Source organism: Pituophis catenifer, unplaced genomic scaffold (assembly GCF_029215685.1).
Source record: "Pituophis catenifer annectens isolate HBS135680 unplaced genomic scaffold, rPitCat1.0.hap2 SCAF_1, whole genome shotgun sequence".
Taxonomy (NCBI): domain Eukaryota; kingdom Metazoa; phylum Chordata; class Lepidosauria; order Squamata; family Colubridae; genus Pituophis; species Pituophis catenifer.
In genome coordinates this window covers 50,495,803-50,567,891 of record NW_027256881.1, presented here as the reverse complement: position 1 = coordinate 50,567,891, position 72,089 = coordinate 50,495,803, and the positions used below count along the sequence as shown (strand labels likewise).

Genomic DNA, 72,089 nt, shown 5'->3' with positions numbered 1-72,089 from the left:
CACTTTTATTAAGCATTGCTTACCATTTTGCTCTGATGGAGAAGGCAGTATCAAAGGGTATGAATCTGATCCACCTAGGCACAAACAGGCAAAACCAGGTGCTCCTACATGGTTCTGGATATTATGACATTAATAAAACATGATCACAAGGCCCAGATTAGCCTTTCATCCCAAGGCCTGCTCCTTCTCAAGTTTCTGTTCTGTTACTCATGCACATGGTTGTATTCAAGTTGGAAGCTTTCAGAATTCAGAAATTTTCTCATTTCTTCTACACTCCAATGGTGGAGGAAACCTCTGAAATGTGACTATAAAGAGAAGGTGGAAAAATCTTGGATTCTCCGTATCTCAATGCTCTAAAATTAATTCATACACCACCATTAATTGGGGCAAGGGTATATATGTTACAGTGTTCTATCAGCATTGTAATGCAAGAGCTTAGTTTTAGCCTGCAACTTCCTAATGGCCATGCAGAAACTTAACTGCCCTGGTCAGTGTTTCATGCCAAAAAGATGGAAAAGATTAACTGAGTGTTATCCTTCTATCCTTGCTTTTTAAACAGAAATGAATTGCTAGAGAAACCTAGTGACAACTGGTTTGCTCTAGTCATTCCACCTCTCTCTTGTCCTATTTTTCACAAAGAGGATTATGTCCTCAGGTTTGTCCCCTGGCTCCATCTGAAGTGAGGTCAATCTCAAATGGGCCACAAGGGTTTTCTGTTTTCTTTTATGAAAGAAAGAGCAGCAGCAGATCAACAGAAGCCAGGATGTTAAAGCGGCAGCTGGAGAATGTCAAACATGACTACTCTACATTTGACTGAGTCATTCTTTAGAGTGAGCAGTAGGATGGGGATTACTTATTTACTCTGGGGAGTAGTGCTTTAGTCATGTTGTCTGAAAAAGGCACTGGGTGACTTGTGACAATATGGTATCTTCTAGATTTCCATATTTTAGTGTTCCTCAGCTTTAGCAACTTTAAGACATGTGAACATCAACTCCCAGAATGCTCCAGTCAGCATGCTTTACAGGAGAGGGTGGGAGGGACTCTGTATATGAGTTTCATCCAATTAGGGCACTATCAGGAAGTTTGAGCATCACATGTTTAAAGATTGCTTAGCTATGATGATGTGTATCTTCTGCTACTAGTTAAACTGGATGTTTAAGCATTGTAAACCTTACACATCTGGAAGGAACCAGGTTGGAGAAGTCGTCTGTGTACGATGATCTAAGAATGAACCCCTTGAACTTAGTGGGAATTGCTGATGAACAGGATTCAGCTAGAAACGTGACTGGATATATTTTTTCAAAACTGAGTTCAATCTGACTCAGTCCCAAGGAAGTGCGTATCCTAAGGAAGTAGAAATCTGTAAAATCTGATCAATATCAATGTACCACTAGTGATAAAAATATGAAAGCATTATTCTATCTATAAATGTACTGAAGAGATTACAAAACAACATAGATAAGAAATTTCAAATAAGGATTACTAATGAACTGTCCCATGCACACAAATTATTTTATAGGCAGCAAGGCAATAATCAAAATATAAACAGTATGAATTAATAAACAATAGAAGATATACGTATCTCTCTTTTGTAGCTCAATATGGCATATACACCCACACCCCCACACCATGTTTCCCCGAAATCTGAAATAAGTGCTTGGCCTTATTTTCGAGGAGGTCTTATTATTTTGGGGCGCATGGAGCAAGACGGGGCTCCTCTTGCCATCTTACCTGATTTCCAACTCTGTCTCCCTAACCCTAACCAAAGGAAATGGTGGGGACCGGCTGCACATCCAGTTAAATATTTTTGGGGAGGGCTTATTTCCAGGGGAGGGCTTATTTTTTGGGGAGGGCTTATTATCCGGGGGAAGGACTTATTATCTGGGGGAGGGCTTATTTTCAGGGAAAAAAGGTGTGTGTGTATCTATCTATCCATCCGTCCATCCATCCATCCATCCATCCATCCATCCATCCATCCATCTATTTATCTATCTATCTATCTATCTATCTATCTATCTATCTATCTATCTATCTATCATCTATCTATCTATCATCTCCTACCTGCTTGTTACCATCTGGATTTTTGTATCTTAGGTATGATAGTCCTAGGTTTATATCAGACAAGGATTTTATGTTAAGGCCATAATGTGAAGTTCTTTGTTTAACAAAGCATAATGCAGAACGTATTGCAATATTTTCAAGCAGTACAAGCAATTCATCTTAATACAGCAGTACATAATTTCAAGGATTCTATTTAAACAGAAAATTGGAGGGAGTGAAATAAGCAGCCAAAAGTTTTATTCTAGCATTATTGAATGGTTAATATCCCATTAAATTTTATGACTTTGATCTAGAGATCCCAGAAGTGGAAGCTCCTCTTTTTAAAAAAAAAGTTACTATCACCATAGAGCCCTCTACAATCTACCCCAGAGGGTAGGTTAGACCCTCTTCTCAAGTAGTAGCTTTCCCTATAAATATGGAACAAAAGGAAACTGCAAAAATCTTATTCCATTATTTGTCAGGAGATGGTGTTTTTGCTATATTGTCTAGCCTTTCTCTAAAGGTAATACTATTTTCATATAATAAAATAGGAAATTTCTTTTAAGAAATCAATAGTGTTCCAAGTGCTACAATTCATAGAAGATTGTCTCATTTCAGAATAAGCACCAATAGGATTTAACTGCAAACAAATAGCAGTGGTCAGATTGCAGTCGTGTAATTATGTCTCAGAGAGGAGAGATCCATCTTAAAGTTTATGTACTGTATATCTAAGTGTCTAGCAGGAAGTCATCAGATCAGGGTACTGCCACATGGGGTCCTCGCTTCACTCAAGTAGCAGTTACACTTGTGTGATCTCAGACTGTCCATGGTTGTTGAGCTGACTTGATTCTGACTCAGCTACAGTACATTGAAGACATCGCTGATCTTTTGGGAGTGCTATTTTTGTTTGTTTGAAATGCTGTGACTTTATAGAGTTTAAAGGGTGCTCTGATTCTTCATTTGGAAAACTGTTGTTTCCCTCTATGTCTTGGCTCTTATATTTTATCTAGGCTTCTGTGAACTTAGCAGGTCTTTCAAAGAAAGAGGTGGCTTAACTGGTTTATAGCTCTCATCATAGCTACAGCACACATTTTATTCTTTAATGCATTTAATCAGACAAATGCATAGAATCCAAAGTAAGAAACTGAATATAGAAATAGAGTAGCTGCAAGCAATTTATTACATTTGGAGTTGGACTCAGAGGGTTTCTGACAGTTTGGGCAAGGACAGTGAATCAATGATGTCCCCCGTCTCCCCCCCAGCATTCTCACATTAGTAGCATGTGGATCATGTTATTTTTTTTCCTACATAGAACATATTACAAGGAAAACTTCCAGGTCTCTATGATTTTGTAAACAAGATACTTACACTAAGCCAGAGGTCAGCAACCTGGAGTCAGCAATCTGGAGCTGCATGTGGCTCTTTCATCTCTCTGCTGTGGCTCCATCGCTCAAAATATGTGTCACAACTGCCAATGTGTGACACCCACCGACCCGCAATTTATTGAGCTTTTCGACCACTGGTAGGCCAACCATGGATAAATCCAAGAAAAGAAAAGTTTCAGAAGAAAACAGAACGTTTAACTCAACTACATATGCTAGTTTTGTGGCCGCTCAGGAAATAGTCAGGCATGGGAAGAATTTTGTGGCTCCTGATGTTTTCTTTTCTGTGGAAAACGTGTCCAAATGGCTCTTTGAGTATTTAAGATTGAGTGTTTAAGATTAAGATCTAAGCCCACAATGTAAAGAAGATGACTGTGTAGCACCTCATATTTAAAGCAAAAAGTTCCTTCTGCCAATGGAGCATCTGTCTGAAACCTTAAAGCAGCCACCACTCTTCCCACAACTGTGCAGATGTCTGATGCTGGGAAAAGAATGGTTTGGTTGGTGTAATCACAGCCAGATGCCATCCTAGCAGCTCTGAAGCACTGCAGAGCCTTAATGGAAGTATAGAGGGTTGTCCAGATCAACATGGTAGTTGCAAGTACACAATGAAACCCGTGTTCCCTGTTATTGCACTGTAATATGGCATGCATGTGAAAAAAGAGCAGGGCTTTGGCCACATGGCCATGGCTACCATCTTGATTTTTTTTTTGATCCCCAGTGGACAGAGTTGTAAAGATGCCATCTCGTTTGAATGATCTAACCTTGCCTATGTATGATCTTCATAAAAGCAAATCCATATTTTTTAAAAATCAACTTTTCCAGTGGATCCATTTCTAGGAATTGTTTTTTGGAATTGCTTATACAAAAGAATATTTACCCTTTTAGGTAAATGAACTGATTGTGCTAACCAAAGGTCGCTTGAATTAATCATTTAAGCATCTGGCAGCTTTGCTTAGTAAAATAATCTTTGGGCTAAGGCTTAAGTACTCTCCTAATCTATCTTCTGACTCTGAATTTCTAACCCTTCTCACATATTTCCCTTTGCTTCCATTTCCCCACTGCCTCCTATATGTTTACTAAAGGAATTCCTTGCTAAATCTGCAAGGATTAGATAATTACTGTGGATTAGAAACATGAGCTTTGGCAAGCAAAATCACGTGCAAATTTAATCCTCGGTAGATCAAAAAATAATTTAAAGAAGAAATGAAAGAACGAATTTTGTCATGTCAGGAAAGAAGTCAAAATAACAGTCTTAGAATAAACCTTTCTGATGAGTCTCATAAACAGTTTCCATTTAATTTCATCTTCCATTACTTTCTTCTTTTTGCATGTATGAATCACAGTAGTGTACATATTCAGTTTTAAGAAGGGAGATGGCCAAAGAGGAAGTTGTGTTAGGAATACTGACATTCCTTTTTCTAAGTAAAACAGACTATCTTGAAATGGAACTGCTGTTATTAACAGCAAACTGATGCAACCTGATTTGGAGTGGGGTGGGGAGAGTGGGGATGGAAAAAAACTTGTTAAGTCTTTGTTGCTTTATGTCAGGGTGGCAATTAATCCCATTCTGCTTTTGGGTAATTGCACCTTGATTAGAGAATGGATCGTGACCATTTCCTTGAAGTATACTTTAAGAAAATAAACCCGAAAATATATTTTCTAAGAAAAACTCATTTATTTGTTAAAGAAAATAAAACATCTTATTAGCTAATTAATTACATCTTGGCAAAGCTTTCCCGGCCACCTCTTGGCCGGAGAACAAAGAAAGGTTAGAAGAAAGTAAAGGAATGTGGATATGCGCAGTTAGTTTAGAGATAAGAACTTGGTAAGCTACGGTAAGTCTGAAAGTTCAAAAATAAGAGCTCATCTGGTAAATACAAAAACACAGTGACACTTTATGTGACATGAATGACTGATGTGGTGAACATCCAGACAATTTTGGGCAATCTTTATGGTTTATACAATTCATAGCAGATGGCTTTGCCTAACTTCCCTGTGGGGACAATCTTAGCAGATACCGGTATTTAAGTCTGCAGCGGTATTTTAAGGCCAAGTTTCTAGTGAAAAACAGTTATTAATGTCTAGTCATACCATTATCATGATTAGTATCAGAAGGTATATGCTAAGAGAAGATAAACAGCAAAACATGCTTGCACTTTGTGAAGCTGTGTAAGATTGTAAGCTTTTGGGGAAACAGACTAGTTACCTGGAAATAGAAACAATTTTTAAATCTCCTTATGGCCACATTAAAGAAGAGAAAGGGCACATACAAGTCAAAGTCTTAAGCCAGTGTTTCTCAACCTTGATAGCTTGAAGATGGGTGGACTTCAACTCCGAGAATCCCCCAGCCAGCAGTGCTGGCTGGGGGATTCTGGGAGTTGAAGTCCACCCATCTTCAAGCTTCCAAGGTTGAGAAACACTGGCTTAAGCTTATAACGCAAAATCAGAATTTGGTGTTGTGATTGAGCCAGGCCAATGTGTAAACAAGGCTACTTTGTACTGGAAATATTTATCCCTTGGTTGCCCAGTACTGTAACACGGTAATCTCCATATAAAACATTTCGGTTGTTTCACATCAACTTGCTTATAGTTGATATAAGTTAACTAAACTGATTTTGAACAACACACTGAAGTTAAAGGGTAAGTAAGCACAGCACAGCAGAATAAAATGGGTTTAGCTAGTTCAGGGTCCGGTACAATCACAACTCTTGAGTTCTGGATGTTTAACTTGCAACCACTGGAGACAGAAATACAATATGCCACTTGGCCCTCTTTTCCTAAAATTAACTCTTCCAGATGCTATTGGACTTCCCATTACTTAGGGTGAAAACTTAGGGTGAAAATGAAGTGGAAGGATAGACAATCTGGTGCCCTTCATATGTTTAGATTATAGTTCCCATATGTTCCAGCTAGCATGTCAAAGGACACCAAGTTGCCAAGTTCAGATGTCTGTCTGTCTGTCTGTCTGTCTGTCTGTCTGTCTGTCTGTCTGTCTGTCTGTCTGACTAAGAAATCCTATACAGACTTCTCTAGAGTGCAGTGATCACACAGTAGTAAAGGCAATAAAACTCATCCTGGAACTGCAATGATTGACTGCTTTTATCCGCCTTCTACATATATTGCAGTCCCTAAAGAAATCTCCAGTGGAATTAGAAACAATCCATTTATATGAACTTGGTCTTAGATTCAAATTCCAGATCCACAAAATACTAGTTGGTTGAATGAGATGTAGTCATTGTCACTTTCTTGCAGCATACTTTTTTTTTTAAAAAAAGCATTAAAATAAAAATGATTGTTCCATCCTTTCTTTTCATTCCTCTATCATTATTTAGGCTAACTGAGAGTGAGATAAGGTTGTAACTACTTCTTCCACATAGTGCGGTTTAAAAAAGTAGCAGCAAAATGATTATGGAAAGAAATGTCCCATCCCATTCTCTGTTTCTTCCATTACTATTTTAGCTAATATTTACTTAAATTTATTACAGCCACCCACTCCCATAAACTGTGTTCATGATCCCCCTATCCCAACAATCCTTTGCCATAGAAATACTGACAATATTTTAACTAATAAAGATACTGGTACATTTATATGACAGGAAGAAAGAGAATTGAACAGGGTGGATTAGTTCTGAAAACTAAGGCTGATGCTATGAAATTTATAAAGAGAAATCTATGCAGAACACACATTTGTTAGCATTTTCACTTAAGATAATTGAATATAATTTTTGCCAGGCTTTTCAGTCATGGTTTCCTGAAATACATGCAAGTCCAAAATATCATGCACATACACAAACATCTTCTTTTCCCCTGGTTTTTGGTGCCAATTTTGAATTGCTCTCCAAATCTCCCAGCTTTCTCAGAAGGTTTTTTTTTTTTGTAAGTTTTGTGTTATATTTGTTCTTTATAAACTGACTTGAAATGTTGAGCTGTACAACACTTGTTTATTTAAAATGACTAAGCATGTAAACTATTTATATTCTTCTCTCTGCAAGGGAATCCTCAACACTATAGCGAAGTCCTACACCTGTTTTCTTCTGGGGTTTTTTCCTTGCAAATATAAAACATGGGCTCCTCCTTCTATTCAGTTATTAGGGGCCTGTTTTATTAGAATTAATGTTTGTATATCAACATTGTAGGGTCCAGTCTAAGGGTTTGCTATTGGATTAGCTGAAGACAAAATTTTGGCTCTATCTATTCTACTAATATGTGTGCCCAGCTACAGTTGGAGAAACGTATGTTTCTGGGCATCTGTGAGCTGATGGTTTCTCTTGTACTCAGACAATTATTTGATCAACCTCTCCCCTTCCTGGCAGTAACCAATCACACAACTGGATGCCTGTGTGACTGAATCCAGCATGGGGAGTTCTTTACTTTTTGTCATTATCTCTTTGTTGTCAGTCTCAGAATGCCCAATAAGAATCTGCTGCATGATTCATGGTGAGCACCACTCGTGGACAATATGGATTTCAGACTGAACTTCAGATTAAGTCTGGAAGAGATGTTTTGAAAGGCTTGAGATCTTAAATGCATCATCTTGTGTGTGACTCATTAAAGCAGCCCCCTGTGTTTCCAAGGTCTGATGGATTCAACATAAGCCTCTCTGCAGCAGCCACACAATTTTAGAAAATGATGAGATTGTTTTAATGAGTCTAACGGATGCTCTGTTCCCAATCCCATGTTTTCTGTCCTAGCATGATTAGGAAAGCTGCCTTTGAGCTTGAGGAGCAACGAGAGATATGTCACTGGGAATATGCTATAGAAAGAATGAACTATTTATCCTATCAAGTTCTACCTGTCTGTTGTAAGCATTCATTCTTTCCTGTATCAAATATCTTCTTTCCAAGTATTAATTTATTTGTAAAATTTATGTTTTCATCATTTTGCTGGAACTATTCATGAAATGTGCTAGGCAGGATTGTTATTGAGTGCTCCTCAGCATCATCAAGAAAAATGACAGATTGGTGCATGGCATGAGGAATGTATTGCATGAATCAGACTGTCAGGACATATTAGGATGTTCTTCTGCCTCTAGCAGGGACTCATGGGTCTTGTTCCTGCCTATAATTGGCTGAAGTAAATCCATGGCTGTCCTCTTACAATGTCTACAATGAGAGACACCAGGTTCATCTGGAAACAGTAGAAAACCATAAAACCTACCAAGGAACTGACACTGTTAAAAATAGCCATCATTTTCATGGCTCTGAAATGAAGAAAACAGAGTCAGTTTGTTCTGGTGATTAAATCACTAGGCTAAAAACTTGAAGAGTATGAATTTTAGCCTTGCCTTATGCAGAAAGCTGTCTGGAAGACCTTGGGCAAGTCTCTCTTTCAGCTGTACTCATCTCACAGGGTTGTTGTTGTGGGGAGAATGAGAGGAGGAAGGAATATTGGGCATGTTCGCCACTTTGAGTAATTTATAAAAAAATAATAAAAGCAGGATAAAAGCAGCCTGATATAATTCCTAAAGGATTGAAGGTGAAGAACCCTCTGGAAGGTACATCTCTGTCTTTTCTTTTTTTTCCTCTTCACGTTGCACCATTTTGCAGTTCATCATTTCACATGCTGAATTATTGCAATCAAATAGTCAGAGACTCATCAAAGCATATTTGCTGCAAAGAAAGGCTAATGCGCTGAGGAATTTTTGATTAGGAAAAAAATAAAGACAGTTAAAGACAGAAAGCATAGAGATTTATAAAAGGATTCATGCTGTAGAGAAAATAGACTGGTGATAAAAATGTCTTCTTTCATTGTACTTGAGTTCAGGGTCATCCAATTAAATTGGGAGAAGATTAAAGATCAACTAAAGAAAAGATTCCTCTGAACAGCACAGAATTAATTCATGGTTGGCAGACATCAATTATGGTCATAGCTTAAAGACTGCATTTAAAAGGGAAATCAGGCAAATAAGTGGAATAAAATTGTCAGTGATTTTCTCCAAGGTCAGTATCACAAGCATCAACCTCACTTTAACTCCTGAAAATCTTAGCTATGGAGTAGAGACTTATAAAACTGGCCACCAAATTCTAAGATAAAATGAATATGGAGAGAAAAAATATTATTGAAGTAGAACATGAGGATATTAACTATTTATTATAAAGTAATCTGTATTAAACGTCAATGTAATGAAGTCAAAGTTAGTTTTTGCCTATTGGGCTCCACCTATTTCTTGCTCTTTCTCAATTGTATTATTTGAAATATAGTTCCTGTGTATATTCATCTGTAGTCCTCAGCCTAAAAAAGTTATTCATCCCTGACCTATATGCAAATATCAGGTTAAACACTTTGGGTAAATGATTAAAGGAAGAAGCAATAGGCCAGAGTATTGTATCAAGATCTCCTTTTGGACTTTTTACAAACACATAAGCGGTCAGAATAGGAATAATGATGCTCAAGGAGTCTTGAATCACAACAGTTCATTTAGTGACCCTTCAAAGTTACAACAGCATTGAAAAAAGTGACTTAAGACCGTTTTTCACCCTTATAATCGTTGCCCCATAGTCAAATTTGGACACTTAGCAACTGACTCATACTTATGACAGTTGCAGTGTCTTGGGTTCATGTGATACCTTTTTGTGACTTTCTGACAAGCAAAGTCAATGGGGAAGCCAGATTCTCTTAACAACTATGTTATTCACTTAACAACTGCAGTGATTTATTTAACCATGGTTGCAAGAAAGGTCGTAAAATGGGGCAAAAATTCACTTAACAAATGTTTTACTTAGAAACAGAAATTTTGGGCTCAGATGTGGTCATAAGTCAAGGACTACTTGTAATCATAAAATTAATTTGGAAAATGTGAATACTTGAATATAAAACCTATAAATGTGTCATCCTCCAGTTATTGTCAATTTAAAATTCCATCCTGACTCTTTGCCCTATTAAAAAGGGAAGATGGACATTACAGTACATAACAATTGGAAGGTTGTAGGTCCCCCATTTGTATTATAACATTTGTTTCTAAATCATATTATTTGGGAGAAATAATCTCAGATAGTTAAAATAGAATTATTTTTTCCCTCATAATTGTTTGGCAAATGCATGTAGCTCTTTTTGGAAGCAATATAAATCCAGCCTCTTCCAAAAATTATTTTTATTTTTGGTTGTATAGAGATGAATCAAAGCAACTGAGGAAGAAATTAATATAATTCTTCCTAAGGATATTAAAAAATACAGACATAATTACAACATGAAAAAAAGAAAAAGGTTCCTGGACTGGATAGTTATTCCACAGAGTATTAAAAGATATGTATTATGTCTTTTCCTCAGTGTTATTGGAGGTCCTTTTTGTATAAAATTTCCTATCTTCCATCAATGAAGCTTATATAATGGTGATTGCCAGTAAAGATAAAGATCCTACAACTGCTGACCAATATGTTTGTAAAGTATTGATACAAAAATATTGACAGTAATTCTGGAACATAGATTACATATAATATTTAATTATTCATCCTACACAATCTGGTTCTGGAAAAGGTAATCAAATGGCTGACTTTTTTAAAAAAATGTACCTTTTTGAGCATAGCATACAAAATGAGAACTCCATTGAAAAATTTAAATCCTAACAGATCCAATTTTATATCATGCAGAATAATAGTCTGATTCTTTTAGTGGTTATTTGAAATTCCACATTACTGTTTTTAAATTATTGGGGTATTTTAATTTGTCTGGGCCAAAAAGTTTAATTTGATTTTATCGGGTTTTTAAATTTTGTGTATTTATGTATTTTATTGTCGGCTGTTCACCGCCCTGAGTCCAGAGAAGGTGGACCTTCTCTGCTGTGGCACTCTCCTTACGGAACATTCGCTTCCTCAAAGTGAGGTTGTCTCCATTCCTATTTATTTTTCAGAAGTCCCTCAAGACCTGGTTATGTCACCTAGCGAGGGAGGGGTAGCTTAGAGGAATGGTGAAATCTTAAAGTAGCTCCCTTGCTGATCTAATCTCTTGTGTGTTTTGTGATTTTTAAAGTTTTTAAATTTGTCTGTTTTTGACATGTTTATTATTTTTATATTTTTTACTATATGACATTTAGGGTCACTTCTTCTGAGATGGGAGATCATAAATTTGACAGATAGACAGATAAGAAAAATATATTACCAGATTTGAAATATAACCTTCCAAGATGGGGTGCAAATATAGTTGGGGTGCTATATCTGACTTGATCCATTATCCTGAATTAATGTTTCATAATGATTAGTATTCCTCAGATACCTGATCTGATAGTCTGGGGACCATGCTTTTGGGGAATATCACTAGTTGTCCCAACACAGTTGGAAGAAGTGAGGCTAGGCATGGCTGCCTTATACTTTTTATATGACATTCACAAGGTGATCATCTACAGGGGGCTAACTTTGAATGGTTCCCCAGTTCAGGGCTAGTTAATAGAGCCCAAATATGATGGGAGTATTGAAATCTACCAGCCTCATTTCTTTGCTGTTAAATAAATCATAGCCATAAAGAGCACCAGTTTAATTCCAGTAGTCATCATAGGCCTGGTGAAATCTGAGAACAGGAAGCATTATTTGCCCATTTCTCAAAACTGCAAGGTGCATTGTTATTTTCAGTTCTTTATTTAGATCTTATGAACTATGGTGTAGTTGTTTGTTCTTTGACTGGCTCCTTTTCTTCTGTTGCACTGCCTTAAACCTCACTGCATGCTCTTCTGTGGTGATCACTAAGCATAATTAAAAGACTCAAAGGGGACCCTGGTCTTCCTCTTGCTTCTTGTCCTTCAAGCAGCCGTAGATACAAATAAAAGCTGGACAAAATGATTGTTGTTTCTGCAGGGCTGTTCCAAATGAAAAGCTAATAGTCATTCAGCGAGGGGCTCCGGTGTGGTTACGCCCGTGTTGGATAAGAAGAATTGAGTGGTTGAGAGATTCATTCACGGATTCATTCATTCACTGAAAGAGTGGGAGGGAGGTAGATCTTAAAGGGAGAGTAGTGGACGCGAGAAAGTAGCGGTGAACCTCCTGTAAGTGTAAAAGAACCGTAAAAGAAAAGGAGGAGGGGGGAGAATCAGCCAGCCAAGCCACTTTAAGGAAAAGTAGTTTAAAGGGCGCGATTGACAATTCTGCGCAGGAAAGGGTTAACCACATCCTCCTGGTAAAGTTTACATGTAAATAGGGAGCAGCTGCTACTGCTCCTCTCCGGCTGAGGCTGGCCCACTAGAGCTTTTGATTGGCCTTCAATGACATCACTCGCTCCGCAGGTTATAACACAGAAAGCCCGAAGCGACTGCGACCAAACCATCCCTTAAGAGATGAGAGGGCAGTCACCGGCTCCGCCCACTTACTCATTCGCTCCCAATCATTGGCATCCCCGCTAGAGGCGGAAAACAAGCCTCCAGGAGAGAACGCCTATTGGCTGAAGGCCCCGTCTATCTCTTCTACCGCCTCGGCCCCTTTTCGAACCTTACATTTACTGGGTAGCAAAAGAGAAAGTAAGTATGTTGCAGCTGGAGATCAATGAAGCTAAGTGAATGGGGGCTTGATGTATATAAATCGATCACCACAGCCGCGCGCCAGGTGCTGGAGAATAGCCGTTCATTTATGAAGTAAGTAGATGACTTTCTTTCCTAGGGGAGAGGAGAGGAGCCGTGCCTGCGTATTTATGTAGACAACTGAGAAGCTTCGAAAAGAGTTTTTTTCCCCCCCCCTTTAAAGAGAAAGAGAGTTTGGGTCGATAAAAATGAGAGCGCTGCCTCTCGTCCTAACCCCCGCCTATCTCCTGTCGTCGTTTGTGCGTTTCTCTCTTTCTAGCGGATGTCCACCGAACGAGTCGGATGAAAGCGAGCTGTTCTCGTTTGGGATTGCTGCAGTATCGGGGGGGGGGGAATCGGGGTGCATAAGAGGCATCCAGCTTCACAGCATCCCTGGTCTATATCCCCGGAGGGCACGTCTTCTCTTTCCTGGGACCTATGGAACTATAGATGAGCCCGAGGAGTTGTTGTTGTTGTTGTTGTTGTTGTTGTTGTTGTTGTTGTTGTTGTTGTTGGCTGCGATTTTCTTCAATCGCAACATTGACTTCGTGGTTTGGCTGGAACTACAAACTGCCTCTGCTGCAGAGAACGCAGATCTTCCCGAATAGCTTTGCATCGGGAGAAAGGATTATCTTTGGCCTCCCGATATGTTCTTCAGACGTTTTAAAAACCCTCCCACATTCCACACCTGACTCGGTTATAAAAGTCACAGCATGCTCCTGGGGTGGTTTTTTTTTTTTTTTTTTTTTTTAACAAAGTACTGTTTGTCTTTTTGTTTGTCTCTCTCGCCCCCCCCCCCGCGCCTTTGCTGCCTTCTTATTTCTTGAAGTGCCTGAGGTGCACATTTGCGCGCACCGAGATTGTGCTTCAACAAAGGAGGGGAGGCGGAAAAGAGGGGTTAAAAAGCTGTTTCTGTATATTTCAGATTTCTTGCCTCTGCGTAGCGTTCTTGGGCTGCTTCTTTCCGCCCAGATGACAGATTATTTTGTCCCTTTTTTGCGGCAGCGATTTAAATTCATCCTGCAAATACTCCCTCCCCTCTGTAGAGAGAAGAACATTACTTATCCTGACTGTTGGTTTAGGATGAGGGCCGTACTAACGGAAGGACAGCCGTGCTTGCTGGTGAAAAGGATGCTATGATTTTAGAAGACGAATACGGAAGAATTATTTTTTCCTTTAAAAAAAAAACATGCCTCCTTAAATAAGGTTAAAAATGATTTTTGAGGTACAGTCCTTTGGAGGAGATGAGGACAATTGCCCTTTTTGTTTGATCCTGGCCAAGCTTACTCTGCACTCCAATTGTTATGATTTAAATGGGAATTGGTTACCCATAAGTATGATTAAGTTTTCAAGTTTCAGAGACTCTGAAGGTCATGCGGTAACCTTTAAAAAAATAATAATAATTGGTGGCATTTTTGACCCCTTTCAATTAGACTGAGCCAGGTGCCAATGTAATTGGTCACTCAGCAGTGCTCTAGAGCTAATATAAAATATGAACTTTCAAGGTAATAGGAAGATTTAGGTTTTTTTGCTATTAAGAGAAATATTTTCAAACTATGTAATCATGTGTTCAGCAGTAACCAGAAGAGTTTGGGTACCTTGAGGCTTGGATGTTCCAGAGCTGTCATTAAATGATTGCATTAGTATCTGACTAAAGAACAGTTCCAAAATAGCAGTTCCACTCATAAGAGATACATGACACCTTCCCATTTATTTATTTAAAAATCCTCTTTCATTTCAACGATTGTTTTCATTGCTAGACAATGGATCGATGCATCCTCTGTTCTTCCTTGGCAATTTTGAAAATGTCTTAAAGAAAAGTTGCAACATGTTCTTCCTTGCTCAGATTTATTTTTTTCCTGCTTTCTTGAGATGTGATCTTCATGTTAATAGCTTTTGACTCTTTCATTTATGGATTATGTAGAAGAAAGTCTGGGATCTTTTGTATAACCTTTCTTTCCTTTTAGAGCAGGGATAGCAATGCTTCCATATAGGAGTTGTCTGCTACCTGCTCCACAGATACTGTGGTAGGTTGTCTACTAAAGTAAGATGTGTCAGGTTAATTTATTTGCCAAACCTCTTATTTTTTGCTTTTTAACATGGTTGTGTAGATTATCCAGTTAAAATATGATAAATTCGAAACAAAAAAGTTTGATTTTTCAATTTTTTCTAATGAAAGAGAGAGCAAGAAGCTATCATGGCTGGGTTCTTTTCAAGCAAAAAATGTATTTAGTAACTCCATTGGTGTCTGGTATTTACTATTTACTCTTGGACATATGCATTCATATTACCCTTAAGGTTTAACTGTGAGATAAAGGGGATATTCTGTAGCAAATGCCACCCTTGTGCCTACATGAACATAATATAAAGTCCTAATTTGCAAGGAATTACACTCTGTCACTTCTGCAGTTCCATAGAGGTTGGGCTGAAGGATTTTCTGATTCATTTACACTGTTGCTTCTAAATTAGCTAAACGGAAATGCATCTTTAGTTTTCTAATCTTTCTTTGCTAATTGATTGCAACTGCTAATGGTTGTTGTTGTTTTTGCTTTTACCAATTCCAAACAGCTTTTGGAATGATCAGTGTTAAGGTAGACTCCCACACAAGTCTAAAAATGAAAGCTTGTCCATCACAAATAACTCACCTTTTCTCCTTTTCTTTTGTTTTTAACAGAGAGAGCTTGAGTTCCTTTGACTTCCCATTCTCAGCCTCCTCATGCCTCCTTCTCCACTAGACGACAGGGTTGTAGTGGCACTCTCCAGGCCTGTAAGACCTCAGGATCTCAATCTTTGCTTAGATTCCAGCTACATTGAATCTGCTTCCTCTGCCAGTGAAAACCCTGTGAGTCTCCTAAGCACGGCTGTTGTGTCCATCAAGGCTGCTAATCTGACGTATATGCCCTCATCCAACGGCTCTGCCCGCTCCTTGAGTTGTGGATGCAGCAGTGCCAGTTGTTGCACTGTGGCAACATACGACAAGGACAATCAGGCCCAAACCCAAGCCAGCACCAGCAGCATCTCTGCCAGCATAGGAACCTTGACGACTTGCTCAGCAAACCAAATGGTCAACAACAATGAGAACTCTAGCCCTTTGAGTCCAACTGGTGGTGTGGGGAGTCCAGTCTCAGGTCCAACAAAGCAACTGGCAAGCATCAAAATCATCCATCCCAATGACTTGGCAAAAAAGATGACCAAATGCAACAAAAGCCACCAAGGCCCAGTCATCATTGATTGCCGGCCTTTCATGGAGTACAACAAAAGCCACATCCAAGGGGCTGTTCACATCAATTGCTCTGATAAGATTAGTAGGAGAAGGCTTCAGCAGGGCAAGATCACTGTCTTGGACTTGATCTCTTGCAGAGAAGGCAAAGACTCCTTTAAAAGAATCTTTTCCAAAGAAATAGTTGTTTATGATGAAAATACTAATGAGCCAAGCAGAGTAATGCCTTCGCAGCCATTGCACATAGTGCTGGAGTCTCTCAAGAGGGAAGGCAAGGAACCACTGGTTCTCAAAGGTATGTATAACTGCTAATCTGCTTTTTTTCTCCTCTCGATTCAATTCAAGATCTGAGCCAAGTTAAATATGACTGGGTTACCCATTCCTACACCCATGTACTGTTCCTTACTTTCTTTTAAATAAGAGTGATGTTTAAAAGAGATCACACCAATCCAGAAATCTTCTAGAGTTTCTGTGTTTCATGGGAGGGGAAAATACAAACCATACAAAACTATTATTTAATAATAGTTTTCTGTGGTAGTGTTAATAGAAAGGACCCTGAGCAGGATTCCATCTAAAGATCTCAAAGTACAACTGTTTCATCATTTCTGGAGCTCCCTGTTGCTGGGAAGAGGAACTGATGCACATGGCAGGGACAAAGGAGGAAGTTCAGACCACTCATACTTCCTTTTGGGGTAATTTTTCCTCCTGGCTTCTGAAGGACTCATAGCATGGTTGGTGGTCTAAAACAGATTATTTTTTAACACTCTAACGTACTTTATTAAACTGGGGGTTTAATGGCCTGGCATTCAAAATAGATATAAAGAAATATACTATAAGCTCCCTTACAGTTTAGTGATGTATACATGCCTCAAAATGATTTGAAATAAATATTTCAGATCAGTGGTGGGTTGCTGCCGATTCGCCCCGAATCAGGCGAACTGGTAGAGGCGGGAGGTTCTGCCCACCTGGCTGGATGCTTCTGCGCATGCGCACCCACGAGCGAACTGGTAGCGACAGGTTTTGAAACCTGCCCCTGCTTCAGACCTGAAATAACTGCAGTTCATCTCTGCTATTCATTAAAGTAGCTCAACTTTTTTCAGACTTCTGTGAAACCTGAAAAACAACAAAAATACTGCTACTTTAAGAGTTGCATTAATCAACTGGTTTTTTAAAATACTAGCACTTTTTTCTCAGATTTGGGCAGAAGCCTGAAAAAAGAGCTATTTTAATAAATAGAGAAATGTTGCACTTATTTGAGTCTGTGTGCAGTGTACACTATGTGTGTGTTTGTACACATACATATACATACATATTCAGGCTTGTTATTGACTCAGTTACGTAATAGAAAATATCTGCTGATTAGTTACTTCCATGCTTATTAACTAAAAGCATAATTAAAAAATATTTGTTCTATTGCTTGTTTTAATAACATATCTTATAGTAGCATAATACAAATGCGAAGACCTCCAATGTAAAATATTGGAGTATTGTACTTTATCATCATTATGTCCTTTTTGTCATAAGCAATCAGAGTAGTTGCTAGACAAAAATAAAACTACAAAATATAAATCACGGGTGGAATTCTACTGATTCAGACTGGTTTGGGCGAATTGGTAGCTCTGACAATCAGCTGGGAGCGAACTGGTTGGTCCCAACGATCAGCTGGGCCCACCCGCCCACCACTTTCCTACCTTTATCTTCTCAGCTGATTCACGCGGCACAGCAGATTGGCACGTCTCAATTGTGTTTCTCCTGTGAAGAAACACGGAAGTGAAGATTTCTTCAAACTGCGCATGATCACCAACCGGTTATTAAACTGGGAGGATCCCACCACTGATATAAATCCATCCCAAACAGTATTATTAAAATTGTGTGGTATTGTATCTGATTGCTTCAGTAATTTATTCACAATATTTATAACTCGCAACATGATAGATGAGAAGTGTTCTTAAGAAAATCTTTGCAAAATGTGCACATCATTCATATTTTTAAATCTGATTTGAAGAAGCTGGACTTAGGAGTAATAAGGATTTCAAAAGTCTGCCGCTTGGGCTTCCATTCCATTATATGGGCAGGGGTGCACATAGAACCGTGATGGCATGTGTGCCGGAAGTGCCCATTGCTCTTCCGGGTTCTGGTGCACCGGCCAGCTGGTCTTCATGTGCGTGGGAGCACCGGCAACTGGAAGAGCAGCTGCCCGGTGCACATGCGCATGCTGGGAAGATGATCTTCCAGTTTCCGGTGCGTGCATGTACACTGGCCAGCTGGTCTTCGCACGTGTGTGCACGCCAGAAACCGCAAGACCAGGTGGCCAGTGCGCATGCATGCACCAGAAACAGGAAGAGCAGCCGCCCGGTGTGCACATATGCACTGGACAGCTGCTCTTCTGGTTTCTGTCATGCGTATGCGCACTCCCGTTTCAGCACTCGGTGCTGAAAAGGTTCGCCAACACTGAAGTAGAATCTTCAAAGCACATAGAAAACAATGGTAGGAAATGGTGAATTACCCCTTATAGGCTGATTTGGATTAGATAAGTCTAAGGCAGCTGTGCAACTTTGAAATCAAACTGTTGTTTATTAGAATATTGTCATGATTTATTTTAAATGTATTCACTTGAAAAAATAGAATTTTAATGAGGCAAGTTCTTTCACAGGTTGCCTTCAGACTTCATCAGTTATAGTGAAGTCACTCTAAAATTAATGGGATTTACAATCTCCAAACAAATGACTATCAGAATTGTAAAATTCAGCATATTTAATGAAATGAATAGCAGTAAACTTTCAAATAAATTAAGCAGCTTTGAAGCAGGAGATTAAAGTAGAAGTTGCTTTTTGCAGTATGATGCATCTTCCAAAGGCCAAAAGAAAGAAAGAGAACAAACTATGTTGTTTGTTAATGTAAAAAAGAGAAGTAATTGTTAACTAAAGTTTCATAATTCACTAATGAGGAATGGCATGCTCTAAGTACACAAGGTTTTTAGTCAAAAGTTCTACTCATTTTAGAATATTTTCAAGAGAACAAAACAAGAAACTCAAAAAAGAGGAGAAAAAGCTGGCTGGCTAAAAACAATGTTTAGATGTGCAGTTGTGAGAACTTTGCAATTAAACTTCATAGTAAACTGTCTTTTTGACTGAAAGACAAGATATATATTTTTTAAATCAGAAAGAGTGTTTTTAATATGTGTGTCATAACACCGGGGAATTGAAATTGCAAATTCTATGGGAATTTTATTTCCTTGAGAATCTGTGTTGATAGGGGGTAATTTGATTTATCCTCCTGGAAAGTTAGAGAAAGATTTGATGGCGATGAATTATCTTTTTCAGAATTTGAGTAAACTAGACTTCTTCAGTTGCAGTTGCATATCTCACCTACTAATAAGTCCCACTGAATGGATGGAAAATGATTTATAAATAGATGTTTTGGGTTATACTGTTATTTTGTTTTCTAATGATAGCAACTGAACCTACCATAACTAGGTTCAGTTTCTCTGCCTCTGACCTCAAGATTTTCAGTGCTGTTTGCCAGGGTTCTGATAAGGCAGACATCTTCTAAGAAATATTGTTTTGGGGATCTTATTTACCAAAACAGTTGTATTCCAATGGGAGACAACTTTTTTAGTTACCACAAATAAAATCCAATTCTGCTAATAGATCTTGCGGATTTCTCATGAGTTTACTACCGGTGTATGGAAAACTACACAGCAGCATAATTCATGCAGGAATATTTATTCTTTCACCATTTTTAATTGTGTGACTCTACCAATAAGGGCAGCATATTGGTCATATGCATTTCATTCTTCTATTTCTAAGGAAGTGAATAGTTTTCCTTTCATTTTTTGCTCCTTCAGAACTGGTTCCATGAGGATGCCTTTAGGAAAACACCTTGTTGACTAAGCCCTTTGCACCTTGGCCAGTAGAAGATTATGCTTGTGCCTTTGTAAATAGAGCATCCCTTTATAAAAATTCATACAGTTCCAGGCATTGACCACTCTGTTGCTTAAGTCATATTTTCTGCAATCAAGTTTGGAGCAGTTTACTTTGAGTTTATATCTATTGTTTGCCCGTGTATTATTGCAGTTGAAGCTGAAGTAGTCATTGATAGGTAGGACGTTGTAGCAGACAATTTTGTGTACTATTACAAACAATTGCATTCTAAGATTTCCACTGGTGTCAATGAACATCATTTTGTAGATGAAATGGAAATAAAATACCTAAATATACTATGTTTTGTATGTGTTTTGATGCCAAAGATTACTCTATTTCTAAGTGTGCTTAGGACCTTTACAATAATATCTGTGCCTAGGATTTTTTTCCCCCAGTTTAGGAAGTGAGCCCAAATTATTTTTTAGGCAAAAAACTAAACAACAACAACAACCCCCAAATCATTCCTGCTAAGCTTCAGAAATTTTTAATGAGGAAAATTGATGTTAGTAAACATCAAATTCAATTTTCTGTTATAAACCTGCAGAGATCTAAAAGTAGATCTCTCTCTGTTTTCTGCTCTTCCTTGTGTACAGGAATTATATGCTAGCCTGATTTATGAAATGGGGAGTATTCACTAATTATAAAAGGCTTTGTGGAAAATACAATTTTAAAAATGGCTTTTACTGTGACTTGTATATTCAAACTGGGATGGACTCCCTTGTCTCCCTTGGAAGGAAGCTAGCAAGTCTTTGACATGTCTTCAAACATTAATTCATCTTAAAATGGCTACGGCAAGGATTGTATATTCTCTTAAATTGGTAATTTTTAATACAAGCTTTAGAGCATTGATTGGGAAAAGGTTATGGGGTGTTGCAGAATAGTCAAGATGGTCACAACCACTATATGGTAGCTATCTCTGTATGAGCAAAGGACTTCAAAGTCCTTCTACTACCTGAGGAAACTGGTAGCATTGCGGTGAGACTGGCTGGAAAATAGTGGGCTCTGATGAGCTTTGCGAAAATCCAGCCAGACAAACTGCTGTCGAGGGGTCTTCAGACCGGAACCGTCCTATAGGGACGGTGAAGAAGGAGAGATGCCTCAGATGACCAAGAGGAACAGGCAAGTTTTTTGAAAGGTTGGAGGCAGCTCTTCGATCCGGCGGTGGGGGCGGCGGCCATTAAAAATGCCTACTTTGAAGCTGGGGCAACCGGAATAAGACTTTGTGCAGGAATGGTGTTTGAACGGAGTATTGGCACTGGGTGAGTGATTGGCCAACTCACAGGTAAAAAAGGATTAAAAAAAAAACTTTAAAGTGTCCTGGCGAGGAAAGGCTAATTGGCACTTGGGAATTTTAATGGAGGGAGAAGAACAAAGAGGAAGTGAAAGTACTAAAGCCCAGAAAAGAAAACCTTATAGTTGGATTTAAAATTGGATTTGGAGAAATTAAAACTAATACAAGAAAAAGAAACATGAGGGAAAGTAGTTTTTAAAGAGGATTTGAAATAATTTTGACAGTTTGGAAATTTGAAGGAAGAACAAAGAGAAGGTTAAAATATTAAAGCCCAGGAAAGGAAATTTTATAACTGGATTTAAAACTGAATTTGGAGAAATTAAAAACAATAAAAAGAAAAGAAATTTGAGAGAAAGTATTTTCTATGTGGATTTAAAATACTTTTGCAAGTTGGATACTTTGTTGTCCTGAGAATTGTGGATTGGAGAGAGACATCTGCTGGTGGAAAAAAAACACTACAATGACTGACTTGGGAAATAACATCAGTGACCTTGATCACTACGAGAGTTGTGAGAAATTTTAAGGAGTATTTGTTTCTACTTAAACTGCTTGGTCTTGACTTCTAAAGGAGGTGGAAAACAATAAAGCTTTACATTGGAGTGGATTGGACAAACATTTGTATTGGATATCATCTGGAAATTTTTTAAAAAGGCAATATGGATTTAAATCTTAATTAAACAAGTTAAAATATCAATAATTTTTAAATTTAAGCATTAATTGAGATGCTTAAAAACGTGTGAATCAATAAAGGGCAATAAAAATTTAGAAACTGTCAGAATACACTAAACAGGAAAAAGAGAATATAAATGAGAAGCAAGAAAATAATATTGAAGGTAAAGAAATTGAAGGTAAAAAGTTAGATGATTACACTGGGATTTACAGTGGTAAAAAAAGAATGGATAGGGGGAATATTTTCCAAAAAAAGAATCAGTCAAAGGGAAGAGAAGGAAATGGGAAAAGATTAAGTAAAAGCTTGGGGCAAATTATGTGAGTAATAGACTCAAAAGTTAGAGAAACTATGTATAGTTTCATAAAATATGTATGTAAAAGAAAAATTTAATAAAACTTGTTTAAAAAAAAAGTCCTTCTACTACATCTAGGTGCTCCTGGAATGGTGAGAAAGGGAAAAGACTAATACTTTGATGCTGTGTATCTGAGGGCATCATGTCCACAGTCACTTCCCCTCAACCTGATGCCTTCCAGACATCCTATAGTTCTCAAACATACTCACTAAGGATTTTGGAGACTGGAATCAAAAGCAGTCAGAAAACATTAAGATGGGGAAGCCTAATCTGTAGAGAGAGATTGTAATCAAGAGAAAGTCACTTGGTCTTATTCAAGAGTTAATTTGGGGGATCTGCTTAAGAGACCAAAGATTAAGGAATGTTAACATTGGTTCTTGCATTTACATACTTTTTAAATCATTTCCACTTAGAAAAAAAGGAATGTAGAAAACAGAATATGGAAATGGAATATAGAAAAAAAGGAACATGAAAAACAGTAATTACTCCCTAATCAGCAAATGGAGCATAGGGATTCATAATTGTGAGTCATAATTATTAAAAACCTCATTAAATATAGTAAACTTTAAATTATTTTTATATGGAGCATAAAAACCTTACTGCTGATCTGCTATTTTAATTGAAAAATAATTATGACAGTCCCAGTTTTGGTAATTTGTAAAAACCTATGATTCAGGCTCAACTCTTGGTGCTTTCATGGATCTGTATTTACAATTTTATTGGCAATAGTAAACAAATGATTTATTGTTGCCTTCTGGGAAGTTATTCAACTTTTCAGTCGATCCCACAGTTCTAGTATTTCCTGGTGGTGTCCTATCTAGGTTACAATCCCAATCTTTCTTAGCTTCTGGTTATTCCATTTCAGGGCATGGTTTCTTATTCTTGAATAATTTTGAAAGCCATGAATAGTGAAAGGAAATTATAATACTTTTAAACACATAATGCTCCATATATTCAGTCCTGAGTTTTAGAAGACTGAAGTTGAGTTCGCTGTGATTTCTTGATGACTGTATGTTTGTGTATGAAGTCTGACAGAGAACCAGGAGTCCTAATCTTTAGAAGTAAGAACCCATAGACAAGCTAAAACACTGAAGCTTCCTAACCTCTGATTTGAGGTAAAAAACATTGTCACATCATATCCCAGCAAAAAACACTGCTACGTTTGTATTCTGAAGCTGGGTATCTAAAATTAGCAAAAACATAAATCTAAAGATGCTTTAGAAAAGAGAGATTATTTCTCCCCATTCTTTTCCCAATTGCTGGTTGAATCCTTTTTGAAATTTAATGATGGCAGAAAAAATACAAGCAGGAAAAAAGAATGTCCTTAATTTCGCTGTATGATGTCCTTTAAAAAAAACATCGTAATTTGAAAAAAATAGCAAGAGAAGGCCTTGTTTGGAAGTAGGATTTGGACCACAGATGCATATTATCACAAGGCTCTGCTTCAGCCTCTGTGCTTGCAGTGTGGTTGGAGAGGTGTTTGTTATTCAATTTCACTTGTCAGATGGAATTTTTTCCATCATGCTTCAGTAGCTCTTAATGCCCTGTGTGTGATGCCATTTTTGTTTTTAGATATTGAACTAAAACTGAAGTTGGGCTATGGAGCTGTTCTGCTTTTTATGTTGAGTGAGGCTCTTTCTTGACTGCAATCCAGTCATAATTTATGGCTGGCCCATCTGATCTTCCTGGTTTATGTTTGTAAACATTGGTTGCTAACTGCCCCGTCCAAGTTTGTCTCCGCTCCCTCCCTCCTTGCCTAGGACCATGTTCTCCATGTTTGGTGCTGCCTGTCATGCAGACTGCGCTGTTGCCATTTCAGTGGTTCAGTGTCACACAGAGGAGAAACTGATCAGAGAGACTCTACTGGCCTCTCCCCTGTCTCCCCCCCACTTCTCCTGATTAAGTTACAGGCTTAATTTACAGCTCTGCCTGGTGACCTCGATCAAGTATATTTTCACTCTTCTAGACGTCTGGTGCATTTTGTGGAATTTTTTTTGTTTTAAGTATAAAGAAATGCTGGATCTGTATAGAAGGCCAGAATGTTATTAATAATATTAAAAGTTTACCTACTGGAATGTACAGATAAAAACTCTTATTTAATTATCTGAGCAGCAGTCCTATCTTTACTATATGAATTTTAGATGTTCATATTCTGTCTCTCCTATTTATCTTAGCACAGTGTTTTTGTAGCATATAAACCTATGGTACTATACAGACAGAATGCTGGGTGACATAAACTGACTGTCCCCAACCTGAGGAGCTCCAGATGTGTTGGATCTTCCAAAATTGTAGGTTCTGTGACCATTTTTTTCACGATTTGTATCTTGGTAACTGTAGTATTGTTCTATTGCTATGCAACTCTGCTGAATAACTCATAGTCCCTTCATAGGTTCTATTTAATTGGGTCAAACTATGTTATAATAATAATTTTAATTAGCAATTTTATGATGTTTGTGTATCTATATTTTTCTTGACTGTACACCATCTTGAGTCCTACGGGAGAAAGGTGGTATAGAAATATAATTAATAAATAAATAAATAAATAAATAAATAAATAAATAAATAAATAAATAAATAAATGCAGAAGTAATCTGTCTTGATTATTAATTTACCTGTAGCATTGACAAATGGAATACAGATTAATGCTTTCCATATGCTATGTTGGCTATGAATTATGGATTGGGGGTTCAACACATTGGATTGATAGTGGCTAACTAATAATTACAGATGTTCTTATATTGTACTAAATTGATCGCTTTAAGTTGATATGTGCAAATGAACCAATGGTATGATGTAGTAGTAGGAACCTTTGACTAGGAACTTAATTTCCAGATCCAGCCATGAAAGCTCAATGGGTTAGTTACTGGCTCTGTTTCTACATGTTTGTTTGGATCAACAGGGGACAGTGTGTTCTGGGAATATAAAAAGGGAAGAATTAATCTGGGCCTAAATTTAACCCTTTAAAAACTTAGTCATGGACACTTAAATTAACTCAATGTTATATTGAAGAATACCTACACATCAAGATATGTGACCCATTTTGTGCTCTAGTTTTATTTGCAGAAGAATTGGTTTCAAGCCCTGGCAAAGAAGAATGCATGTCCCAAACAAAGGCTTCAACACACAAGCCAAGGAGTCAGTGTTGAGGCCTTTGTATGGAACATGACATTTAGGACATCCTATAAAAGGTAATAATATATTGTTTCTTCCCCAGATGGTACTTTACCTTTTATAGGAAGTCCTAAGAGTGCCACTGACAATGGATGTGTCCTTATTAGTGGACAGATGGATTCGATAGTGTTGTGGCCACTATCAGTCTAGTCTAGTCTAGTCTAGCCTACTTTATGGAATGTTATTCTAATAAATTTAGAGAAAATAATACTTAAGGATATGGCCCTGGAGGGCAGATGTAATCCAAACCCAGTGAATAAATATAATAGTGGTTACAATCATTGGTACTGATAATTCAAATGTGTTGTCTACATACTACAACACATCCATTAATAGTTAACAAAGAAGTGTTTAACATCAGTATATATCTCTCTGTTTTAGATTTGTGTTACTTGTAAGTAACACAAGCCTACGTAGCAACAGAAGAAATATGATAATTGAGAATATTCCAACTAACTACCGGTAGCTGTAATTTTGGTTTGATTTCATGTAGTTGTTATTTTGTTTGGTAATGTGGTGTAGTTTGAGAGCTCCTCCCCTTTCATTTTTAGGAACCAATGGTACATCATGGGACTTTTTGAAACTAAAGGAAAATTTGTTTAGTGGTTTTCTTAGTTAGAATATCATGTTTTCTTCCTACAGTTCTGTATAGAGAACTGCTTATGTGTGCTATTTGTAACATGACAGCATATTTATTCTAGCAGAACTTGCTTTCTCAACAATTTTCTGAGATTTGTCAATTCTGAAGTGACTACTTCTGATCTTACCAAACATCAGGTAGTTGACTGAGATGGAGAACACACAAACTTTCAAGATCATACTAGTTTAAAAACCAAGCACTATTTCACTGGAACTCAGTCATAAGAGAATAATGCTGTGTTGAAACCTGTTTTGCAATTTCTTCATAATTTTCTTGCTTTATAAAAGTTGGTTCTGTTTTTCTACTATATTCTAGACTACTTAAGATTTTCTTTCTTTTTTCTCTGGTTGGTACTTCTGAGTTGAATGTTGGTGTTATACAATTCCCATCACCCCACAATCTTCCTGGCTGCCGAGTCATTCTAGTTTAAAGAAACCCCTTGAAAAATTTCCCTTTGATTTCATTGTAATGTGGTAATTGAGGCACCTGTAGATTAGATCATTGATTAACAATTGAATACAGCAGCTACGTTGTAATTAAGAATGTGCAAGAAGAATACTATATTCTGCCACTAAGATTTCTCTTCTTGGAAAGAAACATTCCAGAATGAATTCTGTTTCATCCTATTGAATGAGAACTGGTAGGAAAAGACTATGGAATCATGTTTCTGCATGACACATGAACATATTTGCTAGTTTCTTAAGTGTGGCAAGTGATTGGTGTGTGCTGTGTACTTCCACCTTTCTCCAGTGCAAGTCGTGCCAAATTTTTTGTTAGTGATGATTAAATGCTAGATCTTCATCATGGGTGATACTAACTCGACCTCCCCTCTTAATTTGAGAGAGTTTGTTCAGTATTGTTAAAAGGTAAAGGTTCCCCTCGCTCATATGTGCTAGTCGTTCCCGACTCTAGGGGGCAGTGCTCATTTCTGTTTCAAGGCCAAAGAGCCAGTGCTGTCCAAAGACGTCTCCGTGGTTATGTGACCGGCATGACTAAATGCCAAAGGCGCACGGAACGCTGTTATCTTCCCACCAAAGGTGGTCCCTATTTTTCTACTTGCATTTTTTCGAACTGCTAGGTTGGCAGAAGCTTGGACAAGTAACGGGAGCTCACCCCATTACGCGGCACTAGGGATTCAAACCACTGAACTGCTGACCTTTCGATCGACAAGCTCAGCATCTTAGCCACTGTAATTTTGCCAATGTAATGCTGAAATATGCTGAAACAATATAGGAGTATTTGAACAGGAGAGCACAGGAAGAGGGAAGAATAAAATTAAAAGCAATTATGTGGTGAATGCCACAAGAGACAAATGATTCTAGCAGGAGAATTAGGCAGCCTGTATATATACTTTCGGTATGGAAAGGGACAGTAACATTTTTTTAAAAAACACAAGGTTTTTTAGCGCATTTCTTAAAAACAGAAGGATTTTACCCAGAAAGTTGATGAGTAATTAGATGAAGTGTTGATTTAAGGCAAAGGAATTAATTACAATGAGAATGACTGGAAAGCCATAGTGAATACAGGAACTACTCACTTCTATTTTCTATACAGTATAACCAACTATTTGGAAAACCTTGTTGGTAATAGCCATGTTCAGTTACTGAATCTTAAAATATATCCCAGGCAAATTTTCTCCTATGTTATGGCCTTATGGGACTGGAATGGCCATAATTCTCAGCTAATCACAAGGAATTTTTTAAAATTACACTCCCAGCACTTCTGAAAGATATACTGTTTTGGTAAAAGCATGCTCTGAATTGTATTGTAACCCTCAGGAAAGATCATCTAATGTGAGACATTCCGTACCCCTTATTGAATAGGATAATACAGGTTGAACATTTACCCTCATGTGAAGTGTTATCAGTTATCTGTTGATAGTTGCTTTTTTACTTAAGGGATCAGGGTACCGTTATTTTCATGCAAGCATTTAAGGAATGTTTATTGCCAGAACTCAGATGGCAATTTATTGTGTGCCGATGACATATCCTACCAGGATTTTCTATCCTACATTCATCTTATTGCAATTAATATTTAATTATTTTTCATTTTATATGGGCTACAGTTTGGAAAGTGTTATTAAAACATGCATTCATGCTATTTTCTTTAAGCTCTTACTGTAGCTTTATAGCTTAACATGTATACTGACTAGTGATACAAAGGGCAGTAACTTGTTGAGAGGGGAATACTGTGGGTTTTTCTTTCTTGGGTAAACATAATTTGTTTTGTCTGAAGTGGCAAAGTTATTATTTAGCATTATCATGCGCCTCATTGGTTCACTATCTAAACTGAATTCTTGCTTTTATTTTGTGCTTATTATGGGAAAATACAGGATTAGGGCAGGTTTGATCAGCTAGCTTGGTGCTCCTGTTGTGGTAGGTGATATATTTTCACCTTAAGAATGCTGATTTGAAAGATCTTATTTTTTATCTACGCAAACAGAAATTGAATATGTTTGCACAGCTGACTGTTGGATGGAATTAAAAGATAATATATTGATTCTTACATTATATCATGTTCCTTGAACTGATTCCATTTGATTTCAGAACAGCTGTAGCTTTGTTCAGGTATTTCTGCTTGTACATTTTCCATTGCATTGGGGGTGGGGACATCATCCACCCATCATGGAAAATTAATTTGAGAAATCGCACCTCAGTTCTAACATCACTGTACATTGTAATTTTTTGAACAGGCATAAATATTGCTAAAAAGCCCAAAGGGAGTGAAGTTGTCAACTTTAGCAAAGGAGCCGTATTTACATTTCATTAAAAGTGAGCATTCACTGTGTTAAAAGTTCCAGATTGCTAAATTCATCCAAGGGGCTTCTTGTTCTGCCCCTTTTCCAAATTTCTGAATGTTGCCCTTTGTGTTGTCTTAATGCTTGCATAATCCCCCACATGACAAGCACCAGCTGCTGATTTTGTTCCTGAACCAAGGCTGCAATGAAGGGCAAACAGTGTTGAATTAGATACCAATACACTGCTGGCTGGAAGAAGGAACGAATCAGTGATAAAAGCTCCAAATGGCTGTATTAATATTTCACACAAGTTGCTTTCTATGTATGTTCCTGCTGACTAAATCTGGGCAAAATGATAGAGTGCCTTTAGCTGGAGCTAAAATAAAATGTGTGCATAAATTAATGAATTGCCTTGTGAGTGAATTCTCCTTCACTCTTTATAAAAACGGTTGAAACTTTTCTGTATTATAAAAACCATGTGAGTTTTGTATTGCAGGAATTCTGACCTAATTGATTTTATTGCAGTCATTTTCTCCCTTTCTCCAAGAATTAGAAAAGAACATTCTTACTGAATGTTAAAAACTGAGAAGCAAAACAGTATGAAATTTGGATCAGTTAAACTCTTGGATGCTCCAGTTATAGAAAGAAACTCATCCATGGTGTTGAAAGTCTCTGAAAGAAGGATTCAAATGATGCAAATATTCCAATGTTTTCTGCTATGTCTTTCCTAGTCCAAATGGAGGAGCATCATTTTGGGAAATTAGGTGGGGAGGGGGGCTTCAGCAGGGATGGGCTCTACTTACCTTTACTACCGGTTTGCAACGGGGCCACGCACGCGCATGCACAGAAGCATTTTGATGACGTCGGGGTCGGTGGGCAGAGCATTCCACCGGTTTTATTACCGGTTCTGTAGAACCGGTGCGAACCGGGGGCAACCCACCATTGGGTTTCAGAAATTAGTGGGTGTGGGGAAGAGTAAAGGCAGAGGGCTGCTGATTCTAAGCATTTACTTGCCTCATCACAGTAGCTCACAAAGTAAGCTTATATAGTTTGATACTCGTATATTTGATTTTATCTTCTCTCTGAATGCTCAACTCAGTGGTAGCATCTAGCTGGCTTTGACTGATCTCCAAAAGCTACGCAAGTTTACATCAGTGGGAGACCACTATAGCATGTGTCGGATGCAGAGCATTTGAAAAAAAAGAAATAGAAAATGGTATTGACAAATAATGTTGGTGTGGTTGCCAAAAAACCAGGAACCGAGCTTGAGTCAAAGGAGACTTGATTTGTAAGAATAAGATCTAAGCAGATTGGAAAGAATAATAGGCTGAGATCCAGCTGAAGTTAAAACAGGAAAGAATCCAGGACTGCTGGAGTATTGCTTTCATATCTTGCTGTCTACTAAATTGTTGGTCACTGAAGAAATAAGATACCAGACTATATAGATTGGAGAAGGCAATCTGGGATTTGTCAGTGTTTTGATTCTCAAGTCCCTTTAGGTCAAGACCTAAAAATGTTTGGGTGCTTTTGTTACTATTGATTCAAGTACATCTATGCTAAGCAAAGCTTTCTGGAAAAAAAAAAGGGAGGGGGGGTTGAGAAGAATTTTGAAGACTGTAAGTCAGGGATCTCCAACCCCTGGTCTGTGGATTGGCACTGGGCCGCAGCATGCCAGAAACCGGGCCATGCAAATAAGCAAAGCCCCATCTGAGGGGTGCAGGCAGCACATGAAATCACACACCCCTCTGATCTGCAGAAAAACATCTCTCCACAGAATCGGTCCCTGGTGCCCAAAAGGTTGGAGGCCATTCCTGTAAGTAGTTTCAGTATGTAAAGGAACCTGGAGGCATTGATAGGTTATAGTATAACTGTCAATTGTGTAGATTGTGAATTCTGGAGGCTGTCAAATTGGGTAAGGGTAAAGGTAGTTTAAAGAGTTAAGCAAAGTTCAATTTAATATTACATAACTTGAAGAAATGGGAGGAAGTCCCAAGCTGCTCTTTGGAAAAAAAAGTCACGTTTTTTAAAATTGTATATATTTTTTTCACCTGGTCATGATTAAATTCCATTTGGTTGGATTTTGGTCCTGAGTGAGCGAGTGGATTGAGGCAACTGTTATTTGAATTAGAATATTATTCTTTTTCTTTCAAAAAATAAATAGCACGAGAGATGCCTCTAGCCTCCAGCTTTACAATTTAATATTATTTCTGTTTGCAGTATTTGCACAGGTATGATCTATCAAAATATTTTGGTTTTTTTCCTCCTGGGCAGCTACTCTCTCCCTCTCTCCATATTCCCACTGCTAATACTTTGAAAACTCAAGGGCATGACCTGTTACAGATTAATTGCTTAAGTATGAGCATAAAATTTGTAAGTGCTGACTTCAAATACAGTGTCCTTTGTATGTGGGCAGGAGGTAATCCAATCCTAAAATTGTTGTGGTTAATGTGAACCGTCCAATATAACTGCCAGCTCATATATAGCCAATTGATGCACAAAAGTTGAAAACAGAAAGGAGGTGAATAATGTCCGGAATGGAGATCTCTAAAATCTTTTACACAAGAGAATTGCAAACTTTCTCTGCAAAATACTTCATCTGAATTAATTCTATGGAGTGATTTTGCAATTTCTTCAAACAGTTTGAAAAACACTACTTTAGATAAAAGTTTCTCAAATTACATTAGGTGGTTGGCTGAAAGTAGTGGACGAGGCCATGTTTAGCAGGGCTGGATTATCAAACAGTCTAAGAAAATCCTGATTTAAGGTCTATGATTATATGATGATGCTGCCTTCAAGGTCACATTTCAAATTCTGAGTAATATCAAGATTGCAATCATAAAATTACTTCGCAGTGTCATAAAGATTAATAGCTCAGAACTTTCTTCATTCTATTTTGTATTTTGTTCAATTTGGTGCTAGAGTTTTTAGCTAATACAGTTGACTGTCTTCATTACAGTTGAGTATTTCTATTTCTTTTCCCCCATCACCTAGAATGATGCATTTGGTTATTGATATTTAAAAAGAGATGGTTTTAATTGCTGCTTCTTGTACAATGTTACAAACGTCTGCCCATAGTTCTTCAGGCACATTGTCTACCAGATCTAATATGCTAAATCTACTCAGTATCTCCACTTTTTATTCATAAGTGATGTGATTTAGTTCATACCTCTAAGTTAAGATCTGCTCCACCTAGCATTCTGCAATTTTTACCAATTAGTAAAAAATAAAGGGAAATGCATTATGACATGGATTTAAAGAAAAGATCCTTCATTCAACACCATCATAATTTCAAATGGTTGCTGAAATAACAGTTGTAAGTTGAGGACTATTTATATATACAACTTAGTATTACTATGTGGGAATACATTCCTGTATGTTTGTATATGTGTGTATATATCTTTCTTACATTTGCACATATATAGAAACAGACAATATATAGGTAGTCCTCATTTAGTGACCACAATTGGAACCAGCAATTAAACAAAGTGGTTGCTAAGCGAAATATCCTGATTTTATGATCTTACTTCAGCTTTCTCTTGCCTTACAGAACTGCAAAGATAATAAATGTGAGGATTGGTCACATAGTTACTTTTTCCACATCGTTTGCAACTGCAAGCAGTTGCTAAATAAGGCAGTCACTAAAGAAGGACTGTCTGTAGAACATTCCCTGATTATTAGGAATTTATTAATTTGGGTTTTGTCCATTTTTCTCAGTTCCTCAGCTTTAAATTTGTTTTGTTTCTGGACAGTACGCAAATACTGCTCACCCCAGCTCAATTTTAAGAGGCATATGTCTTCATGTTTTGACTAAGATCTGCATGAGAATGTGGATGCTTTTGATTTTAGTTATATTCAAAATCCATTGCTTCCTGACTCTGACAGTGGAAACTTTTTTCACTTCTCCCAGGATGTATAGAAAGTAGAAGGATCAGACTTGCAACCTTACCAGCTTAGGTGGCATTCAGGGAGGTTGAGACACTGAATACAATAGTTTGGATCATTTTCTTGTCCTGAATTTACTTCTATTTTATTTCCAATTTTATCAGCTTCCTGTTGCTCATGGGTCAGCCATTAGCTACTTCAAGAATCAGAGAGGGCTGCAATTCAATTTAGATTGCTCATGAACTAATTTAGCATGTAGCTTGTTTATAAATTGGCTTCTACAGGTAAGGAGTATATGGGGGATGAAAGGGTGGTGACAGGAGAATGATCTTGCATATTTATGGAATGCTCAGGATTTAGTTATTGTAAAGTAGTATGAGTCATCCTGGAAGCTTCTTTTGGGAGTAGGTAAATGGAAGGAATTGGTTTGTGAAAGTTCCTATACAGTCAGTGAAAACGATTTGATTACAAATCTGATAATCGCAAAAACAAAGGTCAGATGGAAACAGGTCAGCCCACTCAAAAGAGAAGGGATAAATAGTGCATGAGATGGAGCAGGAAGAAAAACAAAAAACAAGAGGGCACGATTATTGTTTCTATATACAGGGCTTGTTCTTCCATCACAGAAGTAACACTTTTTTTGGTTCTGGCTTCCTATTTTCTCCATGTTGTAATTCTTGATTCAGTCCTGCCTGTGGGTTAAAGCCTGACCCACAATTTCAGCAACTGTTTACTGTAAGGGTGCTTGCAGGGGTGAAATTTACTTACCCTTTCAACTGGTTTGGAAGTGCATGCGCTCTGTGCACATCACCTGAGCGAGCAGACCCTCTGAACATGCACAAACCCTTCTGCGCATGCGCAGAGGGTAAAAAACAGGTTACTTCCTGTTAAAACCAGGAAGTAACGATGATCGGGCGGGTGAGTGGAGCCTCGCGTCACCATAGCTACTGGTTCTCCGAACCACTGGCCACCATTGCTACCGGTTCAGCCGAACTGGTCTGAACCGGGAGCATTTCACCCCTGAGTGCTTGCTTCAGGTTTCTAGACCTGGACTATGGTTTAGTTCTCTTGCCATGCTGTTGTTAATGCCTTCTTTTGTATAAGAACCAAATGGATCTGCTAGAGTGACTCATGTAGATTTGTAGATTAACCAGTCGATCCAAACAATTGGATCACACCGCAGACGGGAAAAAGTCCAGCAACTACCAGTTGCTGCACAACTTTGTGCTACCTTGTTACGTTGCATTACATTGAATACCAGAGCAATTTAAGACGTTCATCACTTAGTTATAAATTATACATTTGCTTAAGACAGGTAGAATTCCTCTCTAAGTATTCTCACAAAGAATTTGTACTTGGATTTTAAATAAGAGGAGCAGGTAAATGAGCAGTTTTTCTTCTGGAAAATAACAATCCTGGCCAGGAGAGTATCCTAATTTTATGATCATACCGAGAGCTGCCTTCGACAACATTTCTGGAAGACTGATAGCTAGCCATGAAATTAACAGTTTACCATAAGGTAATTGCTGAGTATAGGCATATAATCATGGCCTGCTATATAAACTTGTTTAATAATTAAATATTATTTTGATTTGGGATATGGACTGGAATGGAATGGCTTAGGCTGATTAATTAAAGGAAGTCCTATCTGGTGATCTGTGGGAGAAACTGTTTCATAGGTTGCTCAAATTCTTAAGGAGGATTATTTCAGTGTATAACTATAGTTGGAAGAACTGAAGGACAATGGCGTACTATGCATGGAAAAAAGGCAAAATTGCCACTATTATCTCTTTTTCTGTATACTCCGTTTCCCTCTTCTGATCAGATTTTTCAAATGCAATTTGAAACCAATGGACCTCACTGATTACTGTAGAAAAATAATGCAAATATATGCAAGGTCTTTGCTTATATTATGGAGTTTGGAGCAGCAGTGAAATCCACTTACCTTTGCTACCGGTTCGGGAACGGGAGCACATGGGAGCACACGTGCCTCTTTTGCGCATGAGCAAATAGTAAAAAATCGGGATGTAATGACATCTTGGCGGGTGGGCGGAGCCTCCCACTGCCAGTGCTACCAGTTCAGCGAACCGGATAGAACCGGGGGGTGGGGTTCACTGCTGGTTTGGGGGCATTTGTACTAGCTTTCTAGAATAAATTTTCCTATCTTGAATTGACTGTGAAGTATCATAGCTGTGGCTGGCAGGATTATTTTCCAACTAAGTATTCTATTCACATGAAGCCTACTTTGCTAGAAAATGACACAGTTCTTTGTGAGTGTCAGGAGCAAGGGTCATCCAGCAATTTAAGGGACCTCAGACATACAGTGTTTTATATTGCCTATTGCTGTTCACTCTCAAAGTAGATCTATATAATAAATCGGAAGCCCTGATTGATTCAAGAGCCACAACCAATTTCATAGGTTCTTTTATTGCATGCAGATATGTCTTGCCTAGTCAATGAGACACCAGTGAGGGTGGGAATGACTGATTGCTGATTTCTATACTTGAGGATTGGTTTCTGGACATAGAGCCATCTTCAATTCACCATTTTTATCATCAAAATACACTACAACCATGTTTGATTTCTTTACATCTCCCCATAGTTTTGGGATGGGTTGGCTTCAGATCCACAGCTGAGAGCTTTCAATAAGATCTGTCACCTTGTGCCATTTAATTCTGGGCAACTGCAACAGTGGAGAGATTACTACAAAGACCAATAACACAAGCTCCTATTTTTCCCAGAGAGAATATGTATGCATTCCCATCCAGTTTGCTTCTGGAATGTGGACCCTAACAGATTTAAGTTAAGATAGCATAGACTAGTGCTAGGCATAAACATCCTTTAAGGACTGCTGAAACTGCTGTGGCCCCCACACTGTGGAATCTCCTCTTCCCCCTCCCACAAGTTAAGAATGGCCCCATCACTTCTAAGCTTATAAAGTTTCCTCAAGACATGGTTATGACAGGAAGCCTGGGTACCGGAGAGGGTGATTGAACAAGTGAGGTGACTCCATTACTATTAACATCCTCTGATCTAGTTCTTTTTATAGTTTTAAAATGTTTTTAATATATGTTAATGATAACGATTTTAGATGTTTATTGTTTTAGCTTTGTTGTATGCCACTTATTGTACATCACCCAGAGTCATGTGCTTATGAGATGGGCAGCTCTATAAGATGGATAGATGGATGGATGGATGGATAGATGCATGGATGGATGGATGGATGGATGGATGGATGGATGGGCGGGCGGGCAGGCAGGCAGGCAGGCAGGCAGGCAGGCAGGCATTCTTTAGCACATTGTGATTAAGAAATGTGGGTGGTCAATTGCTATGCATTTTTCTAATAAGGAAAGGAAAAATTTCCTAACAATCTCAGGGGTGAGACTTCGTCTTAGTTGTGACAAGAGCATTGCTACAAAGTAAGTACATAGGGGAAGAGTTTTCTCCCTGATGACTTAATTAAATTAAAAGATGACTCAATTTAATCCCTGATGAGATTTGATTTAATTGAAACAAGGGGAATCATGAGGTTTTAGAAATGTACAATAAAAGACATACCATTTATGTACCTACACTGTATGCATATTTTGGCTGCCACATTATACCCATAAGAGTTCCCCAAAATTGTCTTCTTCCGTAGAAGAATGTCTAATACAAATTCTCTAAGAATTGTGACTTTGAATCAGTATTTTAGTAACTGGGCAGTTAAACCCAATTCTCACCAGTTTTCTGTCTCAGAAAACCGTCTACTGTCTTCTATGTTGCACTGACTGAGAGCTTCTTCTGAAGATAATCTAAGTGAAAGCTTTTGTGAATAAACTATCATGTTCAATAGCAATTGCTGGAGGAAATCTGACTTTATAAGGCTACCAACACCAATTATGTAAGTTTTTTGTCTGTTTCAATTGCAGGAAGGTAGTTGAGAACTCTTCAATCTAAAAGTCCTTCAGGCACATCAGAATTTCGAATCTCCATTATTTTTTAAAAATAACTTTTTGTTATCTTCCACGTTAGCTTCAGAGGATGCTGAATGTATGTGGATGATGTCAGGAATGTATGTGGTCCCAAAGATGACCTATAGGTATCAGAGGTGATATTGGAGAATGCTTAATATACAACAAGCTGATATCTTATCCAAATCCTGAAATTGTTTACTAAAGTGGGCCATCTCTTTGCTTATATTCTGAGACTGTATAGCTGAAGTGGTAGAAAGACCAAATTTATTCCTGAGTGGTTGATTAAACCCTTTGAGTTAAATGAATCAGTGCAACTGTAAAATGTCACATAGGGCAGATCCCATGATTTTTAGCAATGGTCTGGCCTAAAAAGACAAAGTTTATCTATAGGAGCTTTCTGGAATGTCCAAATAGACAAGTGCTTGTTTTTTAAATTGCTTTAAACAAGCAATTGTTTAATTGCTTTATACAAGCAATTAAAAATAATTTAACTGCTTATACAGTGGGTACTATTTTGTTATGTAACATCACTGACAATTGGAAAGAAAATGGGGATTTCTGTTGATTTCTTTAATTGCTATATTGAAGCATCTGTGCCTGTGAACTGGCTTGCTTGTTATAAAATACAGGTATCTGATATTGAAATAATTCTGTTTCACTCTCTGGCTAATAACACATTGCCAAAGATTGTGTGAAAATCGTGTTTTCATTATATCTATTGGATCTTCCAATTTTCTTCTATCAATGTGGCTGTCAACTTCAAGCCCAAGTCTTCTAAATTAATCAGATTTCATTATTTAAAAGACTTCCCTTCCTGGGTGGGATCTAGCTGCTTTTGCAAGATGATTTATAAAACATTGGCCAGCCTATAGGACTTCATGATTGTTGCTGACGTGCTTGAGTAAATGTTTTAAATGGGTATATATCTGAAAGTTATAATAAAGAGCAGGTACTGAAATCTCTACAGTTTTCCCACTCTTGTCTTTCAATTAAAATAAAAGCAATAATTTTAGAATCTGACTATTGCTAATAAAATTGTTTTACTCTAGCCCAAATGGATCTATTGTTTGACTCTGTCTGTATTTGTGTATGGGTTATTTATAGACTAATTAGATCAGCGGCTCCCAACCTTTTGGGAACCAGGGACCAGTTTCGTGGAAAGAGGTTTTTCTGTGGACCGGAGAGGATGTGGTTCCATGTGCTGCCTGCATCCCTTAGATAGGACTTTGCTTGTTTGCATGGCCCAGTTGCTGGCAGGCCGTGGACCAGTGCCGATTCATGGACTGGGGGTTGGGGACGCCTGAACTAGAAGTTCTAAAATTTTCTAGGCCAGTCTTATTCACATACAGCAGTTCAAATGATTTAGACTGTAATAAGTATTGTCCCTGCTTAGTGGCCATGTCAATGGTCTTGATAGCACATGATTGAATGCATTTGAAGGGTACCACACCAGGAAACCATGAAATACACTATTGTCTTGCACACCTTTTTCACACAAAGATCTTACTGACATATTGCTTGACACTGATTGGTCAAATAAACGGAAATTAATTTCACCCCCCCCAAGACTATGTGGTGTGTATAATATATAAATTTACATAACTGAATTATAGAGACTCTCAATGCTTAAAAAAAGTGAAACCCTATCTAAACATCAGCCAAAAAAAATGCATATAGTTTTTAACTAGAGATTCCCCTCTCTGTTGCACTTCTGGAATTTTTGAGATGCTAATGCAGGATTTTGTTCTGGGGATTATGGCCATCTGTTCTCCCACAGAATAATGGCCTGAGATTTTCCTGCTTTTATCACTTTCTTCCTTTAGAATTAGGAGTATTTACAGCAGGGCACTTGCGTGTGCACAAGTAGGTGGTTTGCACTTTAATGTTTCCTGTACTGGCAGCAATTTCTGTTATTACTTCAGGAGAGTAATGTTATTTATTGCTGATTAAATATGAGTATTTCTTGTGAAAAATCATTGAGGAACAGCAGAAAGCTGACAACTCTTTCCAACTTTCTCTGTTCCTCTGAGATTTATTTTGTTTGATTTATAAGCCATCAAATCTGAAAACTGGAGGTAGTATGCATAGTTAAAAAGAATATAAAAATACAATATAAAAGCACATAGACAAATAGAATGCAATGGGGAGAAAAATGCCCCTATCAACTATCTTCTGGTATCAGCATCACAAATCACACAGCCTCTAATTTCAAAAGGCAAGTTTTCAACTGGCATTAAGGTTGTGGCCAGGTGAACCTCCAGGCAACAATATTCTAGAGAATGGGATTGATGGTAGAGAAAGGATGGCTTCAGGATCTTACAAGATAAGATGCTTCATCTTATGGGAGGAGTAGAGATAATTGGAGAAAGGTGGTCCCATGGTTATTTGTGAGCTGCCTTTCTCCAATTAAGAGAAAGACCAGGTAGGGCTTTACAGGTGACAACCAGCATCTTGAATTTCACTAAGAAATTCCACCTCACTTACTAACTGTTGGCTGGCTATAATTACCATCTTGCTTTCCATAGACATTCCATAGATATTGAATCCTCCTTCCCGCCCAGGAGAAGCATGGCTCAAAGTGAACTTGCCAGTTAGGTCTTCACATTTTTAGCCTTTTACAAATGGGAATATATATATAAACCCAAGTAATGTATGCTCTTTGAGAGACAAATAACAGAATTCCACTACCGAGTATAGGTATTAGACAGCAATACTAAACAGGGCAAAGAAATAAACCTGAAAATGGCACAACGATTGCAATTTGCCAAATACGTTTTGACTATATATTTGATGCCTGAAATGACCTTTTATTTAAAACAGCCAGAGAACCAAGTACTTTGCTGGGTTTTTGATGTATCCTGAAATGAACCTCTTGGATAAGATCTTCCCCCCAATATTTGATGCCATATTTTTCTTATCAGCAGTTATTGTATGAATAAAATCAGTAATGAATGGATATGCTGGTCCCTGACAAAAGTCTGACCTCCATAATTATACAAAAGAACATGTGTTTTTTAGTTCTCATGGACTCGTCACCTGAGAAGGTTTTCTTGCACAACACTTTTCTAAAATTATTGCCTGCTATGATTATTCTGCTGTCTAAACACACACATACCATATGTACACACATATGCACAGCTTTATTGATAATTTTTATGATAGTTATTTTTTAACCCGGTCCTATTTTATATATTGAGTAAGGAATGCCTCAATTCTAGATGTGTAGGGATATTTTTAAACCGTAAACCATTTTAAACAGGAAACATTTCCTGTATATTGGCAGGAAATGCTTGTAAGTAGGGGGATGCAAAAGGTATCAGAGATGCTTCAGTAGATACTGCGGTGAACAGGAGGAGGGTTGGATTAGACCACAGAGATACTTTGCAAATCTTCTGATACTATGAAAAGCTGGGGCTAAGGTCTCCCAAAGCCCCAGCCTTTCTCTGGGCATCTGCATGGTGCAGTGGATATCGATGTGTGTCTGAGAACAGTGATACTTCCATTCTCAATCCAACTCCTACATAAATATACTTACTTAACTACTTTTAAAACCAAAACACACTGGTTCTGGGAGTTTCATTATGTTCTCTTTCTATTCACCTCCTGTGCTCCACAACCATTAGAAATACAGGTGTGATGGATGTGAAAGTTAACATATAATTAACTTTCCATTCCCCTAAGAAAAAAAAGAGGTTGTGATCAAGTGGAAAAGCATAAAATAACTAGGATCCTGGAGATCAAACTGGGAATTAAAAATCTCATTTTAAAGTATTTTAAAGTAGAAGGAGAGTGTGTTAATTCTGAAACAGACTACCAGCCCTTTAAAGATAGGGCCATCATTCTTAGCACCAGCCTTAAGGATTGTTGAAGGACTCCTTTTCCTTCTAGTGTTTTGTCAGTCAGGAACTATGGATTGGGGCAGAGCCAGGGTGAGGGGAAAGAATTATATTTGCTACCAACTTATATCCACCTGCCTGCCTGATCTATCAATCTTCCCAACATTTTCCTCTCCCCCTTAGCTACTGCACATCACTCACCCATTCTTCCTTCCCAGCCTTATTCCCTTAATTCCGTTACTGCCTCAGAGTGCTGTCCATTTCTCTGACCATCTTCATAATACCTTCCCTTCCTCCCCCTCCTCTTGTCAGAAATTCAAATATGAAATATGGATACCTGGTCTTCCTAGCAGTTATAATCCATCTCCCATCTCCCAGGTTATTGTATCAGAGATAGTTATACTACGGTAAGAGTTTGCTTTAACCATGTCCAAAATGTGGCTTGAGATGAGACTATAATCTTGTGGATAGCTACAAGACTCACCAGAGCTTTGCATTTACATTAGTTATGCCTGAAATCTTTTATAGGGAGAACCTGCAGACTCTTAAATGTTGCTGAACCACAACACACAGCATCTCCCAAAAACTTGGCCAATGATGAAAACAGCAGTATCTAGAGAAAGCCTCAGATTTTTCAGCCATATTTTCTTAAGTAGAGTGGAAGCTTTTCTTACAGTTGGCATGCTCCTCATTTTGGAGAGAGACCCTACTTTTTACTCCAGGCCCAACAATAACAACAAAAAACACCTCAGTGGACCTGGGAGCAGGTGTAGCTTTCCATTTGATTATGCAAGTAGAAAAAGTGTGCTCTGATTGCATTTTCTCACCAAGCCACCATTAGGAACACAGCTTTTTTATGGGAAAATTCATACTGCTACCTAAGAACTAGAGCACATAGTTAAAAAAAAAAGAAGGATATTCATGATACGGAGAAGGAAAAACATTTCCTCTGGCTAAAGCCAAAGCTGCAATTTGGTGTTGCTGACCTCTCTTTTGAAATGTTTTAAGATTTCTCCCATTGTTCTCTCCAGACTGAAAGGAAGAAGCCTTTAAGGGCTTACACAGAATTCAGAGCAAAAGAATCTGATCTTTCTGAGATTGCTCTGTCGAATTACTGTAGATTTTGATCATAATGTTTCTCTGTTGGCTAACAAAATAGCAAAACCCTGCAGGGGTGCGGGGAGGAGGTCTTCAAATGAATTGAGCAAACTACTAAATTATTAGGAAAATCAAACTTTTGACTTCTCACCTATACTCTTGTACTTAAATGCTCATCTTTTAAATATAAGCTACTTGTTTTTTGTAATGACTAGCATATTTAGTATTTTTCTTTGAGAACTTAGTTGAGGAATGTCTAAACTTTTTAAAGTTATTTTGGCATAGAAGAGCAACAATAGATGAAATAGTGGGACTATCCTGAATGATTTGGGAACCTTTAAGTTACCATGTCTTGATTTTCAATATGTGTATAAGGAATAAGATTTTCTGTTAAGCTGATTTTGCTTTGTGCAATATATATTGTAATTTTCCAAAGTCCACTTGCCCAGTTTGCCAAAGGCAGCATTTCTCTTTAATTAAAGACAAAGTTCCGCTGTTGTTATAGCTGCCTCACCTATAATCTCCTACACATTCAGAAGGGCCATAACTGTATTTTCCTCCTCCTCCTGAAGCAAAAGCTGGTCCAACCACCTGTTAGCATTACATCATGGGCTCTGAAACACACAGTTGTACCAAAAGCCCTTAAACAAAGTGGTGCTTCTTACATTGTTTGCACTCAAAGAGCTGATGTCATGCCAAGCTGATGTCATTCTATGTCTTTGTGTCAATGCTATGGCAACTAGGCAGGTGGGGAGTCTCAGCTAAAGTCATTTGGATTGAAGGGAGGAAAGTTTTCACATTTTTACTTTACTGAATCGGTGTCCCAACAGAGAGAGAGCTGAAGGCAATCCTGAATGCCTACTCAGGCATTAGGGAAAAAAATATTGTGTGTACCCTGTCTTTCAACAATTCCCTTTTTGAGTAATCTCTTCTTTGTGAAGCAGACTTTTATTAGGAGGAAAATTAGATTGTGAAATCCAAATGGTGTGATTCAGAAGTTTATTTATGAAAGTCAAAAGCGACGTTGGGCAGCATACAATAATGAAACAAAACAACACTATAAAAAAAGCCACAGATATAAAATGTAAAAAAAACCAAACCCATAATAAACAACATAAAACTGAAAGCTACAAACACTATTCTTTTGAAAGAAAAAGAAAGCAAAAGGTATCAAATGTGTGTATTTTTTCCATTTCTTGCAACACACAAACCAGAGTTAGGCATCATTTCAATTTTGATTTCAACTTTGGTATTGGATTCAACTCCTGTGAACTATGAGATTGTGGGAAAAGTTATTAAGCTGCAGAAAGGTCGATATAAACCCAGGGGGATCTTAAAATATGTAAAGTGAGTACAAGTATCTACTGCAATGTAGAGGCATCTTGTCTGTTTTTTTGAGACCACTAACAAACCAGTGAAAGAAGTAGTAAGCAAATATATTCCTGGACTTTGTGATCCAAGATAATTTGCTTTGTCAAGCAGCTTTCATTTGAGTTTCCAGCACATGGCAGAAAATGAAAATTACAGCTTCAGAAACAGGAAGGACCTCTGCCTTTGCTTGGTGGATTAAGACTGTCGGCACTGAGCTCTCACCCCCCCCCCTTTTCCATTTTCTCTCATTAAAAACCCAACTCTTCTCTCTTGTTGTAGGTGGACTCAGCAGTTTTAAGCAGAACCACGAAAACCTCTGTGATAATTCCCTCCAACTTCAGGAGTGTCCTGAAAGCGGAGGTGGAGGTGCCGCAGTAACCTGTACACTACCTCAGTCCATTGCTACCACTCCAGACATTGAGAATGCCGAGCTCACCCCCATCTTGCCCTTCCTCTTTCTTGGCAATGAACATGATGCTCAGGACTTGGAGAAGATCCAGAGGTTGAACATCGGCTATGTAATCAACGTCACCACTCACCTCCCTCTCTACCATTATGAGAAAGGCTTGTTCAGCTACAAACGTCTCCCTGCCACGGATAGCAACAAGCAGAACCTCAGACAGTATTTCGAAGAGGCTTTTGAATTCATTGGTAACTATTCTTGTTTCCACTTTGACTAGATTGCTCTAAATAAGTGCTGCTCTTGTGGCTTTAGCTCTGGGTTGGAATATATAAAACAGATTTATTTTGGTCCAGACGGTTGGATGATTGAAGTTACTTTGGTTGGGCATTTTAACAGTGGAAGCTCTTTATTTATCCCTGGCTCCATTTCTAAAATAATTGATCACGTGTTGTAGTATTCACACTTTTTCCTGCAGGTTTCTATTCATTAGGGTAGAGATACTTTTTGGGGGGTAAAACATAGGCTTGATATCTTTATTAATACCATTTTAATACCATTTTAATACCATGCTGCAGATGTTTGTTAATATACTTTCTCTGTATTCTCACACTCTCAAAGGAACAACATATCCGTTTATGAGAGACTCATAGCAGTGGTGGGATTCAAAATTTTTTACTACCCGTTCTGTGGGCATGGCTTGGTGGGCATGGCATGGCTTGGTGGGCGTGGCATGGCTTGGTGGGTGTGGCAGGGGAAGAATACTATAAAATCTCCATTCCCACCCCACTCCAGGGGAAGGTTACTGCGAAATCCCCATTTCCTCCCGATCAGCTGAGACTTGGGAGGCAGAGAATAGATGAGGGCAGGGCCAGTCAGAGGTGGTATTTACTGGTTCTCCAAACTACTCAAACTGGTCAGAACCTGCTGAATACCACCTCTTACTCATAGGGATATTGAGAGGTTATCAATTGACAGGTTATCTCAGAAACAGCAATCCAGTGCAGGTGATTAGAGATCTGGGAAAAGAACACCTCAGATGGACTTTGCCTTCATAAACTCAATATTATAAAAGCTGGGAAATTGTAGTCACAATATTAAAAGAGTAGTGCTTGGTTAAACTGTCAAATCTGGTTCACTGATTATGGCCACAAATTCCCAGCGGTGTTGATACACATTCATGGAGAATAGCAGTCTCAGTGGTTAAATGCAATAGGGTTTTATTACTTCCAAGATGAAAAGCAGCATGTCACAAGAATACCAGCTGCTAAAAAGCAAGTGTGAACAACACTTCAGGATTATGGGAATTTAGATGCTGGGATGGATGGGTGCTTCTTTGGTCTTCCTTTGATCACACAGGGCTGCTTTTTGAGGTTAGCCAGTTTACCCAACAATGCTATGAGAACAGCTTGTCCTTTATTATGGATGTCTTCTGGTGACATTCCCCCAGAATACAGTTCAAGAAAGAAGGATAATTTTGCAAAACATAAAGCTTTATGCTATTTGATCTGCACACAACTCTCAGAAGATATGATCCTACATAGTAGGCTTGCGGGAAGAGGCTGATGAAAAAATAGGACAGAGTTAAATATGACTAGGAACGATTATGAAGGGAGAGTTGCAGCAAAGCTTCCTAACAGGCCAAGGATTATATATATGTATGTTGTTCAAGGTAACACTTTTCTTTTTATTGTATCTGGCATGACGCATTTTGGCTTTTGGGTTTGGACAGAATGTTAAAAGGTACAATGATCTGCTTTCAGAATTTCTAATAATATTGAGCCAAAATGCTTGCAGCTATTTTATCCATGGAAATAGAAACATACATTTTTTTCCCCCTAGGTAAGTTGAGACAGTGTTTCCCAACTGGTGCCAGATGTGTTAGTCATCAACTTCCTCATCCTTCAGCTAGCATGAACATTGGCCATGCTAGCTGAAGACTATGTCAGTTGAGGCCCTATACACTCAGACAGCCACAGACACAAGATTGGGAAAAATTGATTAAAGCCTTCAGCTTGCCTCACTGCTTCCTTGTGAGATTCGATTTGGGGCATAAAAATGGAATTGATGGGAATACTAAATATAGATAGATAGATTTGATCTTTCTGTAAATATGCCATTTTTTCTAGTTTTCTCTCAAAAGGCTCTTTGTGGGTCTAGGTTGTACAGTTTTTGTTTAACAGCTTAATAGTCCTATTGCTAAATAAAACTAGTCTATTCCCTTTGTGCTGGCAACAGGATGAGACTTGCATCAGCTGAAGATTTGTTGCGCTTCCAGGCCAAATCCATTTTTCCAGAGCCCATATAGCAAAATAAGAACTTTGGCCTTACCTAACCATCCAAGCCTTGCCCCATTTGCACTGGACCATTACGACATAGCAACTTAAATGTACTGTAACTGTTTGTTACAGAGGAAAAGGAAACGAGCAGCAAATTTCTAGCTCTAGGAAACTAAACATGCCAAGAGATTATTTATTGTTTAACTGGCATATAAAGACTTTGAGAGCCATAAAATAGAATTGCCCCTCTTTTTTTCTCTAACTAGCAAACTCTGTATTGTTTATTGTGCTGTTCAACTTGCAAGGGCATACCAGGGTTTAGCTTTGTAACCACAAAAGTTGCCTGGCATTTGTGTGTGAGTGTGTATGTGTGTGTGTGCCCACCCATCTCGCAAAACAAAATAACTCTGGGTGGCATACAATAAGGATATTAAAGAATAAACATAAAACATGGTTGATAAATAACAGATCCCACCTCCCTAGTTGTTTTTATAGTGTTTCATTTTTATTAAATACATGTTTTTGTATATAACATTGTAAAAGGAGTCACCTCAAGGTGAGATGGACAGCAAACAAATTTAATGATAAATCAATGAATAAAAAACAGACATTGTTTAAATTTTTTTAAAAAAAAGAATCATAAGGCACACAACAGAATAGATGTTAACAGCCATAATGGAGCTACCTCCAGATCTTACCAGTCTCCTGGGACTATCAAGCCTGATGGCATAGCTAAATATTGAGGGATTTCCAGAAAATAAGTAAGGATGGAGATATCTCAAAGGTGCTTTTTCAAGAGGCAACTGGACTTTCTGGTTTTTCTTTGAAGACGTTTCACTTCTCATTCAAGAAGCTTCTTCAGCTGAAGAAGCTTCTTGGATGAGAAGTGAAACATTTTCAAAGAAAAACCAGAATGTCCAGTTGCCTCTTGAAAAAGCACCTTTGGGGCAACCATGACCTGGATGACTGAGAATCTCCATAGACATTAAGGATGGAGATGATATCACTTTGTGATGGTGGGGGAGGGGAATGCTATGGCAGAGAAAGTCTGCCTCCTGGGATCAAGTGTAGTTCCCTAAAAAGGACTTTCAGCATGCCTCTTCTACCAGATCTGATAAGATGAGCTGATATAATTTATTAATCACATTAATTATTACTTGCAGAACAATGACATTTCCTAAAGCCTATGAGTGCTATTTTCTGAATTAGCCAAAGCTGGAGACAATCCTGGTCTGGTTTTTTTTCTTTCCTTGTTTTGTTGGTAAATTTCTTTAGGATAGTTTTGAATAGTGCAAGGAATTTCAAATTAAGTTTTGAATACTGCCAAAAGAAAGTGCAGATATTTCTTTCCAGATGATGACTTCCTGAGAAGATATAAGAATATATTCAATCTCAAAAACACTTTTTTCCCCAAATAGTGTACAGTATAACTTGACACCCTGACTAGGTGGCTCAGTGGCTAAGATACTGAACTTGTCGATCAGAAAGGTCAGCAGTTCGGCGGTTTGAATCCCTATACAGTCTCCTGCGTGAGCAGGGAGTTGGACTAGATGACCTTCAAGGTCCCTTCCAACTCTGTTACTGTTACTGTTACTGAATAACTTCTTTTAAATTAACTTACATGAAACCACTGAAATAGTAGCAAGCAGAGATTCTTATTTCGGTAATCAAAATATGCATATGCTGTTTGAGGGTAGGGACCTTCACTGTTTATCTAAGTGTTACATAATCTCTTTTAGATATACTTTTTGATTTCAAGTTTGCTTCTGACACCAACATTAGAATTAAAAAATAATTACAGTGACAAATTAGAAAGAAATAACCCATGGTTTCAGATTTTGCCCTTGGCCTCTTTACTCTTTCAAAGCTTAAATAAATTTTCTGTACTACGTTGGACATAAATCTGGCAATTTCATGATTGAGCATTTCAGACAGTGACCATTTTACCAATGCTTTGCATTGCTGGCCTGTGCATATTCACGTATGTAGGGTAGTTTTAGGCATGAGATTCATATGAAGACCCTGCAAATAATAAAAGAAAGGTGGAGAACTTTTAGCTTTTCAAATGCTGCACTAGTGTTTCTGGCATCATGAAGCAACACAGCCAGTGATAAAATATCCTGAGAAATGGGTTTCTGCAAGAAATGTCCAACCTGAAGGTCCCCGATTCCTTTCTTAAAAGTTGGTTGAATTCTGTCAAGATACAATACATAGGGCTATCAGGCCCTGAGAAAAATAGCCAAAACAATCCATGGCTTTTCAGTATATATAAAACACCTAAAATATGCCTGCCATTCACTTATCAGCAAGACTCTAATGAACTTTCATGGGAGGTTGTAATAACAGAAATGTTCTGAAACAAGGAGTGCTGGAGAAAAGAGAAGCAATGGATTCTTCTAGGCTATTTTTCCAAAAAAAAAAGCTTTAGAATTGCTTATTGGGAACAAAGAGAAGCAAAGCACACATTTCTCAAAGGCTTATGAACTTTGGACTGTTTCGATACTTCATAAGCAGCAGTACTGATTCATATAAATGCAATTTCTGTGTTGATTAGACTCTCTGAACACGAGCAAAGCCATGAGCTTGGGGGCTTCCATTTTGACCCTGTATTGATTTGTACATTAGCAAAAACAAATCAGGTATGGAAAGGACAGAGTGAAGCTGAACAATGCCTAATTCTCCTACCTCTTCCCTCTCGTCCGCCTTCCCAATGTGAAATTGGGCCAGTGAAATGTTAAACTGTGAATTGCATCATGAAGTTATGTCTTGATCTCTTTCAATGACCTTTTCTCTATTAAAGTCAATATCTCCCTTTGTTTCTGATCTTTTCAGAGGAAGCTCATCAATGCGGGAAGGGTCTTCTTATCCACTGCCAGGCTGGGGTGTCTCGTTCCGCCACCATTGTCATTGCATACCTTATGAAGCACACAAGGATGACTATGACAGATGCCTATAAGTTTGTCAAAGGCAAGCGACCAATCATTTCTCCCAATCTTAATTTCATGGGGCAGTTATTGGAGTTTGAAGAAGATCTGAACAATGGAGTCACACCACGAATTCTAACGCCAAAGCTGATTGGGGTTGAGACTGTTGTGTGACATCAAAGAACCACAGGACAGGGTTTTTTTTCCTAAACTTTCTGCAAACTGGGAAGCGTGGGTGATTCTTTTCTTTTCAGCTTTACTACGGAAAGCTTTTTTTAAAAAAAAACAACTTCTTTTTTGAAAGTCGGTACAGATTTTGCTCAGAATGCCATTGCAAATCAATTCTCAAAGGAATGGAGGAAGGAGAAAGGCTTAAAAAGAAACCAGCTTTTAAAAATGGATGTTTAGGAGAAAAAAAAAACCCTCCCTGGATATTATTTAGGGTTTTTGTTTTTTGAGGGGGTGGGTGGTTCAGCTACTTGTAGAGATTATGACTAAGTAGTCTGTGCAGGTTCATAGACTGAGAACAGCTATATTATTTTTTTAAAAAATAATGACACAACCAGCCAAAATAATAGCAAAAAGACTAGATCCACAGGCCTTGAGTTTGCAAAGACTTTACTAAAGAAAACCTAATGAAAATGCTTGCTGGTGCAAAGATGATCAGAGCAGCTTAAATTATTTGCAAATCACATCTCACCCTTCTGGCTAGAGAACACATTTTTATTTCCTCTTGCGTTTCATCTTCTGGTACTATTTTTCTATTTGGGTTGTGGGTAGGAGGGGTAGGACATTAAACACCAAGGGACTTGACCATTTTATGCCATATGCCTTTATTGGCTTCTTGTGCAATAATAGTTTTTGGAGATGGAAAGTATTTTTATTTTGAGTGTTCAAACCAATTATTGCAGGCTACACAGTAATAATACTATTTTTTTAAGAAATAGTGCAAAGATTACTGGCTTGATATAGAAGCAGGAATACAACAAAAGCAATTATTCCCCCCTCCCCCTTTTCTGGTTCTAGTAATGGTGCCATAAACCTTGTTACATATGTATATCAGAATGTACAAAGATTAAGAATAAGCAAAGTTTATTTAAAATATTTTTTCGCACAAAATACTGGCGTGTTTCTGTTTATGTAAAGAAAAATATTGATTATAAAATGAAGTGTTTTAGAATTGTGAGCGTGTGTGTGTCCTTTTTATTATTTCCTTCATAAAATCACTTAGCTAGTTTAGCTTTCAACTTGTAACAGGTATGGAAGAGCATGGGACTGCATGTATTTTGCCCAGATAACTTATCCATGATGTATCAGGTGGCTCCTATCTCACTTATAGCAGCTTTGATCAGACACAACAATCTAGTCCTAGTTTATACGTGGTATATTGAACTAAAATAGTAGCCTCCATACTGCTTTCTCTTTTCAACACTTTCTCAATTCCATATTTCTGGACTGATCTGAGATACCCTCAGATGTATTCACAAAAAAGAAGAAATGAAGCCAGGAGGGAAGGCCTGTACATTCTTAGCTTGATCAAGATGACATCTGACAACTGGTCAGTGTGCCTGCAGCATCAACACACAGAAGTGGTGTTGGACCAGTATGCCATTGACACAATAATTCACAATAGTGCATGTGTGGCCCGGTACATACAGAATAAATATCAAAAGCCAATGGCATCTATAGGACCTTCAGATGGAGTTTTTTTTTTTATCAAGGGCGCTCATCAGTATGAAGATGGGATCAGGCTCCTGAAGTGCACTTTGTTCTCTCATTTCTTCTCTCTTCATTTTTCCATTGAAAAGGTATTTTGCAAGTTTTCAACTTAAGTATTTCTCAGGGAGTTTCACTTTATTTTTCTGAAGTGAAAATGCAAAGCGGAGAAAAGGAAAGTATTAATGGAGAAAAATATTGTCATTTCAGAAACTGCATACTTGTAGATGCCCTTGTTTCTAAGGGTCTTTTTCTTGCCAGTTTTTAATTCACATAAGTAAATAACTCTCACACTAATAGAATGGGTGCACTGATTCCTAGGGGGCTACACAAGAGGTGGGAGAATCACAAACCAGATAAAAAGTTGGAAATTTGCAGAAACTTCATGTCATTTTTCTTAATTTGGCATCCAGTTAAGTAGGGAAATGGCAGCATATGAAGTTGTGCAGACATATTCTTAAGTAATTTAATTTCATTTTGCATCATAAGATCTATTTAAATATCAAAAAGAGCCAACTTTCAGTTATATTTATGTGATTCCTAAATGGGGAACTGTAAAGGCAGAAATAAAATGGAGGTATGTCTCATGGAGTTATGATTCATTCTCAGGAAATCATCTAAATCTTTGCCTATTACTTCATTATCTACAAATTGAATACCCATATTCAGAATAGTAACTATTTGAATCTTCTTGGGGAAATCCTTTTGGCTTCTAGTCCCTTTCACTTTGGAATAATGTTTATTTTTTTTCTTGGTCATGTCAGTTGTGAAATCGGACATTATAAATTCTGTTTTACCACTGACTTTATTAGCAATGCTAGTGTTTCTTAAACAGACATGTATGAGGGCTCCCATCCTGCTTCTGGTTGATGGAAAGCTTTGGCAGAATAAAAGTAGAATAAAGTGTTGTGCAAGTGCCATTCAAATGAGTCTTTTTGTACCTCTTTCATTCATTTCAACTGAGTACACAGAAAACTTGATGGTAAGTTGTGCCTTTTGATAAGATTAGTTTGGAAGGAATAGGAAATGTCTGCTGTTTGTAAAATTGTTTCATAGAAGCATCATAGTTGTGATGAGGGCTTTTTTAATTTGGATTTTTTTAAAAAGACAATATATATATGTATATATTGAAATAAAAGAGGTGTGGTGGAAGACGTATGTATGTATGTAACTGTTACTTTTGCCAAACAGAGTTATTAAACATATATATTTTCTCACTTTTTGATGCATTTTATTAAAATAATTTTCTACAAGAATTTATTATATATTTTGCCTTTTTCTGAACAATGGTAGTTCTTTTGTCTCAATTTCCTCCTCCTTTCAAAGGGGAATGTCAATGTCCTCTATAATAAAAGACAAGAATGATCAGGTCCTGATTTGTATGACGATAGTTGCTTTATGAAAATATAAATGTAAGTGAATTTGCATACACTAATTAAATTATAGGAATTCTCCTTGACTAACAAGGACTACTTGGTTTATGGAGAAATTTTAGCCAAAGATGAGCTTATAAATACTGGAAGATATAACTTTTAAATTTATTTATTTTCCCAATGTCAGAAGTAGGAAACCTGTGACTTGATAGGTGTTTGTTCCTAATTTCCAATATTTTCATATTGGAAATTATTGGAGGAAAAATGAAGCATTTACAGTCTCACTGTCTTGCATGATAAAACCTTTAGATATGGCACTAGCCTGTGATGAAGGGAGGCTAGAAATTTGATGGTGAGAATATGGACCAGCCAATTCCTAAATCTATTGATAGCTTTTTGATACTACTGACTATGATATACTTCTGGATGCCCAATAACAAAACTCTAGAAGAAACATTGGTTCCAGTACCTCTTGTCAGGCCATGTTCTGAAGGTGGTGTTAGGGAACTGTTGTTTAACCTATGGCATCTCTGGAGCTTCCTCTTACTTTACATGCTGTTCAACATCTACCCGAAATTATTGAGGTTTTGAAATGAGTTATTACCTAATTTTATTACTCCTTACAGTCAATTTCAGGAAATTTATTGATAGGAATAATTTAAAGAAAAGTAGGGGAGTCAGTATACCTAGAAAATTGTCATAAGAAAAATATCTCTAAAGCATCATCTCAAGCATTTGTAACTGGTGCTCCTTCATTCAGATGCCGTGGCTTCCATTTTATATGTATTAAAATGGCTGAAATCATCTGACAAGATTTTTCTAACTCATGAAAGTTGATGGCATCATCAACAAAAGATTTTATGAAACCTTTGGGGTGATAAGATGAAGGAGATGAGTGGTTTAGAAATAGGAAATAAAAATAAATTCTCAGAATATTTGGAGATCTTGTCAATCTTTACTGGTAGAACTTACAAGTCTTTCATCAATTTCATTGTCTTTCTTTTGCCATATTTGCATTCACTCTTCTTAAGTGTCAGTGGTAAGAGTTAAACAATAACATCTGGACTTGCATCATTGTTTTCTGCAAAACCATTACATCCAGAATCTAGCATTCCCTAACCTGATTGCTCTTTTCTTGAAGCATCTGATTGAGGACCATGAATTAGAAAAAGGCTACTGGACAATACTGGTTATTTTGATAAAGCTCTTCCTTGACAAAAATACGCAAACATGAAGAACAAGTACCTCCAATCATAAATTTCTGCTAATAAAATGTGTACAAAAGGTGCACCCCTTTCCTTGGCATCCCCCATCCCCATATTTTTAAGTTCTTGGTGCAGCAAGATTAGATCTTCTTGTTCCCCATAGCAGTCAAAATAACAGCTGCAATCTGAGCTTAGACTAATAATGCAAGCTCCCCTCAGCCCCAAATCCTGCTGGGTCTGTTCCTGAAACCTGTCCTCTTTGAAAATGCCTGTGTGCCAGTTAATACATAGTCCATTTGCCTTCCAAAAGAAGACCCACCACTTTAGTGCTTGTCCCTGGTTTTATCATCCTATATTTTTACATCAACCCTCATTTTACATGAAGCCTTACAAGTAGCTGGGTTCTGATAAGCTGTTGTTGAGCTTCTTGCCATCAAAATAGCCCCAGAATAGTTTGAGTGTTGTTTCTAATTGCAACGAATGAGCCGACCAGCTCATTAATCCTTTCCTATCAGCAGGACATAACTTGTCTACCCCAGAATAGCCCTGATCTCAGCAATCCTGCATTCAGTCCTTGAGCTTATGTGTTCATCGTATTTGGAAAAGGTAAGTTTCCATTGCAGACCCAAAGGGCCTGAGCTGGCTTTATATGCAAGAGGCTGTGCTGTATATGCCCTGCTGAGATTTCTTGGCATTTTGGCATTGACGTTTATGGGTATTAAAGGTATTAAAGAAGTTGTTAGAACACATATTGGGCAACTATACTGTTTGAACTTATGACAATCTCTTGCTATATATATATATATGCTGAATAGGAAGAAAAAGTCAGAATTTCTGAGCTTCTATTTAAATATATGGGGATGTAACCATCCCAGGGTCTGCAATTTTACATAATAGCATTGGATTTGTGTTAATTTTTCCAAAATATATTGCTACAGTTACTGGGATAACGTTATCTAATGAGAAACTATTCATTTTATGCAGTTCAGGATTAAGTGAAATGTAGAAAAAGAACCAGAGGCTCTGTTCACTTATGGCACACAGCTGGAAATGCCCCAAGACATCACTAGATCCCTAGAAGCTTTGAGTCAGGTTCCCACAAAAGTCACCACCCAATTATAAAAGCAAAACGCTAAATACATGGCAGAATGGGACATCTCCCCATGACCAACTTGGCACAGCCGGCTCACCATAGCCAAATTGCCGCAGCCAACTTACCATGGCCAACTCACTGTGAGACAACTTGCTGTGGGACAATTCAACAATTCAATTTCATTATTTAAAATAAGTTGGCTGCAGTGAGTTGTCCTACATGGGAGGTAAACTGATTAAACATATCGAGATATGACGCCTGCGTTTGAAATATAAAATTCATGCTATTATTTTCATATCTCTGTTTTTTGAGTGTAGCCCCTGACACATCCATCCAAGGCCAAGAGTGACTCCCTGCTAGGAGCATCTGCAGGAGTAGGGGAGCAAAAAAAAGATAGCAATCACCTCTGCAAGACTGAAGTCCTGACCTTTTTTAAACATGCAATTATATGTGATGCATGTAAAAAAAAAGGGGGGGGGCTTCAATTGCACAGCCAGGCCTACCATCTTGATTATTTTGATCCCTTACAGATATTCCCGCCCCCTTCTGGATGATTGGATTTGCATATTACACTAAATCATAACCAAATAACCTGCACTATGGCTTAGGAAAAGTTTGGCTACAGTTATGTATTTCTATTGTTTCATTTTTCTCTGCACTCTAGCTTCACTTCTGCTTTTATTCTCTTTTATAAAACTGCAAGCATTTTCTTAGTTTGAAATCCTGTTATCAAATAAGCTGAATTAGGGTCAGACTCTCTCTCTACTAGATGCTATCTATCACAACAAGGGAATGGCAGGTGATTTTCTCCCCACATGCTTAAAATTACTTTCCACTCAAGAGTCCTTCTGGTCTTGCAGAATACTGGAATGTTGCAGCAGAGAACAGAATGGGGTGAAAATAACTCTACCCCACCTTTTTCTTTTAACTTTGGCTATTAACTTTATTGTTTTGTGGACAATACTGGAGGTAATCCAATAAACCAAAACATCAAATGTTAAATCATATAATCAGATTTTATGTTCAACAAGTTCACTTTTTAAACTTCATGCTTATTGGTTTAAAAAATATTCTGCTTTTAAGTAGAACATTGGTTCTAATTTACCCTATAGGGTTTTTTTTCCAAATCAAGTTCAAAGAAGTTAACCAAAACATACTAATATCTTTCCAAGAATCCTGAGTGCAGTGTCTGTCCTTCTCCTCCTGGTGCTCACTCCAGCTACCTCAACCTTTGTCCAGCCTCCTTCAGCCTGGTGCTATCCACATACATTGGATTATAACTCTCCTAATTCCCAGTCAACATGGGATTTTTAAAATTCTGTCCTGGAGAGGGATAGGTTAGGAGAGGCTGCTCTAACTGGAAAAGTTAGGAACCAAACATAGGATTGCCTACAGTTTTGTGCACTAACTGTATATATCACAAAACAGGCATAATGTATGTCTGGATGTATACTGTATATGCTAAAAGATTTTATGGCAATCAGATCCAAAATCTTGCCTCTAATCTGGCTTTTTGACAACATTGCTGCTGTTCTTTGAAGTTGAAACAAGGGTGATCAAAGCAGGGAAAGCTACTGATTCCAACTGAGATGTAGGTCAGCTCAACCTGAGTGCATTTCCAGTGCATTCAGTGTTTTGGTGACACCTTTATTTTAACTGTCTCATCAGCAGGATAGCATGTCCACCTATGGAGCAGTGAAAGTACAGGCTGTTTTTGCCTGCTAGGATGATAAAATACCATATTGTTTATTCTTGAATACATAAATTTCAGGGGTGAAGAGAAGAAGCGATTGGTCCTGTGGGATATCCCATATGACAATCAGAAATCGCTTGAAATTAAAATTCTTTTTTGACCTGACCTGGAATTAAAAAGGAAGCCTGTCTTATATGTTGCTGTTTGTTTAAATGACCAAGTAACGTCAAGCAGAAATTTTTCTCATGCACTTTTAAAATGGGAACATCAAAGATTGCACCTGAGAACTTCATCTTACAATCAGGGGCTATAATCATGTCTTAATAAAAATTAATCTCAAACATTGCATTGATTCCAGTGGAGAACTCTAGCCAGGATAGATACATAAACTCCCTTGTAGCTAGAATGGGAGAACTGTAATTCACAGCCCACCATGGAGCTTGTAATAATCAAGGACAGCCAGATTAGAGACAGCAGAGATTCTGAAGCTGGCAACATCAAATATTTAAGAACCCTTCCTTTTTAGGGAATAAATAAATAATAGACTGCACAGTTGAATTATGAGAAGAATCACTTACTGCAACATTCCAAGTATTTGGAGATGGCCATGAAAACATAAGAACCTGATGTTCGGAACATAGAATAGAACATAGAATCTGAAGTTTGCTGAGTTTTTTTTAGAGATCCAGAATGCCAGGAGCACCAGGAGGGTGTTGATTAGTTTATTTAGTCTCACACTCCAAAGCAATCAGGCACAGAAGACTGAATTCGCAGCTCAAATTTCAGCAGTTTAAGAAAGAGCAAAGTCTTCTACCCCCAATAATTGCTGATTTATTTTGGGGGGGGATAGAAATATTTAAGGAGGGTTCCAGTGGTGGGTTGCTACCGGTTCACCCCGGTTCGGGCAAACCAGTAGCAGCAGTGGCAGGAGGCTCCGCCCACCCGCCTGGACGTCATCAAATACACTCTGCGCATGCGCAGAAGTGGCACATGTGTGAGTGAAGCCAGCGCATGTGCGCGAGCGAACTGGTAGCAATGTGAAACCCATCACTGGAGAGTTCACCATCTCACTAGAATAAGGCTGTTCTTTTGTTCAACAGCTTTTACCATTAGATTTCCAACTGAAATCCACTTTCTTTTCATTTAAATTCTTTCTTGTCCTGTCTTCAAGAACACCTTTGAACAATTCTGCCCTGTCTGCTACATGACGGGCCTTGAAAACAACGATCATATCTCTCTACCATTTTCTTTTCTCTAAACCAATGCATGCCCATCCTTTCCTCATAAAGTAATTACCAGGCTTTTTATCTTCCTGACTGTTTTCTTCTGGGCACATTGAAGTTTATCCATCCTGACAAAATGCTCTCAACCTTCAGCTTGAACTCATCATTCCTAGTGCACCACCTTTTTGCATACGTTGCTTCTATTGTGAAATTATTGTGAGGATCCGTTCTTCAATGTGCAACCAATATATGGAAAATAAAAGCCATGAACTGTATGAGACAATGTTTTGATTTTTAAAAGTTGTTTTAATAGGCCTCATTAAAATAACACTCTTCTTCCTTGCAGAGTGCATAGGTCTTTATCTGAAGTCCTTACCTCTCCATTCATCATTCATTGAGCCCTCTTGATGAAGATTATCATGCTTTGGATAAATACATTTTTGCCCTTCTTGAGGAGATCTCCTACCAGCAACACAGTACCCAGATAATTCGAACCATGGCCTCAGAAAGCATTTCCCCCCTTTCAACACCATTTCACCTGCAGTATTTGTTTCCCCACCCTCCCATTTTCCTCTTAAGGATAGAATGGTGCCCAAGCACTTTCTGTTTACATTTTTCATTATACAGTAGATGCCAGGTCTTGTGGGCATTGCTTTCAATGCTTTTTCTACTGATAATTCTGCATAATTTTCTCTTTTAAATCTTCTTGTTGGGGAATCTGTTCCTTGGCTGTTTCAATGCTGGCCTTTACTTGTTCTGTTGTTATTACTTCTTCTAAGTTATCATTTCTATAGTTCATATTAACTTCTTTATTTTTTCAGTTGTTGTTATCGGATTTTTTCCCCCCTACTATTCTACTATTGTTTTTCATTTTCACATTTTCACATCTTTTTCTAATCTCTTCCAGTTCTGCATCCCTGAATATTTTATTTTTGGTAATGAATCTCCTTTGGTCTGCTAATCATTGTTCAATTATATTTGAGTATAGATAAATTACTTTCCAATGTTCAAACATTCGTATCATTATTGTTCTCTTTTCACAACAATGTGAAGTCACAGATGCCAGTTCTTTAGCTGATATATGCCTTCATACAGTTCTTCTCAAGAAACTATGATGTCATAGTGTATTGGCATAGTATATTGTAGATCCAAGCAATATAACTTATTTTAATTATTATTTTAAATTTATCTGCCAGCCAGCTCCAGCAGACTCTGCTTTTTCATGGTTCTGGGGAAAGGATGGACAGATTTCCTGTTATCTAAAAGAAGGGGAAACTGCCAGAATAATGCTTAGCATAAGGTGACCTGCTCAGGGTTTTGTGTTTCGTGCTTGATATGATAACTGCTTTTCATCCTGAAATCAAGAAGCTGCTATGATCAGGTGGGCTTTTTTTACGACTCCGTGAAGCAAGACAGCTAAACAGCTACATGGTTGGAGCGTTCATCCAAACTAGAGACAGATGGAGTAGAAAGGCAAAGTGCACATAGATCTGAGAGGGAAGAGGAAGAAGCTTTGCCCTCAGGTCAAAGCAAAGCAGTGAGACAACCTGTTAGCTAGGGGGCACGAATAGGAGAGGCGAGATGCCATAGTCTGTTCAGCACTTTATTTCCAGCCGCTATCAGGGGCAAGAGGGAGGCAGGCTGCCACACCTCTCTTTTTAAAGAGCCCTAGCAGTCTTGCCAGCCACTGACAGCAGTTTATTTTTCCCACCGCTAGATTAGCCAATTAGCGGCAGGCATGCAAATGGGTGCTCCGTACATCCCTATGTAACACCCATCCCCTCTTGTTAGAGCACAACCAATCACATTTGTAATTAGGCAATGTAGTCAGGGGCGCTTCAGGGCACGACTGGACCTGCACCTGCTGCCGCTCCTGAGTCCTTGGAAGGAACCTCCTGGAACACTCCCATGGGCATGGAGGACTCCGCCCCGGCCTCTTCTTCTTTGGTTTCTGGATCGCTGGACTCCTGGTTCCTCAGATAAGTGTTCACAGTCCTCCCTCGGGTTTGAGTCTAGGGTCTCTGTGTTGTTTGGAGTGCTAAGTTAAATCATATGGTACACTTGAGTCTAATGCAGAGGTGGGATTCACTTACCTTCCCTACCGGTTCGCAAATTTGAGCGCGTGCATGCGCATGGCCTTCCGCACATGCTCTTTGCTCACACATTATGTCCGGGCGGGTGGGCAGAGCTTCCTGCAGTCGCCACTACCGATTCTCCCGAACCAGACAGAATCGGCTGAATCCCACCACTGATCTAATGGTTTTTCTTCCCGCTTTGTTCAATCCCCAGGATTTCTTAGAAAACTGCATTCAGGGTATTAAATGTGCTTTTGTTAGTAACACTGCATTAGACTAAGGGATCTCTTTCCATAAAGCCATTGATATGTTACAAGCTTTCCACAAGCAGTGGATTATTGGCCAAATACTTGTGTTCATCATTCTGTGATTAAGGCAAAGAAGGCCCAGCTCATCAGAAAGAAATCAGTTGTGGCTGCCTGATTTTAAGCAAACAGTTGAGAAGTGTCCTTCTCACAAGCCTTAAAACTGTTTTTTGTGAAACACCCCAAAACACCACATAACACAAAGCAGATACGCAACCAAAGCTTTTCTACAGACTCATCAGCACCACCACTAACCTGCCAAAGTACAAAAAGGAGACTTCTGCTAGAATCATAGTTGCTGCGCTGAATATTGCAATTTTATAGCAATTGTTCTTCAATTTGAGAGAAAAGAAATCAAGCTTTGGATAGTTGTATGCTATGGAGATATGGCTGAGTTGTGGCCTTTTGCATTCTTCATGAAGAAGTTGTTGAGAAGTTTGTATACGTGTCATGCTTTTCATTCTACAACTGAGGGTTATACAATGAGGCAAAATGATAACACCCTATATTGCTTTGCAGAAATAAGATACATCCAGAAATGGAAAGACATTGAAAAGTAGCTTGAAAATTACATACTGAGGAATTAACTTTTAAGAAATTGAAGACAGATTTTACACAAAACCAGTTGTTCTACAGGCAGACTGGACAATGGCACCTTGTACAAGTGATTTGACATAATAAAGTATGGCTGTGGCTCAAGGCGGGGTTCTAAAATTTTTTACTACCGGTCCTGTGGGCGTGGCTTATTTTGTGGGCATGGCTTGGGGGGTAATGTGACTGGGTGGGCGTGGCCAACTTTTTTTTTAACTTTTAAAAGCATTTTTTCTACAACCTTAAGAGGTTGCAGAAAAAAATGCTTTTAGAAGCCTCTGACAATCAGGCAAGTCAGCTGGGATCGCCAAAGGCTTTTAAAGGGATTTTTCCCCCAACAACCTCTTCGGTTGAAGAGATTGCAGAAAAAAATGCTTTCAGAAGCCTCTGAAGATCCAGCTGAGCCGCGCAATCATCAGAGGCTTTTTTTTAACTTTTAAAAGCATTTTTTCAGCCGAAGAAGAAAAAATGCTTTTAAAAGTAAAAAAAAAAAAAAAAGCCTCTGATGAAGTGGGCGGGATAAGCAAGTGGCAACCGGACCGGGGACCGGTTCGGGGGTGTGGCCAGCCAATGTTATTACCAGTTCTCCAAACTACTAAAAAGTTTTTCTACCGGTTCTTGCGAACTGGTGCGAACCGGGAGCAACCCACCACTGCTGTGGCTCATAATTAGAAGAAGGTGTTTTTGTGACCAAGAATGATAGTTAGGATCTGGGAGAACTGGAAGATCAGATTGCTCTTATTATCAGATTCCCTGGCTTCAGACAGGTATTACAGCTCTTATATATTGCAAATATATGCTCGTTTCTGTAGAATGACTATTTGTTTGATCTGCACTGGAATATTAATAAGATGGTAAATGAAGGAGTCACTTTTGGTTTTGAACTTAAAACAATCTCATTTTTATTGCAAAATTTTACTGCAAAATAAGTTTTTTTGTCTGCCTCATTACTGTGAACAGTATATATACCCTGTTTCCCTGAAAATAAGACATCCCCTGATAATAAGCCCAATTGGGCTTTTGAGCACATGCACTAAAATAAGCCCCCCCCAAAAAATAAGCCCTTTCTGAAAATATTTAACTGCATGCGCAGCCAGTCCCCACCATTTTCTCTGGTTAGCGTTAGGGAGACAGAGCTGGAAATCAGGTAAGACGGCAAGAGGAGCCCCGTCTTGCTCCATGCGCCCAGAAATAATGAGATCTCCCCAAAAATAAGGCCAAGCACTTATTTTGGGGTTCAAACAAATATAAGACAGGGTCTTATTTTGGGGAAAACACGGTAACCTTACATATAGTCCTATAATCTTGTGTACAGCTAAAACAGCCTGGGATCCATCTCTAATAAATCATAACTTTTAGCTAAGTGGTGACTGTGCTTTGTTTGAAGTAGACAACCCTATTGTGATGTCAGATGCTCTGTTATTTTTCCTAGTCTATTTTTAATCACTGCCATAAACATTCAAGTTTAACTTCTCATCTTACCAGAATGTATCAACAATTCTCACAATCCAATTGTGTGGGTTTTTATATCACTGGATGAGAATACATCTTTTCTATTATATACAAAATAGTTGGCAAAATTATCATCCTATATTTATCCTTTATTAGAATCAGTTTGGTTCAGCCTAGACACTAGGCTAGCAAGCAGGAGACCATGAGTTCTAGTCCCGCCTTTGCCATGAAAGCCAAGGGGCCTGGTAGCTCAGCAGAGTGATAACATTGTGATTAACACCAGTTGTCTGCAATTACTGTAAGTTCGAATCTCACCAAGGCTCAAGGTTGACTCAGCCTTCCATCCTTTCTAAGGTAGGTAAATTGAGGACCCAGTTTGTGGGGGCAATAAGCTGATTTTGTATAAATATACAAAAGTATGAAGGCTATTGCTTAACACATTGTAAGCCGCCCTGGGTCTCCAGAGAAGGGCGGCATATAAATCAAATTAAAAACAAAACAAAACCTGAGTGACCATGGGCCAGCCACTCTTTCTTAGCACAACTCACCTCATAGTAGAGGTGGGTTTCAGCAGGTTCTAACCAGTTCTGGAGAACCGGTAGCAGACATTTTGAGTAGTTTGGAGAACCAGTAATACCACCTCTGACTGGCCCCACCCCCGTCTATTCACTGCCTCCCAAGTCCCAGCTGATTGGGAGGAAATGGAGATTTTGCAATAAGCTTCCCCTGGATTGGGTAGGGAATGGAGATTTCTACAGTATCCTTCCCTTGGGATGGGTATGGAGATTTTACAGTATCCTTCCCCTGCCACGCCCACCAAGCCATGCCACGCCCACCAAGTCACACCCACAGGATCTGTAGTAAAAAAATTTGAAACCCACCACTGCCTCACAGGGTTGTTGTAGGGAAAATAGGAGGATGAAGATAAATTGGATATGTTTGCTGCCTTGAGTTATTTGTAAAAATAATAAAGGCAGGATACAAATAAATAAATAAATAAATAAATAAATAAATAAATAAATAAATAAATAAATAAATAAATTAACACCCTTCATTATCAAATCTTAAGGGCAGAGGCTGTCCAAGGAGAGATGAACTTAATAAAGTAATTTCATTTCATTTTTATCCTTGTATCTATATGCAGAAAAGGAAAACTAAAGCATCAACCAGTGTAAAGATAAAAAAAAAAGATTCAGACTTATGAACATTAAGATGGGTATGTAATAATGTGGAGAAGTGGTATACATACAAACAAACTTGATGGGTTTCATTTTTAGCTTAATTTCAATACTGGATCAAGGTCTGCCTTAGGCATAGTTTGCTTGTTTTTTTTTTAATTAAGTAAACATTTATTTCTATTTTGAGAGTGCCAATAGACGAAGCTCTATCAGCAATGTACAAGTGAATTAAAAACATAAAATACAGAAGTAACAGCAAGGACAAAAATAGCATGTAATACAACCAAATAAAACTAGCCACTAGTTTAAAAAAAGCACAGGATAACAATAACAAAGTAATATCCAGAGCAAAATAAACCAGGATAATTTAAAAGTATTCTGCCAGCTGTACCTATGTGAAGAAAGCTCTGCGCTTTCTGCTTGGCACAACTTGGCAGAGCAGACACTGAGCAAACATCCAGGAAAGCAAAGGAAAGATACAGAGTCTAGAGATGAGGGAATAAACCTAAAAGGGAAAAGGTAGGCATTGTAGACCGGTCCACATGGGAACCAGCCAATATAGCTTGCTTTCTTTGTAGGGAAGTGTCAAATATTTGCAAGCCATTGGCACATATATCATACAGACACTAGTGGAGGCAGAAAGTGCCCCCACCCCTATGTGGAGAGGAGGGGCTTACACTGAGTATAAAACCCCCTCTAACCTTTCCACCGCGCTCTCTTTTACGTTTGTTCTCCATGAGACATGATCGTTGATAGGGGTAGTCACACACGCTGTGTGCCCCCTACCCTAATGGATATTAAGACAGCCTTTGTATATAGTTAATATGTTTTGTTATATGAATAAATACATTTATCACATTTATTCATGCATCTGCCTTTGGACTCTTCTATGCTCCTGGGTGTTTTCTACGATCCCAATTTCCACAGAATGGTAGCAGAGGGAATGGTAGCAGAACTCCATTCCAGGAGCTGTTGAAAAGGCGAGATGCCCTCCAAAATAACCTGTGAGAGAAGCTCCCCTGTTGTGACCAGAGGCCTTCAACGGAGGAGAACTTCACAGCAGCCCCAGACTGAATCAACGATGGAAAACATTGAAGGGGGTTTCCATCCTGCTACACCCTGGCAGCCAGAGGCCGCCCAGATGCAGCCAGAGATCCCAGGGGCCGAGCCAAGCGATGCTGGAGAAGGCTTCTTCAGCACTGACGAAGAGGGGGCAGAAGGACCAGATGAAAGCCTGGACAGGCAAGTGGCTGAGATGTCAGAAGAGGAGTGCAGAGCAGCGCTCGCCTGCCTCCTGAAGACAAGGGCAGCAGCCAGAGAGAGGCCTGAGGAGGCAGCACCAGAGATGCCTGCCATCCCGGTAAGGACTCCCCTGCCTGATCTCTCCAAGATGGCGCCTGCCGCCAGAGAGACTGCCCCCCCACCCAGTTTCCCGCCAAACAAAATGGCCGCCAGGCCACTTCCGGAGGCAACTTCCTCCAAGATGGCTGCTCCCCTGGGCACTTTGCCAGAACCACGAGCCAGGCCCTCCCCAGCTCCACAGCCCAGGCCTACAACGCCAGCCAGTCAGTTCAGCCTTCCAGCGGCCCAGAGGACCACTCCGAGCCCACAAGGCCCTTGCCAGGCCCCGCCTGCCATGGCAAACATCAAAGAGGCCATAGAGGCCCTAGTCGCTGCCCTGCAACTTATGGAGCAACCACCCACTGGCCCCCCCGAGGCCCCAGACCCAGCTGCCCACTCAAGGAGGGCCCCAAACCCAACCTCCCACCCCCGGAGGAACCCAGATGGACCTGCAGCCTCCCACCCCCCACTGCAGAGGCGCTCACCATTCACTGAATGCTCCAGGGAGGCCCAGGCTGAGGCCCCTACACCTTTCCGGCCCTGCTGGGATGACCCGGAGCTGCAATCCTGCTCCTATGATGGAGAAGAGGAGATCCAGAGACATTTCCAGGCCTACCCAGCCCATGGACCTCATCTGATGGGCCTCCAGTCTCCAGAAAGATCTCCAGGCCTTCTTCCCACTCCTCCAAGGCTTCCCCACCACATCGCTGATGTCCGGGCCTATTCTGAGGCTCCAGCCAGACCTGACTTCAGAGCTCAGAGAGGGAGATCGGAGCTCCAACAAGAAAAGGCTTTGGAGCATGCTCCATTTCCTGCACGTGCCCAGTTGCTTCAAACTACAGACGGACTACAAAAAGGAGCCAGACCTAAGCAATCGATCCCAGGCTTAGGGATCCCAATGCCATTCACAACAGGATCTCTTCAGCCATTTGAACAACTCCCCATGCAGTTTAATGGCAATAATTTTGTAACTTTGCCAAATAATTTTGAAAAATTACATTTAAGTGGTCAGAATTTTAAAAAATGGTGTAAAGAGATTCAGATAATTCTCTTAAGAGAAAATACTCTGGACATGATCAAAAGACCACCCCCTTTACCTTGGAGCCCTGAAATTGAGTTCCTGCATAAAAGAGCTTACACAACCCTGTTAAGTTCTATAGACACAGCTCTGTATGCCAGTCTTTCAGATGGCCTCACAGCTCAGGAAGTTTGGACTGCCCTATATAATTTGTTCCATAGTGACAATATGGCTGCAACCAGCAGATTGTCAAGAATGTTCCACAACTATAAACTCAGACCTGGTGTCAAAATGGGGGAACATTTGACAACGCTTAAAGCCATGAGGGATGAGCTTATACAGAGGGGGGAGCCTGTTTCTGAATCCACTTTAATTAGTGTGATGTTGAACTCCCTAGACAAATCCTGGAGTCCCTTTATTATTTCTCTAGAAGGGGTTTCTAGGGAACAAAGAAATATAGAATACTTTTCTGGCCGCTTTATTGAGGAAGATTTAAGGCGCAGAGATGAGGAACAACAAGAAATGAAGGAGGCATATCACAGGCCTAGGCCTCAGAGGAGGCGCCAGGACACAAGTGAAAGGATTAATACCCTTCCCACCTGCTTTGACTGTGGCATACAAGGTCACTTTAAAAGGGAGTGCCCTCGCTCTAGGGCCAACACGGCTGGACTTAAGCACAATAAAAATAAAAGAGGCCGTGGAAGAGGGGGAGGTGGTCATAAAGGATACCAATACTGTAGTGTCACTAGTGACAATCACACCTCCCAGGTAAAGGATGTTGAGGGGCTGTGGCTTCTTGATTCAGGTGCATCAACGCATATAGCCAACACGAAGCAACGATTTAAGGTTTTACACCCACTCAAGTCCTCAGTAAAAGTTGCCACTGGGGACAAGGCAGAGGTAACTGGGGAAGGCGTGATCAATGTGCCTGGTATAGGAGATGTCACAGAGGCACTGTATGTTCCCTCAATCAAGAACAACCTTTTAAGCATCTTAAAATTGACTGAGGATAAAAATGTAAAACTGGTTTTTGAGAAGGGTGGAGGTTATGTTTCCGAAAATGGGAGTGTTGTTGGCGATATTGTAAAAATCAACAATTTGCCTTATTTTTCCCCAAAAGCACAGGTCAAAAGGCACAAGAAACCTAACAAGAGGGCTCAGGGAGCTAACGCCCAGATAGAGCAGAAAGCTTCTGTGCCAGCCCCCAGGTTGTCCAAACTCAAGGACCCTGGACCTAAAACCAATGAAGCTTTTAAATCAGCTCCTAGGACATCCAAAGCCATTAAGGCTGAGCCCATTAAGGTCACAACTCCTCAGCCAACCCTGAGGAACTCTAAGGTGACCTTTAATCCAGTGCCTACTCTCATTACTGAACAGACCAAAGCTTGTAATGGTAAGATACATAAGGTTGACAAAGTATGCATGGGTAAACCTTTACATTTGGATTGTGCTCATATATTACACCGCAGGCTTGGCCATGCCAGCTTCCCGGTTATTAAGAAAATGCAAGATTTTTCTGATGGGCTTAAGATAAAGAATTGTAATACCTATTTGGAATGTGCCATCTGTAAGGCAGCAAAATCTAAAACTGCTGCTATACCTAAGGTCTCTTCCCGTCGTGCAAGGTACCCTTATCAGCTGGTACACATGGATTTGGTTGGTCCTTTTAGACCCTCCCTTGGTAGGGGGCGTTATTTTTTAACGGTAGTAGATGATTACTCTCGTTATGGCCATGTATTTATTTTAAAGGACAAAACTGAAGTCTTTACCAACTTCAAATATCTTTACAACCAGATCCAAACGCAACACAAGGTGTGCATCGCTCAGGTGCAGAGTGATAGGGGGACTGAGTTTACATCCAAGATTTTTGAAAAGTGGATGAAGGAGAGAGGTATCCTCCATTTTAAATCATCCCCTCGAACTCTGTCCGAGAATGGTATTTCAGAAAGGAGAAATGGAGTGCTGCAGAATGTCATGAACTGCCTACTTGCAGATGCTGACATGAGCCAAGTTTTTTGGGCAGAAGCGGTCAAAATGGCTAATTATCTAGTCAACAGGACGTGGAGTAGTGCCATTAACCAAACCCCATACTTCCTGGTCCATGGAAGGAAACCTAGTCTCTCACACCTGAGAATTTTTGGTTCCTATGCCTGGGTCCATATTCCCAAGCACCTCAGAAGAAAGGGGGGCAAGGCATCAAGGAGGCTCAGATTTATAGGTTATGCAACCGGCAGCAAGGCCTCTAGGTTTGTAGACAAAAATAACCTTGTCATTGTCTCTAGATCAGCTTCCTTTGAGGAAGGGTCAAATTGGTCAAAAATTCATTCCAATGAACCCGGTTATTCCCCTATTAGAAGCGACACTGAACAAGCAGCACCACCTGAAGAGGATGAACCAACAAACTCCAAGCAACTGACCAGCGAAGATCCAGATGGTGATGAATCCCTACCTGACTCTGACGATTCAGACAAGGAATCCCTGGGTGACTTCACACCTCCTGCCTCACCTAAACGACCATATCTTCGCAGCGCCTGGGACAGAGGCCCGCCCCATTTTGATTGGAAAGATACCTCCGGCAGCTCCAATTCTGACACCGATGCTCCGGATGACAATGATGATGGTGAGTGGCAATTTCCCAGACGATCAAAACGCTCCAATAAAGGGGTGCCACCCAAAAGATTGGACATTGGCTGTGTTGCCTCGGTCAACAGCGTTACCATGGCCCCTAAAACGTACTCAGATGTCCTCCAACTTCCCGAGGAAGAACAGCGCAGGTGGAGGGTGGCAATGGAGCGGGAAATGGACAGTCTCAAAAAATTGAAAGTCTTCATCCCCATGGAAGTCCCCAAAAAGAGGAAAGCAATTGGCACCCGTTGGGTCTACAAGGTCAAGCCAATGCCCAACAACAAACTCCTCTATAAGGCCCGGCTGGTAGCACAAGGCTACGCACAGCGCTACTTGCAGGACTTTGATGAAACATACTCCCCCACCGTGAGAGCGGAAAGTGTGAGGGCTGCTTTGGTCACCGCAGCAGCACATGGGGAACACATTTTTCAATTTGATGTGCAAACTGCTTATTTACACGCACATCTAAAACAAGAAATTTACGTCAGAGGTGCCCCCGGATTTCAACGGCAGGAAGGCCACACCTGGCTTCTGAAGAAAAGTTTGTACGGCCTCAAACAATCAGGCAGACTGTGGTACAAATGCCTGACTAAAACTCTCAAATCACTGGGTTTCCATCCATCTCCAGCTGATAAATGTACCTTCACAAGGGATACCAAAGGGGGGCTGGAGAAAGTCCTAGTGTATGTCGATGATCTTTTATATATAGGGCCTGACAAGGGGGGAAGTATTATATTTGCCAGGACCCTACAAAAAAAGTTCACTCTAAAGTCTTTAGGATATGTGGACAAGTACCTAGGCGTACAAATCATCACTACACCAAAAGGTTTTGCTCTCTCCCAAAAGGAAAAGATAGAGGAACTCTTGGTGAAATGTAAAATGGAAGATAGCAAGCCAACGGCTATCCCAATGCAGACCGACTATTATGGATTGGCACACAAGGATAGCCCAGAGTTCCAAAATAATACTCTATTTAGGTCAGTGATCGGCTCATTACTATATATAAGTAACTGGAGCCATCCAGATATTGCCCTAGCCGTAAACCTGCTATCTAGACAAGTGGAACATCCTACCCAGTTCCACTGGTTAGCCATTAAAAAGCTATTAAGGTATCTCAAGACCACAGCAGATTACGTGCTTCGCTTGGAACCTGAGAATAGAGACAAGGCCCAATTAAAATGCTTCGCAGATGCGGACTGGGCCGGAGATACCAAGACACGTAGGAGTACTTCGGGCTTCTTGGTACTATTAAATGAGGCACCCATCCATTGGCATGTGGGGCAACAGAAATTTGTTTCGTGCTCCACCGCTGAGGCCGAATATGCATGCTTATCAGAGGCAGGGAACGATCTGATATGGTTTGATGCCTTAATTTCTAGCATCTGGACACCACCGACTTATAGAAGACAACACCGGGGCCATAGGCATTGCCAAAGCCTATGCGGTGGGAAAAAGGTCCAGACACATTGATATCCGCTATCAAAATGTTAGGCAACTAGTAGAGATGGGGTTTATATCTTTATCACATTGTCAGACCAAATATCAAACAGCTGATATTTTCACAAAACCTCTACCAGCAGATAGGCACAAAGATCTGTGTAAAAAGTTATGTCTCACAGGGTAAAATCTGTTGTGCATTGCATTTGTATGTTTGCATGCCATTGGCTCGCAAGGAGGGGAACTGTCAAATATTTGCAAGCCATTGGCACATATATCATACAGACACTAGTGGAGGCAGAAAGTGCCCCCACCCCTATGTGGAGAGGAGGGGCTTACACTGAGTATAAAACCCCCTCTAACCTTTCCACCGCGCTCTCTTTTACGTTTGTTCTCCATGAGACATGATCGTTGATAGGGGTAGTCACACACGCTGTGTGCCCCCTACCCTAATGGATATTAAGACAGCCTTTGTATATAGTTAATATGTTTTGTTATATGAATAAATACATTTATCACATTTATTCATGCATCTGCCTTTGGACTCTTCTATGCTCCTGGGTGTTTTCTACGATCCCAATTTCCACAGGAAGGGAAAGGCAAGGAAGAGAGGAAAAACCAATCTGGTTTTCTGGGGCCCTAGATCAGATTAAGCATCACTATGGCCCCATTACCAACCCACTGCAATTGGAATTAGGATTTCTAAAGTTGATTTAAGAAATGGCTGGGGGCAGCATGGAAGACAAGGAGCTAGCAGAATTGCTGGTTACAATTACAAGCAGCAATAAATATTTTGTGAGAGTTAAGATTATTTCAACACCTCTGCTGCAGTCAATGAGAATATGATGCTCCATCATTCCATTGCCATAGAAAGGCTCATTGAAAAGGACCATGTGGTACAAATGCATCTGAGAGCACTTATACAGGGATCCCTTTTACACCCCACACTCCCAATATGACATAGCTCCTTCAGCAGTTAATGGAAGCCCAATGAATCATGCCACTTTGAGTTCAACAAGAAGGGTGATGAGCAGAGGATTTAGAAGGAAGAACAAGATGAGAAATCTTCTCGGTAGGAAATTATGTGCTGTGTAGCTCAGGAATGAATGCAGCAGAACTGTTCTCACAACATTTAGCTATAGCACAGTTGATCCAGAAGTTCAGTACAATTGCAGAAGGATTATAGAAATCCCACAAGGAACATGGGAATATAGAGTGTAACCAATGCTGAGGGCCTACACAGGAAGCTTTTTTAGTCATTGCTAGAACTTTCTATACAATAGTAGAAAATTTTGGCAGAATGTACTCTTCAGGTGAACTAATTTATTTTGCATGAGGTTCCAAACAAAAAAAACAAGGTCATGGTTTTCTACTGGCTTACACAAAGATTTAGGGATCATGGGATCTGGTTTCATTTGACTTAAATGTCTGTAATAATCCCTAGTCAACAAAGCAAAGATTTATCTTTAGTGTTTCTTCTCAGTATCTTCAGTTGGATACTGAAGCATCAGTTCAGGAGCACCCATGAGAACATAAGCTTAGTAAAATAATATTTCTGCTTTTAGATCCCTACTAATTTGTTTGTTTTTCTTGCTGACTCCTTGAAAGCAAGCTGCAGCTGTGTAGCAAGGTCAGCCAGACATCCACTATCAGTCACACCAATCACTGTCACACACTTCATAAATGTCTTCCATTTGCAACTTATAAGTTAGTCAGGTTATGTGGTTTTGAGTCTATTTTTAACTCAACAATCTGTCATTGGGGCTTTATGGAGGTTTTACATAACTCAAGGTTTGTAATACAATAGCCGAGAATATTATAGGATTTCCTCTATGGCTTTTTGGAAACAACAGGTGCGATGTCAGCCATCTGAGTTGATAACAAAATACAGCTATCTTCAGAAATACATTGCATAACCTACCTAACCTTGGAGGTATTTGCTTTGTCAAATGATCAACAAACACCTTTTGTTTATGCTAACAATTGCCTACTGATGGAAAGGTAGCCATCATGGGGGCAGGGATATTTTTTTTCCCACTACTGTTGCTATTATTATTTTTCATTGTTTATAATTTAAGAATCTTGATGAGACAAATTGTCAGGAGCTGTTGGCATCAGTGATCAGCTTCTCGAAAGAGTGAGCTACTGAAATGCTGATGGCAGCTTCATTGTGAAGTACAGACTGGGTTGCATAAGGGCTCTGTTCCAGGGACTCTTGTAGAAGCTGATTTTTGTGCACATTTGATTGCCCACCACTGATATGAACCACCATTGGTGTCTTATGGATGGGGGGAATAATAGTCTACATTCTAGCCGAGTCTTTATTAAACGAAAAGATTTTCTTGAGCAACAATGAGTACTTGATTGCTCCAGATCTGATATTTAACATCCATTTCCATATGCCCTTTTTATTGTTCTCCTGCATATTTAAAAATATGCCCTGCATTCTAATTTTATATGACATGTTATATGATAATATAAAGTTATATAGTGCTTATAGAAGAGTTTACTAGAATCCTAGTAAAATGTAAGTCACAACACTGAAAAGAGACTATTCAATGTTCTGAACCATTTATATGTCTTGTTCTTCAAGGCTTTCAGATAAGTTTAATTTGGTTGCATGTAAAACACTGAGATAGAGTTATCAAAAAGGGTGATTAGCTGATCATAACTTGTTGGCTTTTGCTAAAGAGGTGATCACTCTATTGGTCCAGTGCAGCTTCTTCAAGTGGATTCCCACCTGAATTTGGGACCAGCAGTTCTTGTCGGAATATTCATGACTGGGAAGACATGGTAACAAGGTCAGCCAATAAGAGCTGTTTAGAAACAGAAACTTAAGCAAGAAATCTGGGCGTGGCTTAGTCTTAGGCTTTAAACTGTGAGCTCTGAAGCTTCAAACTTGTCTGCCTGCTGTATTCTGCTTGTGTTTTGCTTGTAACTGCTACATTGGAAGAATCAGCTGTTGGTATTGTAAATTTATCTTCATGTGTTATATGTATATAAAGAACTTAATGACTCCTGCTGCATCAATCTGCCTGTGTGTGCTTTCTGGATTAGATTTTTGCAACAAACTCTCACAGTTCTCCCTACACATTTGGAGAGTAGTAGGCT

General features: G+C 39.0%; 1 protein-coding gene across 2 annotated transcripts; it reads left to right on the top strand.

Moving 5' to 3' along the window:
• The first annotated feature begins 12,886 nt into the window (after positions 1-12,886).
• DUSP10 (dual specificity phosphatase 10) lies at positions 12,887-51,024 on the top strand. Of its 2 annotated transcripts, none has more exons than XM_070932402.1 (4): positions 12,887-12,978; positions 15,578-16,418; positions 43,330-43,701; positions 48,562-51,024. In XM_070932402.1, exons 2-4 carry the CDS (start codon positions 15,620-15,622, stop codon positions 48,825-48,827), a joined length of 1,437 nt encoding a protein of 478 aa, XP_070788503.1. In that variant the 5' UTR covers positions 12,887-12,978; positions 15,578-15,619; the 3' UTR covers positions 48,828-51,024. The 2 variants fall into 2 exon arrangements, with proteins under 2 accessions (XP_070788503.1, XP_070788504.1); XM_070932403.1 differs by lacking the exon at positions 12,887-12,978 and adding an exon at positions 14,343-14,408.
• The last annotated feature ends 21,065 nt before the right edge of the window (positions 51,025-72,089 follow it).

Bases quoted from the DNA above. Each gene is read 5' to 3' on its own strand.
- DUSP10 (XM_070932402.1), top strand. From the start codon at position 15,620: ATGCCTCCTTCTCCACTAGACGACAGGGTTGTAGTGGCACTCTCCAGG. The intron at 16,419-43,329 runs GTATGTATAACT...CTCTTGTTGTAG, and splicing joins GGAACCACTGGTTCTCAAAG to GTGGACTCAGCAGTTTTAAG. The intron at 43,702-48,561 runs GTAACTATTCTT...TGATCTTTTCAG, and splicing joins AGAGGCTTTTGAATTCATTG to AGGAAGCTCATCAATGCGGG.